The 66322-nt window shown below is 37.4% G+C and overlaps 3 protein-coding genes and 1 long non-coding RNA gene across 5 annotated transcripts; 1 reads left to right on the forward strand and 3 right to left on the reverse strand.

Annotated features, from left to right (window-relative positions):
* Positions 1–28282: 28282 nt before the first annotated feature.
* Positions 28283–34590, reverse strand: LOC131790186 (vesicle transport protein USE1). The gene is made up of 7 exons (XM_059107369.2): positions 33812–34590; positions 32808–32857; positions 31867–31945; positions 31319–31496; positions 30445–30481; positions 29755–29917; positions 28283–29139 (listed from the first exon to the last, which is right to left on the reverse strand). Exons 1-7 carry the CDS (start codon positions 33920–33922, stop codon positions 28957–28959), a joined length of 801 nt encoding a protein of 266 aa, XP_058963352.1. The 5' UTR covers positions 33923–34590; the 3' UTR covers positions 28283–28956.
* Positions 34591–34801: 211 nt separating this feature from the next.
* LOC131790188 (uncharacterized) lies at positions 34802–38401 on the forward strand. The gene is made up of 3 exons (XR_009340674.2): positions 34802–35039; positions 35226–36588; positions 36694–38401. It is a non-coding gene; the product is annotated as an uncharacterized lncRNA (long non-coding RNA).
* On the reverse strand, positions 38062–52210 carry LOC131790187 (next to BRCA1 gene 1 protein-like). 2 transcript variants are annotated; one of them, XM_066160722.1, is made up of 17 exons: positions 51977–52210; positions 51813–51875; positions 51559–51577; positions 51084–51106; positions 50215–50337; positions 49351–49957; positions 48754–48977; positions 47830–47944; positions 47100–47166; positions 46097–46408; positions 44953–45064; positions 43845–43901; positions 43462–43595; positions 42078–42199; positions 41393–41725; positions 39938–40881; positions 38062–39360 (listed from the first exon to the last, which is right to left on the reverse strand). In XM_066160722.1, the coding sequence occupies exons 1-17, from the start codon at positions 52070–52072 to the stop codon at positions 39163–39165; spliced, it is 3549 nt and encodes a 1182-aa protein (XP_066016819.1). In that variant the 5' UTR covers positions 52073–52210; the 3' UTR covers positions 38062–39162. The 2 variants fall into 2 exon arrangements, with proteins under 2 accessions (XP_066016819.1, XP_058963353.2); XM_059107370.2 differs by having other exon boundaries at positions 41393–41728.
* A 2065-nt stretch (positions 52211–54275) lies between these two features.
* Positions 54276–60543, reverse strand: LOC131790174 (uro-adherence factor A-like). The gene is made up of 3 exons (XM_059107359.2): positions 60433–60543; positions 56150–59040; positions 54276–55405 (listed from the first exon to the last, which is right to left on the reverse strand). Exons 2-3 carry the CDS (start codon positions 59007–59009, stop codon positions 55071–55073), a joined length of 3195 nt encoding a protein of 1064 aa, XP_058963342.2. The 5' UTR covers positions 59010–59040; positions 60433–60543; the 3' UTR covers positions 54276–55070.
* Positions 60544–66322: the final 5779 nt, after the last annotated feature.

The raw sequence follows: 66322 nt of genomic DNA on the forward strand, positions 1-66322 counted from the left end.
GAAACAACATGATTAAGATAAGATGGACACATAAAAAAGGGAAAACATTTTATTGAAAATGAAAACGGAGACTTTTCAAAGCGTAAAAAGTGTGGTCAGTAGAAAAAGAAAACCTATTTCTTTGACCCAATAATTGCGCAAAATTCCAACCTTCCTTTCAACTTTTTTGATTTGTAACGATATTTCACGAAGAAGATAAGATCTTTTCTGCTACCATTCGATGTAACAGAGGAATACCGAAAAAATGTTGTCGAAAAAATTTGATTATTTTGAAATTTAAATTAACGAGTTTCTCGTCAAAACGACACACTTAAAAATATGTTATTTCACTTGCGGAGGTAAATCATAATTTTCTTGAGGTTTTCGGCAAAGCTAAAATTTTGAAAAATGTGCTGCTGGAGCTGACTTCAATTCTCGATTGATTTTTCTTTTTTCTAAAAAGACGTGACTTGATTTTAAGGAATTGGAACCTATATCTCGGCTATTAAATCTGAAAAAATTTAACTTGAGTGATCAAACAATTGAAACAACTTTTCAGTTTTCAAATTTCTTCGTATAAAGAAATTACGTCCCAAATATAACATTTCTAAGATCGGAATTCACAAACAAAATTTAAAGAGATTTGTAACTTATGATCGATGGCTACGACAATAAGTTCATTCATGCTCGGATAAGATTAAAACTTCATCAGATGAAAAATACCACGCATAGGGAACTATTGCGACTAAAACAAAAATGAAACCCGTTACTGTTACAAATAGTGAATCTATTTCATGGAAAGAATTTCTTCACGAATTCAGAATTCAGTGCATCTCGCGCACTTTAGAATTCTTTTTCATTTGATTGTTACGTTAACATCTCGCGCACTTTAGAATTCTTTTTCATTTGATTGGTACGTTAACATCTCTTGCACTTTTATAATTCTTTTTCATTTGATTGTTACGTTAGCATCTCGCGCATTTTATAATTCTTTTTCATTTGATTGTTACGTTAGCATCTCGCACACTTTTATAATTCTTTTTCATTTGATTGTTAAGTTAGCATCTCGTGCACTTTAGAATTCTTTTTCATTTGATTGTTACGTTAGCATCTCGCACACTTTTATAATTCTTTTTCATTTCATTGTTACGTTAACATCTCGTGCACTTTAGAATTCTTTTTCCTTTGATTGTCACGCTAGCGTATCAAATGAAAAAGAATTCTAAAGTACGCGAGATGCTTGCGTAACAATCAAACGATTACCAAGTTAAATCTTCCCCAACATTTAGAAATTCTGTTAACGACGACAGATATTCTAAAGACTTTGGAAAGAGATATGTTGCACTATTTCTTGGTGTTTCAAGACTCTGTAGCGAAGGGATTTGGTGGCAAGCGTCCAAAAATACATGTACGTGGCCATGTTAAATAATAGAATAACGTTCCAAAAATATTTAACTTTGATAACGTTATTATTTTATTCTATCACAATTTATCACAACAGCACCATTGCTAGCTTCTGCTCTTGCAAAGTTCCGCGCCTTGACTCAATCGAACTTTGAGATGAAAAGGCACAGAGACTCGAAATAAATGGCACGTGTTGGCTCCATTCGCAAACATGTCACGACTCTTTTACCTTCCTTAAGAATTTCTTAAAAGGAAATGTTTTCCAAAGATAGCTTACACTTTAGAATTCTTTTCCATTTGATTTCCTTATGCTAAAAATTACTCATTATATGATTGTCATGTTTCGAGTCGTGACATAAACTAAACTTAAAATTCCATGTATGTGATGAAACATGATCGGATATGATTCGAGACTTATACAATCTCGAACCTACAAGCGAACCGGAACTATTCAGAAACTACAAAATGACTGACTCGTCATACTGATATAAGAAAGCTTTCAAGAAGTGCTTTTTGTTTTCTTTTATTAATGATTGTCAATCGTTCATTCACTGTGAATGGGTGATAGAACTTTGAAGCTTTAATATCATACGTGATGATGTTAATTTTCGTTTATTTCTTTCGACGCTTTTCGTCTTAAGCTGATAATAATAACTGAAACATGCTGCAGAAATTACAACAATCGCCTAAATACATTACATTGCGTGTTGTCATATTTCGGGGATCATATTAGCACTAAGCTTTAAAACACAATTCTGCTTCGCGTTCTTCGGCTTCCTAATGTAATACAGGAAAAAATTAAAGCGTTTATTATTGCTTTGTTTCAACAACTGCCTAAATACATAACATTACGTGTTGTCACATTTCAGGGATTATATTAGCACTAAGTTTTAAAACACAAATCGGGGGATCATATTAGCACTAAGCTTTAAAACACAATTCTGCTTCGCGTTCTTCGGCTTTCTAATGTAGTACAGGAAAAAATTAAAGCGTTTATTATTGCTTTGTTTCAACAACTGCCTAAATACATAACATTACGTGTTGTCACATTTCAGGGATCATATTAGCACTAAGTTTTAAAACACAATTCTGCTTCGCGTTCTTCGGCTTTAGAAAACCCACAATAATTAACCCGATTCCTTCCACTCTTCAAGACCTACACAGAAACAAAGAGAAAAAAAGTTTAATGAATTTCCACAAATACCACACGACCTATCTAAGAACTAGTTCTGGTTCTTAGTGCTTGGTATTAGGGATACGAATGAGGGTTGATTGCAAATTTATTCATTATTCAACATGAGGGGACGCCAATCGTCTGCACTGTAAGTACATATCAAGCTCTGTAGGTGATTTAATCCCATTTTAATCCCATCCGTTCTCACAATTTACGAAAACTTCATTATTCTTGTGAAAAATGATAGCCGTCTTATTGAAACTTGATGACAAGTATTAGCCGGCAAAGAAAACAGTGCAAAAGCAATTATCTGTCACAGCGATATCAGCAGCAACAGGATTATGACACCTTACAGTCCCCATACATTTTCTTAGACTAAAAGTCTAAGAAAATGTAGGGGACTCTCCGGGATACTTACAGTACAGACGACTTGCGTCCCCTCATGATAAAATAAGAGATTATTCGGACAGGCGGGTTTCTCCAACTAATCGGTTACCTCGCCGTGGAAACAGGCCCTAAGAAACCCAAATCTTGGTTAAAAAAATTCAGAGTCTATTCTCAAGTGTTAGCTACAGAGAACTTTAAGGCCCGTGCTCTTGATAATATGAATAACATCCTTATTTCTTATTCTTTTCACTCTTGCCTAACTTACGTGTTTTACAGATAATTTAACAGAGAATAACAAGATTGGCGGTACTAGAACAAGCTTCAGTTAAAATATCGCACTATCATCAATTTAAGTTTCTGAAAGCTAGAGGCGTCATTACTTAGTCGTACCGTTCATCGTGTTCCGTGGGAAAATTTCGGCTCGGTTGAATACTGTGAATTATATTCTCGCTTGCCCATGTCCTATGCCCATTTGTTATCGTTCTGCTGGTTAACACAGGACGTTCATCATTCTCCACGGGTTCCCTTTGCATCGCAGGTCTGCTCATGAGGAAGTAGATGGTCATCAACGGTACGATGACACAGAGTAGGCTGAAAATGTCTTGAATCACAATCATGTTCGACTGAAGAATATTTTCTAGTCTAGGCAGGTGGTGTTTTAAAATAAGGTAATCGGCAAATGGGCATGTCATTAAAAGAGAAGGTTTGGAAAAATTTGCAGTCCCCTGGCAACTCTCTCCGAAAAAATTTTAATGAATTAAAGCTACGCGTCAAAGTCATGAGATGTTAAATGCTTGAAGAGAAAAGGTAAACAAATGCATGGAATTTTCCTGCAGCTCAGTTTTTGTGACACTGTTTTAATCTGTTTGTAATTACACTCTTGTGCGAGATAATTAGTGAAAGTTTAGAACGAAAATTTACAATGGCATACAAAAGGGTCACAATTTAACTTGGAAGCTCAATTGATTTGTTTTTTTATGTATGTATTTTTATATCCAACCAATCTCTAAATCTTATACCTTGATGCTTTTTCAAAACAAAGAACCTAAAGCAGCCATTTTCTAAAATAACATATTGGAGCAGCGAAGTTAATTACCGCTGTTTGAACAACTGCGGACGGTTTCAGCAAGAGGACATTGGCAAAGCTTGTCAGTAAAATGCGCTCTTTTGTTGTGGAAGCAATTTTCTTTAAACTCAAATGCGTGGTTGGCTAACACCGCATGTTCATCATTCTCCACGGGTTCCCTTTGCATCGCAGGTCTGCTCATGAGGAAGTAGATGGTCATCAACGGTACGATGATAACGCAGAGTAGGCTGAAAATGTCTTGAATCACAATCATGTTTGGCTGTAGCATATTTTCCCAAGCAGAGATGGAACACGCACGAGGTTCTAAACTGTTGATGCAGATAGCTCGTCTGAATAAGTTGGATATTATTATGAAAAATGTGCTGCAGTCAGTAATTTGTTGCATTTATGTTTGATATCTAATAACTCACATGATCCCGCACGCACGCCTCCTCGAATTAAAGTCCAGGTGGTGTTTTATTATGAGGTAATAGGCAAGTATTATTACAGCTGAAATCCAAACGATAGTCCTCATGAAAAAAATTGAAAAATATAAGGACAGTCAAATGATTACTAACAAATTAACGATCGAAGTTGTAAAAGTGTGAATTACAGTAATCGAAGAGGAAAATAAGCTAATTCTCTCGGACAAAATTACAGTACTCGAATTGCAGAACTCGAAGAGGAAAATAAGCTTCCGATCCAGTTATTAAATGCACGGCTAATGTTTAAATGGGGCATGTCATTAGAGTGGAAAATTTCAAATTTGCAGTTTCCCGGCAACTTTCTCCGAAAAAAGTTTTTAATAAAGCTACCTGTCAAATTCTCGTCAAAAAATTAATGAAAGAGTACCTCGTGCAAGAGACTGAGATATTAAACCAATTGCTTGGTAAATGAGAGAAAAGCTAAAGAAATGGAATTTTTCTGTCGCTCAGTTTTTGACACTGTTTTTAATCTCTTCGTATATTACCCTCCTGTGCGAGATAATTAGTGACTGTTTAGAACGAAAAATTACAATCGCATAAATAAAGGGTCACAATTTAACTTGGAAACTCAATTGATTTGTTTTTGATGTCTGTATTTTTATATCCAGTCAATCTCTAAACCTATTTTATGCCTTGATGCTTTTTCAAAACTAAGAACTTAAAAGCAGCCATTTTCTAATGTAACATATTAAAGCAGCGAAGTTAATTACTGCTTTGTTTCAACAACTCGGTTTCAGCAAGAGGTCATTGGCATCAAAGCTAGTCAGTAGAAGCTTTCAAAATAATTTATGTTGTTATACTCCTATGTTTAATTTTTATTAGTCTTTTTTTTTTTTCAATGCCCTCTTTTGTTGTGGAAGCAATTTTCTTTAAACTCAAATGTGTGGTTAAGAGTGTTTCGAAACAACATGATTAAGATAAGATGGACTGTCACATAAAAAAGGGAAACAGTGTTTTTCTAGAGGCGAATTTATGCGGTGGAAATTTTTTATTGAAAATGAAAACGGAGACTTTTCAAAGCGTAAAAAGTGTGGTCAGTAGAAAAAGAAAACCTATTTCTTTGACCCAATAATTGCGCAAAATTCCAACCTTCCTTTCAACTTTTTTGATTTGTAACGATATTTCACGAAGAAGATAAGATCTTTTCTGCTACCATTCGATGTAACAGAGGAATACCGAAAAAATGTTGTCGAAAAAATTTGATTATTTTGAAATTTAAATTAACGACTTTCCGGTCAAATTAACACACTTAAAAATGTGTTATTTCACCTGCGGAGTTAAATCATAATTTTCTTGAGGTTTTCGGCAAAGCTAAAATTTTGAAAAATGTGCTGCTGGAGCTGACTTCAATTCTCGATTGATTTTTCTTTTTTCTAAAAAGACGTGACTTGATTTTAAGGAATTGGAACCTATAAGAGATTTGTAATTTATGATCGATGGCTTCGACAATAAGTTCATTCATGCTCGGATAAGATTAAAACTTCATCAGATGAAAAATTATCAAGCATAGGGAACTACTGCGACTAAAACAAAAATGAAACCCGTTACTGTTACAAATAGTGAATCTATTTCACGGAAAGAATTTCTTCACGAATTCAGAATTCAGTGCATCTCGCGCACTTTAGAATTCTTTTTCATTTGATTGTTACGCTCGCATCTCGAGCTCTTTAGAATTCTTTTTCATTTGATTGATACGTTAGCATCTCGCGCACTTTAGAATTCTTATTCATTTGATTGGTACCTTAACATCTCGCGCACTTTAGAATTCTTTTTCATTTGATTGGTACGTTAACATCTCGCGCACTTTAGAATTCTTTTCATTTGATTGGTACGTTAACATCTCGCGCACTTTAGAATTCTTTTTCATTTGATTGGTACCTTAACATCTCGCGCACTTTAGAATTCTTTTTCATTTGATTGTTACGCTAGCATCTCGAGCACTTTAGAATTCTTATTCATTTGATTGTTAAGCTAGTATCTCGTGCACTTTAGAATTCTTTTTCATTTGATTGGTACGTTAGTATCTCGTGCACCGTTAGAGTTCTTATTCATTTGATTGTTACGCTAGCATCTCGCGCTCTTTAGAATTCTTTTTTATTTGACTGTTACGTTAGCATCTCACGCACTTTTAAAACTCTGTAATATTGCATTGTTACGTTGGCATCTCGTGCACTTTAGAATTCTTTTTCATTTGATTGTCACGCTAGCGTATCAAATGAAAAAGAATTCTAAAGTACGCGAGATGCTTGCGTAACAATCAAACGATTACCAAGTTAAATCTTCCCCAACATTTAGAAATTCTGTTAACAACGACAAATATTCTAAAGACTTTGGAAAGAGATGTGTTGCACTATTTCTTGGTGTTTCAAGACTCTGTAGCGAAGGGATTTGGTGGCAAGCGTCCAAAAATACATGTACGTGGCCATGTTAAATAATAGAATAACGTTCCAAAAATATTTAACTTTGATAACGTTATTATTTTATTCTATCACAATTTATCACAACAGCACCATTGCTAGCTTCTGCTCTTGCAAAGTTCCGCGCCTTGACTCAATCGAACTTTGAGATGAAAAGGCACAGAGACTCGAAATAAATGGCACGTGTTGGCTCCATTCGCAAACATGTCACGACTCTTTTACCTTCCTTAAGAATTTCTTAAAATAAAATGTTTTCCAAAGATAGCTTACACTTTAGAATTCTTTTCCATTTGATTTCCTTATGCTAAAAATTACTCATTATATGATTGTCATGTCTCGAGTCGTGACATAAACTAAACTTAAAATTCCATGTATGTGATGAAACATGATCGGATATGATTCGAGACTTATACAATCTCGAACCTACAAGCGAACCGGAACTATTCAGAAACTACAAAATGACTGACTCGTCATACTGATATAAGAAAGCTTTCAAGAAGTGCTTTTTGTTTTCTTTTATTAATGATTGCCAATCGTTCATTCACTGTGAATGGGTGACAGAACTTTGAAGCTTTAATACCATACGTGATGATGTAAATTTTCGTTGATTTCTTTCGACGCGTTTCGTCTTAAGCTGAGAATAATAACTGAAACATGCTGCAGAAATTACAACAATTGCCTAAATACATTACATTGCGTGTTGTCATATTTCGGGGATCATATGAGCTCTAAGCTTTAAAACACAATTCTGCTCCGCGTTCTCCGGCGTAAGAAAATCCATCATAATTAACTCGATTCCTTCCACTCTTCAAGACCTACACAGAAACAAAGGGAAAGAAAAGTTTAATGAATTTCCACAAATACCACACGACCTGTCCAAAACCTAGGTCTGATTATTAGTGCTTGCTATTAGGGATACGAATTAGGGTAGATTGCAAATTTATGGAGTAGCCAACTCAGTCTTGCAAACATAAAATAAGAGATTATTCGGACAGGCGGGTTTCTCCAACAAATCGGGTTACCTCGCCGTGGAAACAGGCCCCAAGAAACCCAATTCTTGGTTAACACGTTTCGAAAAATCTTCTTTGTCAAGTCGCAATCGTGAGAGAAAGAAAAAAATTCAGAGTCTATTCTTAAGTCTTAGCTACAGAGAACTTTAAGGCCCGTGCTCTTGAAGATATGAATAACATCCTTATTTCTTATTCTTTCCACTCTTGCCTAACTTACGTGTTTACACTGAGATAATTTAACAGAGAATAACTAGATTGGCGGTACTAGAGCGAGCTTTAGTTAAAATATTGCACCACCAATTCAAGTTTCTGAAAGTTAGCTAGAAGCGTCATTACTCAGTCGTACCGTTCATCGTTTTCCGTGGAAAAATTTCGGCTTGGTTGAGTACTGTGACTTATATCCTCTGCCCATTTGTTATCGTTCTGTTGGCTAACACAGCACGTTCATCATTCTCCACGGGTTCCTTTTGCGTCGCAAATCTCTTCGTGAGGAAATATATGGTCATCAACGGTGCGATGATACCGCAGAGTAGGCTGAAAATGTCTTGAATCAAAATCATGTTTGCCAGTAGAATATTTCCCCAAGCAGAGATGGAACACGCACGACTTTCTGAACTGTTGATGCAGATGGCTTGTCTGAATAAGTTGGATGTAAAAATGAAGAGTGTCTTTGACGGTTGGCGTCCATCCGTCCGGCCCACGCTTACTAGGCAGGTGGTGTTAATCAGCTATTAATAACACAGAAGAAATCCAAAGAACAGTCCTTAAAATGAATTGCAAGATATAAGGACAGTCAAATGATTACTAAAAAAATTTAGGAAAATAAGCTTACAATCCCGTTATTAAATGCATGACAAATGTTTAAATGGGGCATGTCATTACGAGGACTGTCACTGTGCTCCATGCAGCACATTTTTTAAAAATTTTTGTTTTGCCGAAAACTTCAAGAAAATGATAGCAACTTTTAAGCAGACATTTTCTAATGTAACACGGGAAAAAATTAAAGCAGTGAAGAAATTTGTTCCGTGAAATAGATTCATTATTTGTAACAGTGAAGGGTTTTATTTGGTGTTTATAGTCACAAGAGCTCTCTATGCTTGGTATTTTTTACCGGACTAAATTTTAAGTTTATCCGAGCTGAATGAATTTACTGTCGAAGCCATCTACCGTAAATTACTAGGGTGTATTCTTTAAATTTTGTTCGTTTTATTTTAACTTGAGTGATCAAACAATTGACACTTTTTTTCAAATTTCTTCTCATATATATGTTATTCACCAGACGGGAGGTCCGTATTGGGAAAAACTGTGCCCGAGATCTTGGATACCGCCCGAAGATCAGAATTCACAAACAAAATTTAAAGAGATTAGTAATTTATGATCGATGGCTTCGATAATAAGTTCATTCATGCTCGGATAAGATTAAAACTTTATCAGATGAAAAATACCACGCATAGGGAGCTATTGCGACTAAAACAAAAATGAAACCCGTTACTGTTCCAAATAGTGAATCTATTTCAGGGAACAAATTTCTTTACGAATTCAGAATTCAGTGCATCTCGCGCACTTTAAAATTCTTTTCCATTTGATTGTTACGCTAGCATTTCGCGCTCTTTAGAATTCTTTTTCATTTGATTGTTACACTAACATCTCGCGCACTTTAGAATTCTTTTTCATTTGATTGTTACGCTAGCAACTCGCGCTCTTTAATTTCTTTTTCATTTGCTTGTTACGCTAGCATCTCGCGCACTTTAGAATTCATTTTCATTTGACTTTTACGCTAACATCTCGCGCACTTTAGAATTCTTTTTTATTTGATTGTTACGACAGTATCTCGCGCACTTTTAAAATTCTATTTTGTTGCATTGCCACGCTAGCATCTCGCGCACTTTAGAATTCTTTTTCATTTGATTGTTACGCTAGCAACTCGCGCTCTTTAATTTCTTTTTCATTTGCTTGTTACGCTAGCATCTCGCGCACTTTAGAATTCATTTTCATTTGACTTTTACGCTAACATCTCGCGCACTTTAGAATTCTTTTTTATTTGATTGTTACGACAGTATCTCGCGCACTTTTAAAATTCTATTTTGTTGCATTGCCACGCTAGCATCTCGCGCACTTTAGAATTCTTTTTCATTTGATTGTTACGCTAGCGTATCAAATGAAAAAGAATTCTAAAGTGCGCGAGATGCTTGCGTAACAATCATATGATTACCAATTTAAATCTTCCCCTACATTTAGAAATTCTCTTAACAATGACATACATTCTAAAGAGATAGTATGGGGCTGTGCGGAAACTTTATCAATTTAAATCTACTCGTACATTTAGAAATACTGTTTACAATGATGTACATTCTTAAGAGTTTGGAAAGAGATATTTTGCACTATTTCTTGGTGTTTCAAGACTCTGGAGCGAAGGGATTTGGTGGCAAGTTTCCAAAAATCCACGTGGCCATGTTAAATAATAGAACGACGTCCCAAAAATATTTAACTTTGATAACGCTATTTTATTCTATCACAATTTATCACAACAGCACCATTGCTAGCCTCTGCTCTTGCAGAGTTCCGCACCTTGATTCCATCGAACTTTGAGATGAAAAGCCACAGAGACCAAATAAATGTCACGAGTTGGCTCCATTTTCAAACATGTCACGACTCATTGCTTCCTTAAGGATTTTTAAAAGGAAATGTTTTCCAAAAGATAGCTTACCTTCAGTTGTTGTTAACTTAGACTCTTTACCGTGGCTCCTCTTCGTAAGTCAAGCGTCTTCTTACCCGATGGCATATTTACCTTCAGCAAAAAGTATCTCCCGTATGCTAAAAATTACTCATTGTGTGACTGCAATTGTCATGTCTTAAGAAGTGAAATAAAGTAAACTTAAGGGGCGATCTCTATAAGAGCGGTCCAAGGCATTTCGCATCGGAAAAAAGTTTTGCCTCAAACTTTGCCCATTGAACTATCTTTGGTAGAAAGTAAATAAGACCACGTTGGTTTCTGGAAATACGTCGTTTATGAGTGCTCTCAATAATCAAAGCCGCAAAAGGCCCTCTTGCGACGTCGAAAATTTGAAAAGTTGACAAGCTTGCTCTTCGTAACACACCCCATGTAGCAAAAATCGTTTATATTCCTAAGTTGTGTGATATATAAGGGGTTTAAAAAGTATTTCAATTTTGATGTGCGTTTATTCAAAGATTCGCCATAATTTATTTAAAAACACCCGTTAGACAGCTTTCTAAAATTGGTCAAAAGTCTTCTTTCTTTCTTGAGTGATATTTCTCAAGTCCAGACTAGACCATTGGAAGCTCTGGTCGATTTATTCTAACAAGATGTTCGAAAGCATAGAAATGTAAAAACATCTTGCCCTTATTGACTTTGACTCCTTCACCGCAGTGACTTCAAACTTTTGGAGATATTGCTAGCGTAACGGCAAAAGTATGCAAAAGTGGTCTGTTGAGCAAACTCCGACCGTAGCTTCATAAATCTTAGATTTTAATCATTAAAATAAAATAGTAGGGTAGAGCTTTTAGAACACACTGATTGGTTTTCTAAACAATTTAAACGGCTAAATTCTAGCAAATAATTCTGTCGTGAAGTCTCTCTTTTTGGGCGAAGTCCGTCGCGCGAGTAAAAAACAAATCAGTGCTTAAAATAGCAAAAACAGTGTTAGAACGCGACCGGAAGCTTTTGGAGTGAGGCGCTGACATAAATATTTTCTACAATGATTTTTTTTGCGACCTGCGCCACGAGCTTCGACGAAAAGGAACAACTGCTCGTAGATCGCCCGTTACACTTCATAAAGTCCTGTAGTTTAATTCTGAAATGTTCATACAGGTTTGAATAATTTTTTTTTAAGTTTCTCATTAGCACGTTGACCGAACCCTAATTAGTACGATATTCGATACATTTTGTCTACCTTTGTCGTCACGAGACAGAATCATTTGCCAGAATGTTAAGAAGATCAATGAGTGTGTTCCAAAAGCTCTGCCCTACTATTACTCATCAAGTGATTGTCATGTCTCAAGTCGTGACATAAACTAAACTAAAAATTCCATGTCTATGATTAAACATGATCGGTTATGATCCGGAACTTGTAAAATCTTCAGAAACGAGAACCAGAACCATGCACAAACTGCCAAATGAATGACTTGTCATACTGATATAAGATGGCTTTCAAGAAGTGCAGATTTTCTTATATTGTAATGATTGCCAATCGTTCAATCTCTGTGAATGGTTGACAGAACTTGCAAGCTTTAATACCATACGTGATGATGTAAATTTCGTTTATTTCTTTCGAAGCTTTACGTCTTAAGCTGAGAATAATAACTAAACATGCTGCAGAAATTACAACAATTACCTAAATACATGTTATTGCGTGTTGTCATATTTCGGGGATCATACAATCAGCCCCAGGCTTTAAGACACAATTCTGCTCCGCGTTCTCCGGCGTAAGAAAACCCGCAATAATTAACTCGATTCCTTCCTCTCTTCAAGACCTACAGGAAACAAACGGGCAAAAGGGTCTAATGAATTTCCACAAATACCACACGACCTATCTAAGAACTAGGTCTTATTATTAGTGCTTGTCACTTTTGCAGATCAAGGTTTAGGGATACGAATAAGGGTAGATTGCAAATTTATGGAATAGCCATCTCAGTCTTTCAAACAAAATAAGTTATTCGGACAGGCGGGTTTCTCCAACTAATCAGGTTACCTCACCTTGAAAACAGGCCCTAAAAAACCCAATTCTTGGTTAACACGTTAAGAAAGATCTTCTTCGTCAAGTCGCAATTGTGAGAGAAAGAAAAAATTCAGAGTCTATTCTCAAATCTTAGCTACAGGGAACTTTAAGGCCCGTGCTCTTGAAAATATGAATAACATCCTTATTTCTTATTCTTTCCACTCTTGCCTAACTTACGTGTTTTACAGATAATTTAACAGAGAATAACAAGATTGGCGGTACTAGAACAAGCTTCAGTTAAAATATCGCACTATCATCAATTTAAGTTTCTGAAAGCTTCCTAGTCAGTAGCTAGAGGCGTCATTACTTAGTCGTACCGTTCATCGTATTCCGTGGGAAAATTTCGGCTCGGTTGAATACTGTGACTTGTATTCTCGCTTGCCCATGTCCTCTGCCCATTTGTTATCATTCTGCTGGCTAACACAGGACGTTCATCATTCTCCACGGGTTCCCTTTGCGTCGCAGGTCTGGTCATGAGGAAGTAGATGGTCATCAACGGTACGATGACACCGCAGAGTAAGCTGAAAATGTCTTGAATCACATTCATGTTTGCCCGAAGAATTTCTTTACCAAGCAGAGATGGAATACGCACGACTTTCTGAACTGTTGATGCAGACAGCTCGTCTGATTAAGTTGGATGTTATTTTGAAGAATGCGTGGCAGCTGTTAACTTGTTGCAGTTATCTTTGATAATTGATAACTCACGTGATCCCCCAACACGCTTCCTGCAATTAGAGTCTAGGCAGGTGGTGTTCTAAAATAATGTACTCGGCAACTTTTATCACAGCAGAAATCTAAATAACAATTCTCATGAAAATAAATTGAAAAATATAAGGACAGCCAAATGATTACTAAACGAATTAACGATCGAAGTTATAAAAGTTTGAATTACAGTAATCGAAGAGGAAGATAAGCTTATCCTCTTCGACAAAATTACAGCACTCGAATGACAGAACTCGAAGAGGAAAATAAGCTTCCGATCAGTTATTAAATGCACGGCTAATGTTTAAATGGGTTATGTCATTGGAAGGAAAAATTTGGAAAAATTTGCAGTTTCCCCCGGCAACTTTCTCCGCAAAAATTTTAATAAAGCTACCTATCAAATTTCTCGTCAAAAGTTGATCAAAGAGTATCTCGTACAAGAAATTGAGATGTTAAACCAATTGCTTGGTACATGAGAGAAAAGCTTAACAAATGGAATGTTCCTGCCACCCAGTTTTCATCTTTGTATTGCCCCCTTGCGCGAGATAATTAGTGACAGCTTAGAACGAAAAATTACAATGGCATACAAAAGGGTCACAATTTAACTTGGAAACTCAATTGATTTATTTTCTAATGTCTGTATTTTTACATCCTATCAATCTCTTAACCTCTTTTACGCCTTGATGCTTTTTCAAAACAAAGAACTTAAAAGCAGCCATTTTCGAATGTAACATATTTAAGAAGCGAAGTTAATTACTGCTTTGTTTCAACAACTCGGTTTCAGCAAGAGGTCGTTGGCATCAAAGCTAGTCAGTACAAGCTTTCAAAATAATTTACGTTGTTATACTCCTATGTTTAATTTTTATTCATCTTCTTTTTTTCAATGCCCATTTTTGTTGTGGAAGCAATTTTCTTTAAACTCAAATGCGTGGTTAAGAATATTTCGAAACAACATGATTAAGATAAGATGGACCGTCACATAAAGCAGTGAAACCAGTGTTTTTCTGGAGGCGAATTTATGCGGTGGAAATTTTTTATTGAAAATGAGAACGGCAAAGCTAAAATTTTTAAAAGTGTGCTCCTGGAGCTGACTTCAATTCTCGATTGATTTTTCTTTTTTCTAAAAAGACGTGACTTGATTTTAAGGAGTTGGAACCTAACTGTGAAATATCTCGGCTATTAAATCTGAAACCATTTTAACTTGAGTGATCAAACAATTGACACTTTTCAGTTTTCAAATTTCTTCGTACAAAGAAATTACGTCCCAACATTTCTAAGATCAGAATTCACAAACAAAATTGAAAGAAATTAGTAATTTATGATCGATGGCTTCTAGCATCTCGCGCACTTTAGAATTCTTTTTCATTTGATACGCTAGCGTAGCAAATGAAAAGTCTGAATAAGTTGGATATTATCATGAAGAATGTGTTTCACGCTCTTTCTCGCGCCCAACTCAAGTTGGAGTCTAAGGCAGGTGGTGTTTTAGTAAAAGGAAATCGGCTACTATCATCACAGAAGAAATCCACACAGCAGTCCTCATTAAAAGGGTCATAATTTATCGTCGAAAGTCGTTGATTCGTTTTTGATATCTGTATTTTGATATCCAATCAATCTCTAAACCTATCTTATGCTTTGATGCTTTTTCAAAACAAAGAACTTAAAAGCAGCCATTTTCGAATGTAACACAGGAAAAAATTAAAGCAGCGAAGTCAACTACTGCTTTGTTTCAACAACTGAGGTCGGTTTCAGTAAGAGGACATTGGCATCAAAGCTATTCAGTACAAGCTTTCAAAATAATTTATGTTGTTAGATTACTGTGTTTAATTTTTATTCATCTTTTTTCTTCAATGCCCATTTTTGTTGTGGAAGCAATTTCTTTTAAACTCAAATGCATGGTTAAGTGTGTTTCGAAAAAACATGATTGAGATAAGGGTACCGTCACATAAACCACTGAAACCAGGTTTGTTTGGAGGCGAATTTTTGCGGTGGAATTTTTTTTTTAATGACAACGTAAAGTGTGGTCACTAGCAAAAGAAAACCTATTTCTTTGACCCAATAATTGCGCAAAATTCAAACCTTCCTTTCAACTTTTTTGATTTGTAGCGATATTTCACGAAGGAGATGAGATCTTTTCTGCTGCCATTCGATGTAACACAGGAATACCGAAAAAATGTTGTCGAAAAAATTTGATCATTTTGAAATTTAAATTAACGAGTTTCTCGTCAAAATAACTTGAGTGATCAAATAATTGACACTATTTTTCAGTTTTCAAATTTCTTCGTATAAAGAAATTACGTCACAAACATAACATTTCTAAGATCAGAATTCACAAACAAAAATTAAAGAGATTTGTAATTTATGACCGATAGCTTCGACAATAAGTTCATTCATACTCGGATAAGATTAAAACTTGATCAGATGAAAAATACCAAGCATAGAAAACTATTGCGACTAAAACCAAAATGAAACCCGTTACTGTTACAATTAGTGAATCTCAGCTTAACGGAACAAATTGCTTCACGAATTCAGAATTCAGTGCATCTTGCGCACTTTAAAATTCTTTTTCATCTGATTGGTACGTTAGTATCTCGCGCACTTTAGAATTCTTTTTCATTTGATTGGTACACTAACAACTCGCGCACTTTACAATTTTTTTTCATTTGACTGTTACGCTAGCATCTCGCGCACTTTAGAATTCTTTTTCATTTGATTGGTACGCTAACAACTTGCGCACTTTAGAACTTTTTTTCATTTGACTGTTACGCTAGCATCTCGCACACTTTAGAATTCTTTTTCATTTGATTGTTACGCTAACAACTCGCGCACTTTAGAACTCTTTTTCATTTGACTGTTACGCTAGCATCTCGCACACTTTAGAATTCTTTTTCATTTGATTGGTACGCTAACAACTCGCGCACTTTAGAACTTTTTTTCATTTGACTGTTACGCTAGCATCTCGCACACTTTAGAATTATTTTTCATTAGATTGGTACGTTAGTATCTCGCGCTTTTTAGAATTCTTTTTCATTTGACTTTTACACTAACAACTCGCGCACTTTAGAATTTTTTTCATATGACTGTTACGCTAGCATCTCGCGCACTTTAGAATTATTTTTCATTTGATTGGTACGTTAGTATCTCGCGCTTTTTAGAATTCTTTTTCATTTGACTTTTACACTAGCAACTCGCGCACTATAGAATTTTTTTCATTTGACTGTTACGCTGGCATGTCGCGCACTTTAGAATTATTTTTCATTTGATTGTTACGCTAGCATCTCGCGCTCTTTAGATTTCTTTTTCATTTGATTGTTACGCTAGCATCTCGCGCACTTTAGAATTCTTTTTCATTTGATTGTTACGCTAGCATCTTGCGCACTTTAGAATTATTTTTTTCATTTGATTGGTACGTTAGTATCTCGCGCTCTTAACTGTTACGTTAGTATCTCGCGCACTTTTAAAATTCTATTTTATTGCATTGTTACGCTGGCATCTCCCGCTCTTTAGAATTCTTTTTCATTTGATTGGTAGGGTGGTATTTCGCACACTTTAGAATTCTTTCATTTGATTGTTACGCTAGCATCTCGCGCACTTTAGAATTCTTTTTCATTTGATTGGTACGCTAGCATCTCGTGCACTTTAGAATTATTTTTCATTTGAATGTTACATTAGCATCTTGTGCACTTTAGAATTCTTATTCATTTGATTGGTGCGCTAGCATCTCGCGCACTTTAGAATTATTTTTCATTTGATTGGTACGCTAGCATCTCGTGTACTTTAGAATTCTTATTTATTTGAATGTTACGCTAGCATCTCGCGCTCTTTACAATTCTTTTTGATTTGATTGTTACGCTAGCATCTCGCGCTCTTTAGAATTTTTTTCATTTGGCTGTTACGCTAGCATCTCGCGCGCTTAAGAATTCTTTTTCATTTCATTGTTACGTTAGTATCTCGCGCACTTTTAAAATTCCGTTATATTGTATTGTTACGCTAGCATCTCGCGCACTTTAGAATTATTTTTCATCTGATTGTTACGCTAGCGTATCAAATGAAAAGTGCGCGAGATGCTTGCGTAACAATTAAATGATTACCAATTTAAATCTTCCCCTTCATTTAGAAATTCTCTTAACAATGACATAAATTCTAAAGAGTTTGGAAAGAGATGTGTTGCGCTATTTCTTGATGTTTCAAACTCTGGAGCGAAGGGATTTGGTGGCAAGTCTCCAAAAATACACGTGGCCATGTTAGATAATAGAATAACGTCCCAAAAATATTTAACATTGAGTATGTTATTGTTTTATTCTATCACGATTTATCACAACAGTACCATTGCTAGCCTCTGCTCTTGCAGAGTTCCGCACCTTGACTCAATCGAACTTTGAGATGAAAAGCTACAGAGACGAAATAAATGGCACGTGTTGGACTAGGACACAAAAGAAATTTAGATCAAATGAACAGTAAAAAAAAATAATAATGATAAGAGGCAGGTGTTCTGCAGTTACTCCGGAGTCCATTTAGACTGAAGTGTTTGGAAAGTATCTTTCGTTCGATTTGTTAGAATTATCCTCTTTTTCATGAAAAAAGGCTTTCAATTGAACGCGGCGAAGGAATTTTTCAAAGTCTTGCTTAATTGAAAATTCGTCGGTTTTTTAGGATATGGGAACAAAATTTAAGCCCTTATCGAGAACTGATTTTTCTGAATCGGAATGTAATAAATTTTCTGGAATGGTAACAACAGTTTTGAAGTTTTCAGGCGATGAGTCGCTAATAATTTGAGGATCGATAAGTTAGCCGAGTTTTTGGGCATTAATTTGGTGCAAATGGTTAAAAAGTTCAAAATTGGCATCCTGAATTTTGGCACGAATGGATGGTACTAAAACAACTGAACAGATTTTGGAAAGTTCAGAGCGGTAATATAGAATTTGTTCGTTGAGTTCGTTAGGTTTTTGGCACATAGCTCTGATTGTGATTCTCATAATATTACGTGAAAAAGAATTTTGGGCGCACTGAATTTGGTAACGATATTGATAAGAATGAGAAAAAGAAGATGCGTGAAATTTCACGCATTGTCAATAAACTTTATCTTTACGTTTTTGTCGTCTTCTTGTTTTTCAACAACTTCACGTTTTTTTAAATTTACAGTATAAAAGTCATACAGGTTTGAATAGCTTAAGCCTTCAAAACTCAAACATAAAAGAACCGAAACAATTTTTTTAAAAAAAGTTTCTCATTAGCACGTCAACCGAACCCTAATTAGATCTAATTAGTAGGACATTCGATACATTTTGTTCACCCTATTCATCATGATAATCATTTGCCAGAATGTTAAGAAAGATCAATCAGTGTGTTCTAAAAGCTCTGCCCTACTATATTTTTCATTATGCTAAAAATTACTCATTGTATGATTGTTATGTCTCGAGTCGTGGCATAAATTAAACTTCAAGTTCAATGTATATGATGAAACACTATTGGATATGATTCGAGATTACAATCTTGAGAAACGCGAGCTCAAACCATGCAGAAACTGCCAAATGAATGACTCGTCATACTGATATATAAGAAGGCTTTCAAGAAGTGCAGATTTTTCTTTTATTGTAATGATTGCCAATCGTTTAATCACTGTGAATGGGTGATAGAACTTTCAAGCTTTTAATACCATACGTGATGATGTAAATTTTCGTTTATTTCTTTCGACGCGTTTCGGGTTACCTCATCGTGTAGACAGGCCCTAAGAAACCTTTTTGTAAACTTTGCCTCGTTTACTAAGGATAGAATCCTAACGAACCAGACTCGATCAAACTGTTTAATTCCACTCTCGTATTAACTCAGTTATAACGGGTGTGTAGCGAAATCATTCTCTTACACTACATTCTCTACATTATGATTGGTTGTTGCTAAACACTGATATAGACAGTTGTTCAAGGTTGCGTCGATCGTACAAACCGATCAATATCCCACAATCACGAAAGGCAGTGCTTCTAGCTCTTGATAAAAAATGATGTCTCTCTAGCAAAAAAATTGTCTCTCTTGATAAAATGTTTACAGTTATTATCTGATATGTATCACGCACGAAACACAAAGTCCCCGACAACCTAATTCATCTCTTTGTATTACCCTCCTGTGCGAGATAATTAGTGGCAGTTTAGAACAAAAAATCACAATGGCATACAAAAGGGTCACAATTTAACTTGGAAACTCAATTGATTTGTTTTTTGATGTCTGTATTTTTATACAATCAATCTCTAAACCTATTTTACGCCTTGATGCTTTTTCAAAACAAAGAACTTAAAAGCAGCCATTTTCCAATGTAAAATATTAAAGCAGCGAAGTTAAACAAATCATGTAGCGAGTTTGAAAGGCGACAGTTAAATGTGTGCTACACAATGCTCATTTGAGTGCTAAAATTTGACCGTTGAAGATGGCCTCATCGTCGAAGCGTGTACGGGTGAGCTTTATCTCCGCAGAAATTGCTTTAGAAAAAATATTTGACGATGAAGACTCCGCTGGTGGGATGGGCATTGGAGAAGGAAGTGATCTAGACCGGCAGCTGGAAAATGAGAGTGGGAGATCGAGGTGAGAAGTCAATATCGGCCATCGCGAAACGCTGCGGAAGCAATTTTCTTTAAACTCGCATGCGTGGTTAAGAGTGCTTTGAAACAACACGATTAAGATAAGATGTACCGTCACATAAAGTAGTGAAACCAGTGTTTTTCTGGAGGCGAATTTATGCGGTGGAAATTTTTTATTGAAAATGAAAACAGAGACTTTTGAAAATGTAAAAAGTGTGGTCAATAGAAAAAGAACACCTATTTCTTTGACCCAATAATTGCGCAAAATTCAAACCTTCCTTTCAACTTTTTTGATTTGTAGCGATATTTCACGAAGAAGATAAGATCTTTTCTGCTGCCATTCGATGGAACACAGGAATACCGAAAACTGTTGTCGAAAAAATTTGATTATTTTGAAATTAAATTAACGAGTTTCTCGTCAAAATGACACACTTAGAAATGTGTTATTTCATTTGCGGAGTTAAAGAAAATTTTCTTTAGGTTTTCGGCAAAGCTAAAATTTTTAAAAATGTGCTGCTGGAGCTGACTTCAATTCTCGATTGAGTTTTCTTTTTTCTAAAAAGACGTGACTTGATTTGAAGAAGTTGGAACCTAATTGTGAAATATCTCGGCTATTAAATCTAAAACCAATTTTACTTGAGTGATCAAACAATTGACACTTTTCGGTTTTAAGTTTCTTCGTATAAAGAAATTACGTCCCAAATATAACATTTCTAAGATCAGAATTCACAAAAAAAATTTAAAGAAATTAGTAATTTATGATCGATGGCTTCGATAATAAGTTCATTCATGCTCGGATAAGATTAAAACTTAATCAGATGAAAAATACCAAGCATAGGGAGCTATTGCAAATAAAACAAAAATGAAACTCGTTACTGTTACAAATAGTGAATCTATTTCACGAATTCAGAATTCAGAATTCAGTGCATCTCGCGCACTTTAAAATTCTTTTTAGTTTGATTGTTACATTAGCCTGAGCATGTCGCGCTTTTTAGAATTCGTTTTCATTTGATTGTTACGCCAGCATCTCGCGCTTTTTAGAATTCGTTTTCATTTGATTGTTACGCTAGCATCTCCCGCTCTTTAGAATACTTTTTCATTTGATTGTTACGCTAGCATCTCCCGCTCTTTGGAATACTTTTTCATTTGATTGTTACGCTAGCATCTCCCGCTCTTTAGAATACTTTTTCATTTGATTGTTACGCTAGCATCTCCCGCTCTTTGGAATTCTTTTTCATTTGATTGTTACGCTAGCATCTCGCGCTCTTCAGAATTCTTATTCATTTGATTATTACGCTATCATCTCGCGCACTTTGGAATTCTTTTTCATTTGATTGTTACACTAGCATCTCGCACACTTTAAATTCTTTTTCATTTGATTGTTACGCTATCATCTCCCGCTCTTTAGAATTCTCTTTCATTTGATTGTTACGCTAACATCTCCCGCTCTTCAGAATTCTTTTTCATTTGAATGTTACATTAGCATCTCGCCCACTTTAGAATTCTTTTTCATTTGAATGTTACACTAGAATCTCGCCCACTTTAGAATTCTTTTTCATTTGAATGTTATACTAGAATCTCGCCCACTTTAGAATTCTTTTTCTTTTGATTGGTACGTTAGTATCTCGCGCACTTTGGAATTCTTTTTCATTTGATTGTTACGCTAGCATCTCGCGCTCTTTAGAATTCTTTTTCATTTGATTGCTACGCTAGCATCTCCCGCACTTTGGAATTCTCATTCATTTGATTGTTACGTTAGCATCTCCCGCACTTTGGAATTCTCATTCATTTGATTGTTACGCTAGCATCTCCCGCACTTTGGAATTCTCATTCATTTGATTGTTACGCTAGCAACTCGCGCTCTTTAGAATTCTTTTTCATTTGATTGTTACGCTAGCATCTCGCGCTCTTTAAAATTCTTTTTCATTTGATTGTTACGCTAGCATCTCGCGCTCTTTAAAATTATTTTTCATTTGATTGTTACGCTAGCATCTCGCGCTCTTTAAAATTCTTTTTCATTTGATTGTTACGCTAACATCTCGCGCACTTTAGAATTCTTTTTCATTTGATTGTTACGCTAGCATCTCGCGCTCTTTAGAATTCTTTTTCGTTTGATTGTTACGCTAGCATCTCGCGCTCTTAAGAATTCTTTTTCATTTGATTGTTACGCTAGCGTATCAAGTGAAAAAGAATTCTAAAGTGTGCGAGATGCTTGCGTGACAATCAAATGATTACCAGTAAATCTTCCCCAACATTTAAAAATTCTCTTAACAATGACATAAATTCTAAAGAGTTTGGAAAGAGATGTGTTGCGCTATTTCTTGGTGTTTCAAGACTCTGGGGCGAAGGGATTTGGTGGCAAGTCTCCAAAAATCCACGTGGCCATGTTAAATAATGGAATCACGTCCCAAAAATTTTAAATTCTATCACAATTTATCACAACAGCACCATTGCTAGCCTCTGCTCTTGCAGAGTTCCGCACCTCGACTCAATCGAACTTTGAGATGGAAAGCCACAGAGACGAAATAAATGGCACGTGTTGGCTCCATTCGAAAACATGCCACGACTCATTTACCTTCCTTAAGGATTTATTAAAAGGAAATGTTTTCCAAAGATAGCTTACACATTAGAATTCTTGTCCATTTGATTTCCTTATGCTACAAGTTACTCATTGCATGAGTCGTGACATAAACTAAACTTAAAATTCCATGTCTATGAGTTAACATGAGCGGATATGATTCGAGACTTGTACAATCTCGAACCTTGTACAAGCGAACCAGAACCATGCAGAAACTACAAAATGACTGACTCGTCATACTGATATCAGAAAGCTTTCAAGAAATGCTTTTTTTTCCTTTTATTGTTATGATTGCCAATCGTTCAATCACTGTGAATGGGTGATAGAAATTTGAAGCTTTAATACCATACGTGATGATGTAAATTTTCGTTTATTTCTTTTAACGCGATTCGTCTTAAGCTTAGAATAATTACTGAAACATGCTGCAGAAATTACAGCAATTACCTAAATACAAGTTATTGTGTGTTGTCACATTTCGGGGATCATACAATTAGCACTAAGCACATACAATTAGCACCGTTAGACGTAAAAATTGACAAATTTTAACCGTTAGTCGTAAAAAAAGTTAACTGTAAAAAATATCTCTGGTGGAAACAATGGAAAGGTGTAAACCGTTAGCCGGAAATTGGCCAAAATTTTAACCGATAGCCGTAAAAGCCATCACCCCATTGAGACCCTCCACTAAGCTTTAAAACACAATTCTGCTCCACGTTCTCCGGCGTAAGACAACCCACAATAATGAACTCGATTCCTTCCACTCTTCAAGACCTGCAGGAAACAAACGGGAAGAAAAGTCTAATGAATTTACACAAATACCACACGACCTATCTAATCTTATATCTTATAATTATATCTCACCACGATAAGCAAATATGAGATGATTTCAGACGCTTTCTTATCTGTCGTCATTGGATTCGTGAAATATCGCTACAAATCAAAACAGTTGAAAAGAAGGTTCGAATCAGTTTTGCGCAATTATTGAATCCTCTTTTTTCGAAACACTCTTAACCAGGCATTCGAGTTCAAAGGAAATTGCTTCCACAACAAAAAGAGGGCATTGCTGCCACGTAACAAAAAAAAAAAGATAGATAAATAGAAATTTAAACTTGTTTATAAAAACTTAAATCATTTTAAAATCTTGTGATAGCTTTGATGCCAATTAATGTCCTCTTGCTGAAACCGACCTCAGTTATTGAAACAAAGCAGTAAATAACCGTTTTAAGATGGCACTGTAATGTTTTTTTTTCGTTCATTTTTGACTAACAAACACATTTTGTTTCAGAGTCAACTTGCTAATCTACAACAATTGCCTAAATACATTTTATTGCGTGTTGTCATATTTCGGGGATCATACAACCAGCACTTAGCTTTAAAACACAATTCTGCTCCGCGTTCTCCGGCTTTATAAAACTTACAATAATTAACTCGATTCCTTCCACTCTTCAAGACCTACACAGAAACAAAGAAGAAAGAGGTTTGATGAATTTCCACAAATACCACACGACCTATCCAAGAACTAGGTCTGATTATTAGTGCTTGCTATTAGGGATACGAATGAGGGTAGACTGCAACTTTCTGGAATAGCGAACTCAGTCTTTCTCCAACTAATCGGGTTACCTCACCGTGTAAACAGGCCCTAAGAAACTTAACGCTCAGTTAACACGTTAAGAAAGATCTTCTTCGTCAAGTCGCAATCGTGAGAGAAAGAAAAAATTCTGAGTCTATTCTCAGATCTTAGCTACAGAGAACTTTTAGGTCCGTGCTCTTGAAAATATGAATAACATCCTTATTTCTTGTTCTTTCCACTCTTGCCTAACTTACGTGTTTTACAGATAATTTAAAAGAGAATCGCTATATTGGCGGTATTAGAGCAAGCTTTAGTTAAAATATTGCACTATCATTAATTTAAGTTACAGAAAGCTTCATAGCCGGAAATAGTTTGAACGTCAATTCTTAGTCGTACCGTTCATCGTGTTCCGTGGGAAAATTTCGGCTTGGTTGAATACTATGACTTATATTCTCGCTTGCCCATCTCCTCTCCCCATTTGTTATCGTTCTGTTGGCTAACACTGGACTTTCATCATTCTCCACGGGTTTCCTTTGCATCTCAGGTCTGGTCATGAGGAAATAAATGGTCATCAACGGTACGATGACACAGAGGAGGCTGAAAATGTCTTGAATCGCAATCATGTTTGCTTGTAGAATTTTTTCCCAAGCAGAGATGAAACAAGCACAACTTTCTGAACTGTTGATGCTGATGACTCGTCTGAATAAGTTGGATATTATTATGAAGGATGTGTTGCAGTTGGTAACTTAATCACATTAATCTTTGCTTGTACGCTCACATTAGCATTAACTGTGTTTCTCCGCCTACGCTCCCCGCGTAAGTTCCCGCCTACGCATCAATCTTTGCTTGTACGCTCACATTTGCATTGGCAGTGCGTTTCTCCGCCTACGCTCCCCGCGAATGCCCACGCCGATTAGAGTCTCAGATAGTTGCCGATTACCATAAAACACTTTGTTTTATGGTAATCGGCAACTATCATCACAGAGGAAATCTGAACACCAGTCCTCATAAAAAATTGAAAGATATAAGGACAGTCAAATGATTACGACACGAATTAACGATCGACTTTATAAAAGTGTGAATAACAGTATTCGAAGAGGAAAATAAGCTTACGATCCCGTTATTAAATGCATAGCAAATGTTTAAATGAGGCATGTCATAAGGACTGTTACTGAGCTCCAGTAGCACATTTTTTAAATTTTTGTTTTGCCGAAAACTTCAAGAAATTGATAATTAAACTCCGCAACTGAAATAACACATAATATAAGTGTGTCATTTTCATGACAAAACTCGTGAATTTGAATTTCAAAAACAACCAAATTTAGTATAACGGTTTTTTCGGTATTCCTGTGTTACATCATCATTTTACTTAACCCTTTAACTCCCAGAAGTGATTAACATCTTACTTCTCCCTGCAATATTCATACATTATCCAGCAAACAGGTCATGAGAATATTCAAACATATCAAGTAGAAATTGTTGTCTTGATCTAACACCAAATTCTTGTAACTAATATAAAAGGAAGTATGCAGTAGCTGGAGGGGAGAATTGACTATCAGATTTTGGGAGTGAAAGGGTTCAAGAATTATTAAACTACATTACCCTTAAAACCAAATGCCTCGTCCAGAGAAACAACAAAGAATTTCTTGCGTCGTGTTCAGCCAGACTTTCAACTTTTGCCCATAAACTTGTTTGTACAAATTGAAAACATGGCGTTAAACTCTTTAGAATTCATGTCATTGTGAAAAGAATTTTTAAAGAAGATTTAAATTGGTAATCATTTGATTGTCACGCAAGCATCTCGTGCTTGTGTTGAATAGCTTTTATGCAAATGTCCTCTTGCTGAAACCGACCTCAGTTGTTGAAACAAAGCAATGATTAACTTCGCTGCTTTAATTTTTTCCTGTGTTAAATTAGAAAATGGCTTCTTTTAAGTTCTTTGTTCTGAAAAAGCATCAAGGCATAAGATAGGTCTAGAGATTGACTGGATATAAAATACAGACATTAAAATCAAATCAATTGGGAATATGCCCATCTCCTCTCCCCATTTGCTATCGTTCTGTTGGCTAACACGGCACGTTCATCATTCTCCACGGGTTCCCTTTGCATCGCAGGTCTGGTCAAGAGGAAATAGATGGTCATCAACGGTACGATGACACCGCAGAGAAGGCTGAAAATATATTGAATAACAATCATGTTTGCCTGTATAATTTTTTTCCAAGCAGAGATGGAACAAGCAAAACTTTCTGAACTGTTGATGCAGATGAATCATCTGAATAAGTTGGAAGTTATGAAGAATGTGTTGCAGTTGCCGTAACTTATTCACTCTCATCTTTAATATTTGACGCCCCCACATGCTCCCGGCCCACGCTGAAACTATCATCATCGGAAGAAATCCAAACAACGCTCCTCATAAAAAATTGAAAGATATAGATATAGGGACAGTCAAATGATTACTAAACAAATTAACGATCGACTTCATAAAGTGTGAATAACAGTATTCGAAGAGGAAAATAAGCTTACGATCCCGTTATTAAATGCATGGCAAATGTTTAAATGGGGCATGTCAATGGGAGGACTGTTGCTGAGCTCCAGTAGCACATTTTTAAAATTTTTGTTTTGCCGAAAACTTCAAGAAATTGATAATTAAACTCCGCAAGTGAAATAATACATTTTTAAGTGCGTTATTTTAACGAAAAATTCGTCAATTTGAATTTCAAAAGGACCAAATTTAGGATAACAGTTTTTTCGGTATTCCTGTGTTACATCGAGTGGAAGCATAAAATATCTCCCTTTTCATTTAAAGAATTATTAAATTACATTACACTTAAAACCAAATTCCTCGTCCAGAGAAATAACGAAGAATTTCTTGCGTCATGTTCAGCCAGACTTTGAACTTTTGCCCACAAACTTGTTTGTGCGAATTGAAAACATGGCGTTACATAAATCAGCAAAATAAACAACCATCGCAAAGTAATTTAGCCGTCGAATTATACACAATTAAAGGAGACTATTTGTCGTCATTTGACTCAACAAAGTGTCGCATAACTCATTTACATTTTAGAGACGCTCGTTTGTCAACTTGGTTTGTTCTCATATAGTGAGCAAATATGAGATAATTTCAGACACTTTCTTCGATTCTTAATCGTCATTTGATTCGTGAAATATCGCTACAAATCGAAACACTGAGTTGAAAAGTAGGTTCGAATTTAGCGCAGTTATTGGGTCAAAGAAATAGGTTTTCTTTTTCTACTGACCACAATTTTTACGTTTTCACAAGTTTCCGTTTTCATCAAAAAAAATTTCCACCGCATAAATTCGCCTCTAAACAAACACTGGTTTCACTGGTTTATGTGACGGTACATCTAATCTTAATCGAGTTTTTTTAAACACCCTTAACCAGGCATTTGAGTTTAAAGGAAATTGCTTCTTCAACAACAAGAGGGCATTGCCGCCAACTAACGAAAAAAAAAACAGATAAATAAAAAAATTAAACTTAAGAGTATAGAAACTTAAATCATTTTAAAATCTTGTAATAGCTTAGATGCCAATGTCCTCTTGCTGAAACCGACCACGGGTGTTGGAACAAAACAGTAAATAAAAGTTTTACGATGGCACTGTAATGTTTTTTTCTCGCTCATTTTTGACTAACGAACACATTTTGTTTCAGAGTCAACTTGCTAATTTACTGAACTCATTTCGAGAACTTATGCCCCATTCACACCAAAGCTTAAACATGTTTAAAAGTTGTTTTGTTAAACACAGTTTAATTTTTTTTTTCTTCATAGAAACTATTTAACCGAATATTTTTGACTTGAATGTAGCACATTGGAAATACAAGTTAGCTAGTACTTGAATCCAATGGAAAATCAAGTTTTTCAGTTCTCTGTTTATAATTTTCATTCAATGAAAACCAGTTTAACAAAACATGTTTTGCTGGTGTGAATGGGGTATAAGTAATCCCTCAATTTGCCATCAGTTTCCTTATTGCCCTTTTTTGTCATTCACAACAAGAAGAAAATTTACCTTTTGAAACATCAGCCAAGGTACACCTGGGATACCTGGGATACCAGGTGTACCTTGCCAGTTAAACGAAAATAAGATAGAAATAATGGCATTGTGTGTGATGAATTCACACCTGCAAAGGGAAATAAATCAAGAGTCACGGTATTTTGAAAAAAGAAAATCTGTTATCGAGAAGGTGACCCTGAAACTGAAAAAGGATTTCAAACAAATTTATTGATAGGAAATTGAAATTTGCTTTTACGACTTTGATAAAACTGATAAAATATCTTAGATTCTAATCAAATATAAAAATATAAAGCCTAAATTTGAGATTCCACAAAAACCGATACGAAGAACACCCATTAGGGACTCACAGAAACCTTGGCGGCGACGGCAACAAGAACGTAGGAAAACAAAACAGCTATTGAGCAAAACAATGACACAGCGCGCGCGCCTTAAAACTAGAAACAATTCTCAAGCGTCCCAAAGAAAACAAAAACGTGAAATCACCAAGTTTTACGTCCTTTTAGCAAGGAAACCTCGACAGAAATTTATTCAATTACAGCATAAATTGCAAGCGCAAATGCACACCGTACACAGTTTCTTAAAATTGGAACTTAACATGTTACATCTTTTCTTCGCTCTTCCTTTTCCGATATCTGTTTCCTGTGACGTCCACTTCTTATCATCATCACTTTCTCAGGCATTGTGGCGCATTTCGCAGGACAAAACTTGAGATTTTAGAGGGCTGAAATTTATTTTAGCCCGCTCACACGCTCGCGTGATTGTTCAAGCTGTTTTATTGTCATTTTTTTCAAGTTTTTATTTTCCCAATGCCCTTCAAATGCATTTCATATTTATAATTCTATAATAATTCGCATCAATATTTCTTCGGAAAAAGTCTGATAAACATTATCATCCACATAAAGACAGCACAAACTGTTATTATCATTATCCAGAGCCACATGGAGCAGGGCGTCTGCGTCAACTCTTCGAGTCTTTCCGATTCTCTTTTCAGTTTTTCGAAATTGTTGTCTGCAAGTTTTGTTGAATTCTCCAGTGTCTAGATGAGAAAAATGAAAAAAATCATTTCAAAGCATTTTAGAAACTTCAGAAATCTTTCTCACTCGCACTTTGAAGTAGCCTGCAGAGGAATGGGTAATTTTGGTAAGCGTTTTGCTTCGCATTTTCTTGGTCGTTAAACAAATTCTCCTTATCAGCACCTAAGGGAATGTATAGAGAACAGAAGGGAGAATATGCATGCAGATGTTCATGTGTAAAGGGCTCACAATCATCAGGAGCTTCTTTTGTTGGTGATCATTTCCTTTACTCTCATGACCTTGATGTGTAATTCAGGTGTAATATTGTAAAGAGAAATTAGACGCTGGTCACTTACGGCTGAAAGGGTTAACCCCTTACACCCTAACATCAGTATGCATATTCTCCATACTGCTCTTTATACATTTCCTAAGGTGCTGACAAGGAGAATTTGTTTAACAATCAAGAGCTGCTTTAGTTGGTGATCATTTCCCTTATTCTCATGACCTCAACTTGTAATTCAGGGCTGATATTTTAAGGAGAAATTAGATGCTAGTCAAGGTTGAAAGGATTAAGGAACCTGGAGTAACAAAGAGAACTACATGCTCTTCTCACCCAGTTGCATTCAGAGAAAACCCACCTTTGAATCCTCTTTAATAATATTACCGGCCATGAGTGATGTATGCTTCAAGCTCTGTGCCATTCTGATCATTTCCTCTGCAATATTTTCCTGCATATTCTGGTGATGTTGTAACACTGTGTCTATGCTCCCATCTTTGGTTTCTCTTTTATCACCTGTTGCCCTGAAATGAAGTGCAGCCAAGTAGAATCAGATCTGACTATAAACATTATATATGCTGTGTGTAATTTACTGGTTAGCCTGCAGAACAAGTATGATTTTTTTCCTTTCCACTTTTCAGGTGAGTGAAGCCAAGTGGGAGGTAAACTTGAAAGGCGAGACTATACTAACATTCACTTCTTCAACTTGCATATGAAGTTGAAATCACTGTTTTGTCCTTACCCTATTATGAAATTACATGTGATCTATTGTTGAACAGACACACCACAAGACAGAAACTATTCGTAAATTGTATACTTATATGCTTTTCTAATGCATGTTGATCTTATTAATATAAGTTTTGTAAATTAAAAAGGATACTTTAAACTTTTTTGTAAATCAGTGTTATGGGAACAATAGTACCAAATATGCAGTTGATTAAACTTGTGATTATTCATCAATAAGTAATAAAATCATTCAAAGCTTCATTCTAAATGACAAAATAAATTTTATAGATGACACTGTACAAATAAAGCAAATGACTGTTCTTACCTCTTCCGCAAGCCTAGAGGATCCTTCTTGTCACTGTCTACATTTCAAGGAGAATTAATAAACAAAATTTTTTTTAACAGTTACAAGGCTCATAGATTATATACTGACAATTCTTGTGCAAGGGTGAATCCAGGAATCTTTTGATGGGGGAAGGGAGGGGGAGGTTCCAACACCACAGCCTTGATAAACCAAAAACCATTTAAAGAGAAGTGAATATTCAATACTTCATATTGAGTAGCCTGTCGTTGCAAAAACTTGGTGTCAGACTAGTGGTAAAAAATTATGTTACAGTCTGATACAGGGGGAGTCCAGACCCCCCTCCCTCTCCCTCTCTGACCCTTCTCCTAAATTGGAATCAGATAAATGGTAAAAGAATCCACTCTTCTGGAGTGGGGAGCCAGTCTGCACCCCTACCCCCACACTCACTGACCCTTCTCCTTCATTGTTGTTGGGCAAGAGGTGAAAAAAAAATCCACTGGTCTGGAGTGGGAAGCCAGTCTGCACCCCTACCCCCACACTCACTGACCCTTCTCCTTCATTGTTGTTGGGCAAGAGGTGAAAAAAAAATCCACTGGTCTGGAGTGGGAAGCCAGTCTGCACCCCTACCCCCACACTCACTGACCCTTCTCCTTCATTGTTGTTGGGCAAGAGGTGAAAAAAGAATCCACTGCTCTGGAGTGGGGAGCCAGTCTGCACCCCTACCCCCACACTCACTGACCCTTCTCCTTCATTGTTGTTGGGCAAGAGGTGAAAAAAAAACCAATGGTCTGGAGTGGGAAGGGGGGGTAGGTCAGATGTTTGCACCCCCATACCCCTGCCTTGGGCTTGCCACTGCTGTATCATAAAAATAAAAGCTTTAGAAGTTTGTTCTTACCAGTTCCTAACAGTTCATTTCTCATTTCCCTATTTATCTGTGATTTTGCCTTGATATGTAGTTCTTGTCCTTTATTTAATGGCCGTCCTGCGTCTCCTGCGCGGTTAGTTTGGGTGGGTGGCTGACTCAATGGTCTCACCAACTGCTGGCTGGCAATCAGCTTCTCAGTTGGTGATTTCTGGAATAAAACCCCAGCTAATACTTAATTGATAATCATGCAGCAGCCATTATTAAATAAATTTGCATGCTAATTTCCTCCTAGCACAGTGATCAGGCTCGAACCTACACTGAACCTGTGCATATAAGTTAAGCTTACTACCTACTGGACTACAAATTCATATGCTGGGAGCTAGATAAAGTTTGAAAATTCATTTTTACCCCCATAAATGTATCTTATCACAAAGAATTTCCATAGCTAAGTATGGCTGGATTTATGTGCCTGAAAAAACAAAAGTCAATATAATCTTCATAGAGAGTGTTTCTTTAGTGCCAAAAAATATTGATTTAAAGTTCAACTTAGTCACTGTTAAATCCATTGCCAGTCTTACCATTTTATGAGTTTCAATGAAGCCTTTCAGAAACTCCACCTTCTTGGTGTACTCATTCATTGCATCAGGACTTGGTTTGCTGTTAAATAAGATTAAATTTCAAGAGAATGGCAAAGCCACTACACTGTTTATAAAGAAGTATTAGTGAAAAGAACAAAAGGGGTAAGTTTCTAAAGAAAATTTCAGTGGTGATGCATGGGTGAGAGAGCACAACAGGGTAATTTAGTGTTATCAACTGAGTTGATAATGTAAATTGGCCACCATAAAGAGCTTTAAAGCTGATGTCTTGAGTGTCAGCCCTTTGTCTTTTGCTCTGATGAAGAGCCAATGCTTGAAACATCAGCTTTAAAACTCTATACAGTGGCCAATTTAAGTTGTCAACTCAGTTGATAATACTTAATTCCCCTTTTAGTGAAAAGACACTGGTTCTCTGATGGAAAGCACAAAGGATCAGAGGTTTGAAGCAACTTTCAAACATACAATCAGGGAGTTGCATGTTGAGAAATAGAGAGCATAAAGACAAGCTTTATCATTGAGCCCCCAGAGTTACTTAATATTAACATCTCCCACGTATTGTTCCACTGAATTACATCCTGTCAGCTGATGGGCACTGATACCAGATATAGTTGTTGTAATTCCAATTTTCATATCTAATGTCTAAGTAGTTATGAAACAAGTTGAGTTTTTCCTGTTTTGTTTCTCAGACCTTTTGCAAAAAAAAAAAAAAAAAAAAACTGAGGTAGAGATAAAGGACAACAGATATTCAGCCCCCCCCCTCCAAAAAAAGTTTTGAATCAAACTAAAATTTGAGCTTTAACATAGACATTCCAGTCTACAAGAGACCCTTTTCTTGATAAAAATCAAATTATATTTGGTTTATTTGCCAGGAGATGCGTAAAGGGGAATCTGGTTAGTATTTTGAAGTGTTTTTAAATACCCACTTGCTTGATTTCCGTAGTTCAGTGACTTGTCTCTGGAGGGTTGATACATACTGTGAACATAAAAGTAATTTTTTTTAAACTGCAAACATCAGTGTGCATATTCTCCATACAGTTCTCTACACTTTCCCTTTGGTATTGACAAGGAGACTTTGTTTTACAATCAAGAGCTCCTTTAGTTAACAACCAATTTTTATTTTCTCATAACCTCCATATTTGATTCAGCAGTATTGCTGTGAGGAGAAATTACGTGCTGGTCACTCTCGGGGGTTAAAAAGTTTAAATTGTACTAAGCATGGCAAATTTGATTCCATTTTGATTTGAGTTGTTTGTCAATTCAGTTGTTTTTTGGTGCAATTTTTCCCTTCCACTGATTTCGTATGACTGTGAAACCTCCTTTTGCTCCACTTGTCACCACTGTATTGAATCATTAAAAAGGTTTGATACTGGGATGTGAAAATTTTTTGGTTATTTGGTTTTGATCGATTTTTTTGGCAGTTTTCCGGTTTTTAATGACTTTTTCTATGGTTTTGCAGTTTCTTGTAGACCCTAATACCTCCCTCCTATGTATATTATCTGGCAAGGCCCCTTACGTTTATATTTCTAGTAATTTCATGAGCAATGAATGATAAAAAAAATGATGTTGCAGTAAGTAGTTTCCAGGTTTTATTAATATGTTGCACCAATAAGGTTATCACTTGTTTTTATAACTTTTATTGACTGAAATCAATGAATGGTTTCTATATATTTTTTTCTATCGCCTTAGGTCAAGCATTTCTCTTGTTTATTTCATTCAAAAGGAGGAAATTTCTCAAAGCGCTGAAAGCAAACTGTTTCCCTGTCTGTGGGAAAAGTCACTCACGATGAACCAGTAAACACGGTACAAATTGTATAAAATCAATCACTGTGATGTAAAAGATCATGATGTACGTGAAGTCGTTAACAATAATGTTTTGGAATAGAAACGTTTTCAGTGAGGTGAATTAACATTAGTGATGTAATCTTACCCGATCTAGTCTCCAGTTTACGTTCTCTTTGTTTTCTTGAGTCTCCTCCGCCATAGCTTCACATCGTTCTAAAAGTCGCCGAAAATTTATTTCCAGTTTCGAGGCCGCCATGTTGGCAACTTTAAATTTACATGGGTATAAGCTTACTTGTAGTGTATCACATAGAATTGTGGTGCATCGTGTAGGCTCACAGCTTAGCTGAGCACCGGAAGATTGCTGACTGTTTCTCGGCCAGCCCCTTTCCTATAATGACGAACTCAGTAGAGGTGTGAAAAATGGTATGTTTGGTATAAAATTAAGGGTCAGGATTTGAAGCACGGATAGCACACCTCTACCCCCCTCCCCTGGGGCTGTACTCGATTGTGGATATGGCAGGCCTATTGCGAAGTCACGGACTCCTGATATAAGAAATGTGTTTAACATTTGGACACCAACATCATTCCGTTTTCAGGAAATACGTCATATGAAAGGGTGGTTACAGCCCAATGCCTCATCTTTCGCAGTTTTGATTGTTATGTGGTTACAACTTCCTCAACTCATCGCAAGGCAAGGCAAAGAGTAACAAGCCTCTATAATTACTGAGTTTTTCTCACCCCCAGAATTCTTATAATTCGAAACGAAAATCACTGATACCCTGAATTCCGCTCAGTTTTCTCTTAATGCCATGTGTTTAACTTTGCTAAGACGTAGGGATTAATTGGAATCATGCGGAATTTTTAAGTATTCTCGTCCGTGTGCGGCGCTCGATCAATTATCACGTATTGCGCGACATCTCTCGAGAGCGTGACAACCATACCATCTTAACTTAAAATTTACATTCAGATTAGATCTCTTTTAGCTTGCCCTTGGGAAAATCTTACTTTGCTCGAGGCAGTTTCTTAAAATGACCACATACTTTAAATATACAGATAGGGGCATGCCTTAGCATGTATCCCGGTGAATAAATATTCGGATGTCTCAGAGGTAATTTGTGACGTGTATTTCGGTTACGTCAATCAGAGAAATTATGAAACAATGTTTTTATATGAATCGATCTCCAAGTATTGTGCGGGTAGAAGAGAACTGTGTCTGTACTTGTCAGTTCCGTTTTTTCACGCCCGTTCTTTTAAAGAGACCTGTGTTTTCAGAAAGGTTTTAGATCCGTCGCAACCAGGAGCAATTCGCTGTACTTATCCTGTTTACGTACTTGTGAAATTCTGAGGACTTCAGCATTACTCGAGAAATCAAGGCGAGTATACTTGGTCTTAATAGCAAAGCTGGTTACACCGAATGCAGTCAAAATGTGTATTTGGTTATATTTTGGCTATAATATTGTCGAAAATATCTATAAATATTTCCCTATGCCAAGGGCCGATCGATGCGTTATGCGTGCAAATATGATAACAGTTAAAAAATTGTATCTATCATTCCACAGGCAAAAAATGGCTTCCGTTCCGATAAGTTCAGCGTATGTGAAGCAGTTGGAGAGAAATTCCATGTCGGAAACGAAAGCACAAAGTAATGGTACTGAACTGGCAAAATATGAGAAGAATCAGGATATTGCACAAGAAAGAAGGCCTTTTTCTAGTTGCATCTGTAATGTGCAAACGATGTTACAATCTTCCCTCCAGAGTCTGCCATTTTTCTCATCAGCGCCAAGTGAACAACGGTTTAAAGAGTGCGTGGATCGTCCCTAAGCACGGATTTGCAAGATACGCTAAATTTTATATGAGTGGAAGTGATTACGAAGCATTTTAACAGGGAAGAAACACCTTTTTCATTTTCGGTCTCCTTGACTATCGAATCCTTTCAAAATATACGTGACCTCTTTCATGTATGTGTCAATTGCGCGAAGTGCTGAAAAGCCTGACTAAACAAAGTGGCACGTGAACCTAAATAACAGCCAATCTTTGATCTTCTCATATGAGGAAGTCGAGATCGGGGTAGACGTCACGCCAATGAGATGCTCCCTTGTAATCAAAGGTTCAAAATCACAACATGTGTTCAGGATTCACGTGTAACAATTTGACATGTTTTATCTCGGAAATCAGTTTGAGGAAAGACTGAATAAATCGCGGTTATCATGAATTCTCCAGTGTACATCCTGGAAGCCAATTTCTGCATTTTGCACTCGGTTCAAGCAGACGCTAGAATTAGAAGAATCATCTCAATATCCCAGCGTGTGGGAGGAAACATAAGTTGCTCGTTGCGTAAACAGTAACGGAAATCCTATATAATGCCTGTCTTGCAAGTAAGCGTAGCAAAGAACTGTATGCATTATGAATTATGAAGTTAGACGGCATTTTGCCGAAAACATTCATCCTGGCGATGATTAACAATAAAATAATTTTATAGTCGTTTTTCTTACGTTGTATTTGGTTACAGTAAATAGTGACAGGATTATGGTGTTTGTATTGTATTTCTAGTCAACCCTGTCGTTGTGGTCGAAAAAAAATTAGATCAATATCCCGTAATGCAGACTTAACAAACAAACGTGATTGTTTCTCAAATCAAGCGAGAACAATATCTATTTTTCATGACTATTGCATGACGGATCTGGGTGCTGCTCCTAGACAAAGGCTGTCTGTCACTAGGACATTTCAGAGGACGAGAACGATCTCTGTTCCCGTCGCTTTCATTAAGTGCATGCGATTGATGGAACAAGTGTTGTCAAATTGATTTCGGAAAACGTTGACGTTTCCAGCCAGTTTTTTCCTGACGCTAATTTCTAATTTCCAAAGACGATTGTCGGTTCCAAATCGAACAAAAATTCAGGAGTTGCTCTGCAAAAAGGTCAGGTAAGAAGCAAAGTAAAATGTACTCTTTACCTTAGTTGACCCTCTGCCTCAACCGATAGGCTCTTGTAGCGTCAGGTCTTTTATTTAGATTATTTCTTTTACAAGGAAAAGAATGGCATCTGTGCCAATTAGTGTCGCTTATGTGAATCATCTTCATACGGATACTTCGCCTGGTGAAAAGACGCAAGTCACCAATTTTACGGAAGTCACTGGAAGGGACAACATTCAACTTGAAACACAGCGAAGATGGCCTTTCCATATAAAAGCTCAAACGCAGTCACAAACACCACAGTCTTCGCCCCAGAAGTCATCCCGTCTCATTTCGAAGTGAACTAAATCACAAATTACGCTTGCCTAGATGATGGATCATCACGGTGTAACATAATCCTGAGTTTAAAGTTCTGGAAAGCGGTTTGTCGTGGATGTGTGTGCAAAGCTTAAACATAGACCTGAAAAATTAGGCTAGAAATTTGACTTGTTAGTCAGACACGAAAATTCATCCGAGGTTTTGAGTACGTGATCACTTGTGTTTAATCTCGATTGCGTAACAAATTTACCTGCAAAAGAGACGTGATAACGTACATGTTCCTTAAGTTCGTCACGCGATCTGGCCGTTGAGTGACGAACCAACTAGAAACTGTTCACGGCGGCAACGTCCATGTTCGCCAACTGAGATGACAAAGATAATTCAAAATTGCCCTTTCTTTGGGTGAATCACGAATTTTAAAAAAGGAAAGTTTCCGTCACACGATCGAATATCCCGAGCGAATGACACTGTAAAAATTATCATTTAATCCCTGAGGATATTTTATAAGAGGGTGTTGTGATAACTTCAACTGAAGCATAACAAAATGAAATTCCTTCTTATTCTTTATTATCTCATCCCTTTGGTCAAAACACTTTGCCAAGTTGCTCCTTTGGTCAAATGCCTTTAATAGGATAATTCTCCTTTTTCCTAAACCATCCAATCATTAGATATAGACAAAAAGAATCATACTGAATTTTCTTTTTAAGCTTTCAGATCTGAAATCAGACTTCACACTGACTCTGGCTTCTCTTAATTTAACTTTGAGGAAACCGGTCCTGAGAAATAATTCTATATGCTTTCTTTAACTTTTATGTGCCAAAAAGTGCTCCCTGTTTTTCCTCTTTTAATTAAAACTATACGCGAAGGAAAGTGTAAAAAAAGTTTAAAAGGAGAAAAATATGTACTGGTAAGGACTTGAGGATCCAAGGTATGCGCAACCTACTGATACTGATGTGGTTGTTGCTGATTGAAGAGCAAACGCATAGATGACTTCACCATTCACAACATTTTGATCTTTCATCATATACAAGTCGATTTCATGTTGCCGCGCGACCGTTCAAAAAAAAAAAAATCACAGAAATGCTGTAAAAACGCGGTACGAACAAAAAAGTAGCATGACACATCCCCAATGGTGAGCTTAAGTACACGCATAGACAACATAATGGTCAGACTGATGGTCCCAGATTGCCAAGTATTTATTTACATTTTCTAAGCTCACACTAACACTGCTTGTCTTAACTGACCATGGATATAGTCAATCCAGTGACCCTCATAGATATAACTATTTACGTATATTCCATAAAGTCAAGTATACAAATTAGAAATATATCGGACTGGTCATATGAAGATGAAGACGTGTTCATTTTCAAGATGACAAGTGGCCAGGTAAGAAATTGAAACTATATCTTTTCAAAAAAATTTGCCCAAGAACTCCGCGTTACAATTAAGACACGCCGACCTGGCTAGCGATTCATCCTTAATGAAAAAAAAAAAACAGAATCAAAACGACAAATTCCTAACCAATGTACCTCTGCTTACAGACCGTTCCAGTGTCGATATACAAATAAGGAACCTGAAGATTCCTTCCGCAACAAAGATGTTCAAAATGATCATTCGAAAGTGCGGTCGGCTAGAGAGCTTCTGACAAAGACGTTTGCGTGACTTTTTAAGTTTGCGTGACAAACAAATGAAAAGCGATACCTGCAGGGCCAAAACCTTAACTTCTCACGGACCGTTCCTTTTCCTAAAACCAACAACCCTAAAGACTGAAAAGTTTCCCCACGACTCTTGAGTGCAAGTATAAGCAAAGCAACCTTTTATAAAAGTTAATCCGAGTTATTCGAATTCATCCAAATTGCATAGCGTTTTTCGAAGTTTGCAGGAGCTATATCAGTATTTAGGAGCTATTTCAGCAACGTGCAAATCTATCTGCGACTTAGAGGAGTCTACAAAATACTACTTTGGCAAGAGAGAAAAATGCAATAAAAGCAACGTTAAAATTGTTAGGAACAACGGTAGCCTTGGATAGAGAAGATCGACCAAGATTGAAAACTTTGGCTAAATCCCTTAGGATGCAAAACCCAAGACAAAGCTTCAAAACGCGTAGATGTTCTTGCCTTCTCGGTCTTCAAGGCGAGGTCCAAAGGGCTAAATTTAAAGGAAATAATAAGACTCTCCGCTCCCAATAGAAGAAAAAAAAAACATAAATATATGCAAAGATAACAGATAAAAGGTGAAGATAAAAATTAGCCGCCCAGCTTTCTTCTTTAGTGCCTTCGCGTCGACCAGTCGTTGTCAGTTAAAGACAACAATTCACTGACAACGTTCGCTACATTGTTGTTATGTTTCTCCAGCAGCTGTTCGTTGAGCCTGCGATTGCAAAAGCCCATCTCCATTAGACATTCATGGCAGGTAGAAGTGGATCGACCAGGAGGCCAGGTTACTTCGTTTACTACAGGAGCCTCCTGTGAGGGGAAGGAGTAGAAATCATGTAAGTCAAAACAGGTAATTTACCACGACAATCAGGTGAAGATTCCATGCATTAGAAGAAGAAAATTCATAGCTTATTATAGCCGTAATAAAAGCAGGAAAGCTTGGGTGTCGAGGAAAATAGCATTCGTATCGGGTTGACTTTTGTGGCTATGAAACATTGTGCATTTTAAGCGCATTAGATCATGTACCATGTATTTTACGCTATACAAATAATAAAGTTATAAAGTTATATTGTACAATTCACAGTGGTGAACGGGCTTTGCAACTGCGTGCGGCTTAGGCGCTGTAGCCTGGGCACCACTGTTCATCCAAAACGAAAATTCTCGCTCGCAAGAGCAAAAAGAAACGTAACTGGTGACGAATGAAACGTAAATCCGCGCAAGCATATCATGCGTTTTTTAGTTCAGTCCATACCTTCCGATTCGGTTTCGAAATTCAAATTATATAGTTTGAAGTTAAAGTAACCAGAGGTTCGACACCTTCAATGCGCTAACCCATATTTCAATTAAAATTCTAAGCGTAAGGAAAATTGAGAGCTGGTTGGCTTACATTAGAAGATGGTTCCGCTTCTGATGGCCGATTAACGGACACTTCACATCCTTGCGCGGGATTGTATGTTGCAGTCGCCTCAGGTTTTGGCACACCAGAAAGGAAATTCTCCACAGTAGAGTAAACAGCCCTTCCTGCGCTGGCTGCGGCATCTATCGCCGTGGACAATACATCGGACACCACACTGGAAGCAAAATCACTACTAGCACTGTTCTGACGGACTCGCTTCACAACCATGACTTCACTAACGGGAACAGTAGTAGGGACCATCACGACAGGAGAGGATGGTTCTGGCTGCAAGGCAACAGGAGCAGGTTCATCACTGCTGGAGACAGGCTGTGCTGCTATTGGCTGCGAGGTGACATCTGGTACTGCAGGAGCCCCCGTCCTCTCATCATCAATATCACCGTTGTCATCTTCATTAACATCACTTTCGTCCTCATTGCGTGCCGCTGGTTCAGGAGCAGGGACGTTTACAGGCTCAGTTATGATGGGCATTTCGGGTTGAGTGGGTTCGTAGCTCAAGTCTCTTGGAGGTTCCTCCGGTGCTATAAGACCCTCCAACCGTGGTTCTGACACAGGTGGATCAGGAAGTTGTGGGATTGAGTCATTTAACGGTTCAAACACTTTGTCATCCTCATCGACAGTGGTCCTGGAAATTGTCTCCATACTAGTGTCGTCACTTCTCACACTCCTTTGATCGATGAAAAAAGTAGTACCAGGAACTCTATCAAGCTCGGTTTTAAGAGGGGGCTGATCGCTGAGGGTAAATGAAAATGCTCTTTGTTGACTCTCGGTCATTTGCTTATATTCTGTGACACTAACAGTTACGGGGGAGGGATCTGCAGTCAGGGGGGCGTTTGGGTCAAAGCAAGGAGGGACGGGTACCACCATGAACTCGTCGGACATATCAGTGGCGACGCTTTCGACGTCACTTGTTGCATCTGTGGACACAAAATTAAAACGTTTTAAGAGAAAACAATGTGACATCTCAACGGTCGATAATCTTTGTTCGCGACACACGAGAAAGATGCTGAACGAAGCCTTACAACAGTAGTTTACTGACGCTTTTTTTATATATATTTTTCTCGGTTTATCGTTCACATTTTGACCAGTTAGGTCCTTCGTTGAGCCTATTGTTGGGCTTATTATCCATGTGTTCGTGCGTTCGCTTCTATGCTTAAACTCTTTGTTTTCTTTTTCTCGTTTCTACACAAACAGTTTGAAAAAAAATTAGCCAGAGAAGATTTATGTTGGAAAATAAAGCACTCTTCAAGAGCCCCTTTATCTTCTCTTTTATCATCGCCCATCGCCAAGAACGTGAATGAGATGAGAGAATGTCTCGATTGAGAGCACAAGGGAGTGGAGGTGGGAGTACTTCCTTCCCAGCGCACATAAAAAAAAAAAATGTGTGTGAACAACCTATGCCCTTAAAACCATCACAAGAGTTCACACCTTCCACAGCACAAGCCACGAGCTCCTCTATCTCAGCTCCGTCAAAGGACTCTACTTCCAAGCCACACCCAGCTGCATCCCACTCCAGCTCGGAGAACTGAGCAGTTTGGCAGGACACGGTCACAGATTCTAACGGCAGCCTAATCTTCTCGAATTCTGCTGTGTCCTCGGTAGAACTAAGGTATACGTCTGATCCCGATGCTTCGTCCGGTTCCTCGGCCATTGGTTCCTGAAGAACTAAGTCCTCCACAAGCTTCCTGACAGGGGAGGTGTCGCGTTCAGGGAATGCACTGTTAATCAGGGTGGTGCTATCATAACTGGGGTACTTGGGGGCTTCTTGTTTGAGTGAAAAAAAAAACATGACATAAGACTTCTGACAATTAATATTCATAAAATATATTTCCTGCAGCTGTTGTCGTGGATAAAAAAAACCGTTTTGAGAATCAGCAGCCGCAGACTTCTTTAAGGTCAAACTAGGCACGTTCACTCAAGAAAGTTAAAGATAATTGTCACAATTTGGAAAACTCACACGACAGCTTAAATTTGAATTCATACAGTTACTACATTCTAAATTAACGAATGACTAAATCATACAGAACTGACTTACTAACTGACTAACAAATAAAATTAACTAAATATTTAATAAGTGTTTTTACACACACTGTTTGAAGCGGACGAATAATACCTGTCTCTGTTGGGCTGTCCTGATTAAGCAGCATCTCATTTTCAACTTTCTCCTCTTCAACAACAATCTGACACCAGAAGAGAGGGCCAAATGGGATACTGTGATGACACAGCTGCCATTTACTACAACAAAAATATATCAATAATTATTTCTTGACACTGGAGGAGTACAGTGAATGGGCATTCAAGACATCGTTATTTTCAGGTAGACATAACTTCTTTAAGGAGCTATGTAACTTAACGTTTATCACTTTAGAAAGAAAAATTCAATGTGGAAAGTTGAAAAAATACAACGAAGAAGCAAAGTTATTTTCAATTCAAAATCGAAAGTTTTCCACAACTGCATTGGTTTCGTTCTTCTCTGCTCAGTGATTGGTCCAGAGAACTCGCGCAACTATTTAGACCAACCGGATGCCAAACTAGAAACAATTGCGACTTGTTCACATACGTTTTGAGAACACTTTTCGATTGAGAACGGTGCAACCAAAATCAAAGTAGCCACGACAGCCAATCAGTAGAGAGGAAGATATCCTAAAGAGCCAATGAGATCTCAAAGTAAAAACAACCAAGCCGCCAAAAGCGCGGGAAAACAAGGGCGACCAAGTCGTGATTGGTTTTAGCTTTGTATCTGATTGGTTGAGAGTGTGTCGCAAGTTTTCAGGACTAATCAAAGAGCGAATAGAACAAAACTAATGTAATTCCGGATTACCTTCAGCACTCAGTTGAAAATTGCTTTATAGCGCTTAAAAAAATTTGTGTGTTTTAACTTTGAGCTCTCACTAGTTTCTTGTGATAATTCCCTTTCTTCTGATTAACTATTTTAAGAGGACGTTTCCGAATTACCTCTGCCCTCTTTTTCAAAACGAGGCTTGGTACTGGTGAAAATAAATTAAATTTGCGTATGAATGAAAACATATATTCGGATGAAAAGATGAGCACCAGGACTCGCTGAAATGCGCTCTAACAAAACGAAGAGGAGTGAGAATAGCTCGAGATGCTAAAAATCAAAACGGACTTTCAACGACAGAGCTGACGTTTCGAGCGTTAGCGAGTGACGAAGGGCTAACACTCGAAACGTCAGCTTTGAAACTCTCTACGGTGTCCAGTTTACGCTATCAACTCAGTTGATAACACTTAAGTACCCTGTTATACTCTCCCACCGACGCAGCACCACAGTTTCTTTCGAAACTTACCCCCTTTTATCAACGACAAACTCCGACAACTGAGGCTGAAGTTTTCAACATACACAAACTGAGACCCTAGCTTTTTATAAAATGCGTTTTGCCCCCTCACTGCTCCATAACTGTTGTCTTTCTTACTGACTGTAAAATGTACAGACTGATATATGTATGACAAAATTTCTGTATGATACGAATTTCAAATACCTTTCATAACGCCCAGGTGCTAATGGAGCAATGAACGGCACCATAAGTTCACCTTCTTCATCTAGTTTCAAGGACGGTACCTTAACTTTGTTTTCTTCTGTAGCAACTAGGATGTTACCCTCTAGACACTGAAGCTGTGAGGAGAAGATGTTCAGCAGAATGTTAAAACAGTTTAGACTCAATATCTACACATGTAAGGTTGGGCACCGATAACCAAAAGAACGTTCCACAACATCAGAGTGAACAAGATGAGCCACGCACAGAGTAGGAGAGGTATCTGCAAGGGCATATGGATCAAATGGGAGTTTTCGTCGTTTTCTAAATATTACGGTTTGAGATAATCTGCCATCAACAAAATGAATTATTCAAAACAACAGTCTTACCACTGTCTTAGCATTCCACTTTCGACCTTTGTTCTTCACAATCCAACGTTTCAGAAACTAGCAAGTAAAGAGAAAACTGAAAACTTACTAAGAAATACTAGCCGTGCATCAAGTTCAAACTATACCCTTGAAGACAATCCAGAATATTTGGCTTGGAACCAACTGCCACGAAGATTCCAAACGAAAAAGGCAGCCTTCCGTTATGTTTTGAAGAGAATATTGCAAAATTTAATCGCAAAAACTGTAAATTTGAAAATTCGATTTGATGAAATGCCAAGAAACATTTTAGACCTAGTGTTTCACATTGATTAATGAAAAGGTTGCAATTAAACATTTTTTTCAATGTTCTTCAGAATCCATGGTTTTTATCAAAACAGGGTTTATGCCATACTACAGCGCAGCTAAAAGAGAAGGGGACCAAAATGTGCGCGTCAAACTCGTGTAGAGCGTGTCTGAGACCAGACGCAGACTAGTCTCGACAGAAAAGCATACGCGTCTACTGTAGACGCGTCTGTCTAATTAGCATGAGGAACGGTCATTGTTTATGTGGATGAGCATTGTATTTATAGTAAAAACTGTTGGTTAAATTACACAGAAAATTCGTCGATCGTCTTGAATTTCTTACGGCTGCGTTTGTTTAATCACTGCCTTAGTGCTGTTAACTTAATACAGTTTTTGCTCGCCGGTAAATTTCATCAAGGTTCGCTCACCAAATAACGCATCATACTGTAATTGACCTTTTGGGCTTTAGAGTTCACGTGTAGTGCCCCGTAACTTTTGATGTAAACAAACCCCGAAAGTTCGGACATTCTTCGAATCTGCTTCAACGGCAGCGAAATGACAACTTGCTTGACGCACGATCAAATAAATAATAAAAGAAAGATACCAATTTTGAGCGAAGAAACGTTTCTTGAAAGTGAGAAGTTATTTAAGAAAAATTTCCAAAGCCGAAGTTCGAACACATGTGCTGCAAGCTCGACTCAATGTCCGAACTTTCGGTGTTTGTTTACATCAAAAGTCACTTGACACTATACGTGAAATCTAAAGCCCAAAAGGTGAATTTAATACGGCTAGTGCACAAATTGAATAACAATCGTCTGTGTCTCACCTTATGTCCTGCCTTTATAACTGTACCGTCAGGTATGCTGGCATCGGCTATGAACTCTGCATTAAGGCAATTTCCCATCCTCTCATTAGAAGTGTCAGCATCACTCTCTCGTCTGTCGTCAAAAGAGTTAAGTTAATAGTTTTTGGTCAGATAAATGTTACAACGCTACATGTAGTTGACGGAAAATAATTGGTCAGAATTGCACAACTGTTGTTAGCTGTAAGACTCAATTTCATGACACCACAGTGGTCCTTGCAACTGGGTTTCCACATGTATGTTCATATTCTTCAAAAGTGTCCACAAAAATTCCAGTTATCAAAACAACTAAATTTAACCCTTTCACTCCCAAGATCTAACTAGTAATTCTCCTTACTATCTGCCATAAAATTCTTATGATGTTAGTTCAGAGAATTTGGTATTGGATCAACTAATAATCCCATAATTGACATTCTTCTTTATTCTCATCATCTACATGCCTGATATTGTATCGATATTGTACGGAGAAATTTCTCACTTGTGGGAGTGAAAGGGTTAAAACCATACACAACTACTTCTGTCCTGATATTCTGACAGGACAACCGAACTTTTCAGAGATGTTAAGTAATCCGAGTAAATTACAGGTATCACAACTACTAAACAAAACACAACTACATACAGTCATAACATCCGCATGGGACAACAGAACTTTTCATAGGCGTTTACTTACAGTGTAGGTATTCAGAACCTATTTAATCATTTAACTCCCAAGATCTCATTAGTAATTCTCCTAACTGTCTGCCATACAGTTCTTGTGATGTTAGTTTGGAAAATTTGGTATTGGATCAACTTATGATCCCCCAACTGATATTTTTCTTTATTCCCATCACTTGTCCACTTGATATTGTATTAATATTGTAAGAAGAAATTCTGTCTTGGTCATGCATGGGAGTTAAGGGGTTAATCAATTAACTCCCATGAGTGACCAACACAGATTTCTCCTTACAATATTAATATAATATCAGGCGGACAAGTGGCAGAGAAAAAGAAAAATATAACCTAGGGGATTACCAGGTATTAGTTGAAACAATACCAAATTCTCCAAACTAACATCACAAGAACTGTATGACAGACAGTTAGGGGAATTACTACTGAGATCTTAGCTTACATTTGCCTCCATTCCTTCTTTATCCTTCTTTTAACATCTCTCTTCTCTTTTTCTCTTTCCTTAATGATCAGTTTCTCCTTCTTCCTTTCCTTCTTTTCATCTTTTTCCTTCCTTCTCTCTTCTTTCTTCTCCTTTTTGTACCCTTCTTTAACTGTCATCTTGTACACAAAATGTTTCAACACTGGCACCATTTCTCCATTTTTCAGTCCTATTCCTGGCACATGGTTTCGCAGCTTTGCAAAGAAATGATTAGGATCGTGAATCCCTTCTTTTCCTTCACACACTTCACACAGGTCGTAATCTCTGCAGAAACTGCAGAAAAACAAATTAAAACCAAAAAGTGAAGCCAAGAATGTCTCCTAATAATGGAACTGGACCAAATAAGTCATTCATTCTTATCCTACTCAATGTCCAATCTGTAGCCTCAATATACAATTTACAAGAACTGTAGTTCAATTTCTGCATCTGCTAGAGAATGTCTTCACCTTTAGAACCTTTTCTGTTTTAATGCTTGAACACTTCCAAGAGTGAAGAGTCCAGTTTAACCCTTCAACTCCCCTGAGTGACCAAGACAGAATTTCTCCTTACAATATCAATACAATATCAACCAGATAAGTGATGAGAATAAAGAAAAATATCAATTTGGAGATAATTAGTTGATCCAATACTAAATTTCCTGAACTAATATTATAAGAATTGTTTGGTTGACAGTAAAGAGAATTACAAATTTGATCTGGGAGTTAAAGGGTTAAAGAAATACATCTTCGAATGACATCACCTTACTGTAACACTGGGAAACATAAATTTTAAGTTTAAAACAATTTCTGATTGAAAAGATTTGAAGGTGTTTGATTGGATTTTTCTTTGTTTACAAATTGTACTGATGCACCTGGAACAAAACTGGTTTGACCTTGAAATTCTGTAAAAACTACAACATAAATGTTTTCACTTGGGTCACATCTACCCTTCATCAACTTAAAAATTAAAATTGTTCTGTTCTCACCAGCACTTGTATCGGATTCCACAGACAGCTTGGCCACATGAAGCACAAACTATACCTTTATGAACAACTAATAAAACAACAACATTTTGGTTAGAATAATGAAAATAATGATTTAAAAAATAAATAAAAAGTGCTGACAAAGAATCGCTGATTGTGTGACTTGTAGCATGGATGCCTGTCATCAAGGAACAGATCCACATAACAAAAGACAAATAAAAAAAGGGGGTAAGTTTCTAAAGAAACCGTGGTGCTGCATTGTTGAGAGAGTATAACAGGGTAATTTTGTTTTATCAACTGAGTTGATAGCGTAAATTGGCCACTGTTAAGAGTTAGATGTCACATTTCTGTGTTTTTGGCATCAAACTTTGGATCCTCTACTACAGTTGAAGCTGCACCTAGGAGGGTATACATTTTCAAAAACCCTCCATTACAGAGTTTCATGAAGTGACATGTACCCAGTTAACCTCATCGTTTGAAAAAAACTAGCAATGCACAATGGAAATATCTGTTTGAAATCCACATCAGACATTACTGCATCTCCATACAAACAACAACACTTTGCTGAAATTGAATATTTGTTTCTAAACCAAGAGTAACCACAAACTTTTTATGACTAAAATGACATAAGATTAGAATATATTTCTCCTTGTAAGCACTTTCAGAAATGTATAGAGAACAGTATGGAGAATATGCATGCTGATGTTATGGTGTAAAGGGATAATTACCATACCTTTACCCCAGGCCAACCTGTCACATGTTTGTGTGGGCGAGGAGCTTGGTGAGGGACTGCTGAGGTGAAGTTGCTGCAGATTTTTCATTGCTGCCTCCACTATTTGCGGCACTGACTGGATATAGAAGATAGAAAGAACCTTTGTAGTCTTAGCTTACATATTTATAAGTAAGATTAATGACTTATTTATAATAATTTTGTATGGAGTTGTCATCCAATGTATGTTCTAAAACTGCTCTCTGCACTTACTTAAAAAGGTTCACTCTTTAATTCCCAAGAGCTAAATAAAAACTATCTGCATTGAGTATGATACATTTAAAGCAATTTCATCTTTGAGAATTTGATTTTATATCAAGAAATGTCTCCAACATTTTCAAAAAGCATCAATTAAAGGAAAAAATTGTGATCAGGTTCCTCTACAGGAAAAGATGAACCAGGCACTAAAATTTTCCTGGCTCCAAATGTGTGGTTTTACAGCTCAGTTGTTAGTAGCACCAACTAGTATCTAGGAGGCATGGTTTGAATCCTGTTGAAGCCTGGATAATTTAGGCTAAGTTAATTCAGTATTGTTATTAACTGAATCTATAATGCAAATTGTCTACCGGAAAAATTTTAAAAGCTGACAAAACCTCAACTTTTAAACTCTTTAGTAGTATCAACTCAATTGATAATTATTATCATTTAGTATTATTAATACTAAATTTCCTTGCTGCACTCCCCCACTGACGCAGCACTATAGTATCCCTAGAAACTTACCACCCTGAATTTTTTGGGCTTCTTTTCTGCAATCGATTCAATTCCAGCTCACCCGCCAAGATCATTGCTTTACTGAATAATTTTCTCCTATCTGATAATAGTATTTTTTCTCATCACTTTTCTGATTTCATCCCACATAGAAGTTTGTTCTATTTCATCTTTCTTTACCTCTTGCACCACTCGTTGAACGACTTCTGCCATTTTTTCTTGATCAACACTGCCCTGATTAGATTTGTTGCCACTGGCTGATGGGTTCAAAACATCAGGATTGGCAGTCACTTCAACTTCCCCTTCTCCTTCTGCTTTTGGTTGGGTTTCATTTGATTCATTGGGAGAAGACAACAACTTCTCATTCTCTACCTTCACAGCTCCAGTAATAGCGGTCATATCACCTGAGATTAATAACAAAAAAGAGCTCAGAACAAGACCCACAAAAAACTCCATCTTGTTGTCTTTCCTGGATTTATGTGTATTGCTTGTCAGTGAGTTCTCTTCAGTACAGTAAGTAAAGCATCTGACTGCAAAATCCAAACTACCTGGGATTGGAAACACAGAAACTGAAAAACATAAATTTTTCTTTCTCCCACACTGAAAATCTTTCTTGAGGACAATTTTTGCAAGGTCATGTTACTTGTTAGAATCTCAAAATTTGGCCAGTGTCAGCATCAGGTATAATTTAGATGAGATAAAAAGCAAAAAACCTAATAGTTTCTAGAACATTCTTCTTTATTTCAAATATTACATATAATTTTTTGATTAAGTCACCTTGCTGTGGAACAAACACATATGAATCTTCTCCAAAATCTCCAAGTCCTTCCATAGGAACATGTTCTTCACTCTTTAATACATCTAGAGAACTCCGCAATCGTTTGTGAAGCTTCTCATTCATGGTTGCCAACTCATCAGAAATATTCTCAGCCAACTGGAAATAGCAGCTCTTTGCCTTAGGTTTTCTTGGAGCTCTTTTGGGTTTCCCAAAAGATGACGTTGAAACTTGGGAAGGATTACTCGGAACTGGCTGCATTAGTTCAATTAAAGGGATATATTGGTCAGCTGTGGACTCGTCAGCTATTCTCTCATGTATTGGTGGCCCTGTGGATGAAGGATTCTGCAGTACACCTGCAGATTCCACAGTTTCATCTACCACTTTTGAATCACCTCTGCCATTCACTATTTCATTCCCCTCAGTTGGTAATGGTTCCTTTTCAGCTGCCTCAAATTGGGAGTCTTTTTCAGCTTCCTGAAAATTTGAGTTTGCTTTGATTACAGTTTCTTGGCATTCTGCATCATCCATTTTTGCCGTCTTGTAGGCACTGCTTAGCTCTGATGGAGTGGTAGTGTTGAAGATTAACTTACGTTTCTGGGCTTGAAGCTGAAACAAAGTAAAAAGGTTTACTGACTGTAATGGTTACCGCATTCACACACATGCAGCAAGGAACTTTCTTTCTAACCCACAAGTCCTTAATTTTTGGATAAGTGTAGTGTTTGTTATTTCGATCCCTAAGAATCTACTCTGGGCAGAAGGACTAAATTAAAGAAACTCTACTTTTTGGACTGTACTGTAACTTGTACACCTTACACTCACTAAGTTAGTGATATCTCATGATGGAGACATCAAACAACACTTACCACAGGTGTGTCTTCCTCACTTTCTACCAGTAAATCTTTAAGACTTTCAATTCCTGGCACAGATGTTTGTGGAACATAGGGACTCTCCACTACTAGTCTAAATAAACCTGTTTTTTGAGTGACCTGAAATTAAAGCCAGAAAAACACAAGACACTCTATTTGAAATTCCCTGCACAACCACAGCAAAGGAAGAGAATTAATAACTCAGAGGAAATCACAAGCTGAAGCAGAATTGATGAGAAGATCTGAAGTAGAACCCCACTGACTCAAGGGAACAAAAAACAGTCCAAGTTAGCAAGGGTGTAAGTTATGAGGATTAGTGTACATTAAATTTCAACTATCCTGTTTAGAATTAAGAAAGAATCATGTTTTTACCATTCTGCACAATCAACAGTCAATTTTGTACACACAGTTTATTTCATTTGTGCTTTTTTAGAAGAGTGTTAAAGATAAGTTTGGGAAGGTTAGCTAAATGTATGTTTCCTTGAAGTTTGAGTTACAGGGAAGTTTGAGTTAATCCTGTTCAAGTTAGCTGATAAGTTAGCTGATTGTAAATGAGTGAAAAAATGGGGTCAAATCCAGAGGAAATCACATTTTGTGCTATCACTCCTGAATCAAGCAGTAAGGTCAAAAGAAAAAAGGAAATGATCACCAACTAAAGAAGCTCTTGATCTTTCAATAAATTCTCCTTATCAGCACCTTAGGTAATTTATAGAGAACAGTATGGAGAATATGCAAACTGATGTTAAGATGTAAAGGGTTAGAGTTGCAAAAGTAACAAAAACTTCACTGATGGGAGTCTCCCCTTTGCAAGTATGACTATCCGTGTTCCTCATTTTCTATTTATAAAAAGGTATTTCAGAGCTCACCTTTAGTGCTTCTTCAAGTTCCACTAAAACACCAATTAAAAATACATATCAATAAAACATTAAATTTAGTTTTTTACAACAATGACCGACAAACAATGGAAATCGTAAGCTTTTTTCAATGTTTCAAAATTTTCCTTTAGAGAAAGATTTCTAACGGAAAACAAAGGAAACTGAACGATCTCTTTTTTCAGTAGTTTAATTTGTTTGTGTCTTCTAAACCTCGCTATCGAATGGATTTCTGAAAAATGGAAAGCAGCCTGAACCAGTACAGAAATATTAATTCTAGAATACATGACGGGTTCGAAACTTGTATGTAACTTGAATTTAAGCCAACTAAAAAGTGCAGCGAAAATGAAACAGCTGAAAATTGACCCACAACTAAACAATTTGCTTGAAATTCTGACTATGCAATCGAACTTATGATGTTTAAAATGTACCATGACTAGCATCGATTTACTCTCCTTCACTAACTTACCATCTGTTCCAATCGTGACCTGAAAGTAACACAGAAAAGATATAAGAACCATTATCATCTATACTGACATGTAAAACCTTAAACCCAAATTGAAGACCATTACATAATGCTATTTCATCTAGTAACTTATATAAATAGTTCACATCTTTGCAAAGAGTGCTTTGAATTAAATACGATAGTTTTTTTCCGTTTACGTTAACCAGTGTTTACAGCAGAAGAAGCATACACTATTGCAGGAACAAATATGTAGTTACCAATTCGTTTTCGTCGTCAATATACTTCAGCGTGAAATCTTGCACATCAAACAGTTCTTTGATCTAGAAAAGAAGGGATTTATTGAAAAAGATTTACAATCTTTTAATTTAAACCAGCCAAGGAGAGACCAGGCTAAAAGAAATTCTTGCTTAAAAACACTTACTTGAAACGTTAATTCCTCCCAGGATGTGGGAGAACTGATCTCGAATCGCCGAGCAATGCCATTGAATCTGGCCTTTACTTTGACCCTGTCGGTCATTTGAATAACTCGAGGCGTTTCCAAGAAATAAATGAGCCTTCGAACGAAAATATTACGGGTAAAAACCCTTTCGCTTACTGTGCAATTTTAGAAATCAGCCTGTTCAGCAACTTCCTTCGACCAAAACAAAAGTGACGACATAGAATCTTCATGAACACATTATGTCACTCACTTACCAAATATGGTATATAACAGACCCGGATGACTACGACCCCAGGCTTTTCTCGATGGAAGAGGGCACTTTGATCCGTACAAAGTTCAACTAAGATCTTATCAATTGAAAGGGCCGAATTTAATTAAACTCCAAGAACCAGTAGGATTTATTGGATAAAATCCTTTTTTTTTCCTCCGTTATTCTGTTCAAGACTGTAGCAAGTATGAAAGACGAAAACTTCTGGTCAAATTAGCCGAAACGCGCAACAATTTTCAGATTTTCAACAGGTTTTCACAACTTTACAGTTTTAGAGAGAGCACTGGAACACTTCCCTCGGTTAGCAAAGCAGATTGAAAAATTTTTTACTAGAGAAATTAGTTCGGGGGGGGGGGAAGAGGTGAATTAGTGGGTAAAGGAGCGCTACTTCAGTGCACAGGGGTAGCTTGGATGCGGGGGGGGGGTGGGGGGGAGGGTGGTAAAAATAGGGGAATAGGTGGCTTATTTCCCCACTGCCCCCCTCCAATTACATGTTTTCATACACTCTCGTACCTAGATCCTCCACGGTCGGTAGGGGATACAGAAGGGATCCTACATTTCAGTTACAGTTAGAAGGTAGGATCTGGGTACGAGATTAGTTTTCATACTTAAATGCACTTTCAGCATAATCATTTGAACGAAATCATTTGCTTTTTAATGTCTTCAATGGTGGAAAAAAAATAGAAGATATTTTATCTGTGGAAATATTGCTCAGAGGAAAGGGGGGGAGTGGTTGCTCGCTCAACTTTCGTGAACACCGATTACTTGGTGCGTCTGTTTGATTAACAAAACCTTCAATACTTTTCAAAATACTTAAACGGTAGCTAAGCAATTCATTTTGAAAAATTGCGGAGCCCGTATTGATAACGAAACTATGATAAAACAATATTTAAAAAACCAAATATCCACCACTATTCAAGGACACTGAGGTGAATAATTGATTAGTATATAACACACAGAAACTGAAAAAAAAAGTAATTTACTTCTGTCAATCAAGCATAAAAAAAAATGGTCAAAAATAAAATTGTCGCCACGCGATTTTCTCTCTTCAGCTGTTCGGAGGTGAATAGCATTAGCTAATCACTTCTTTCTTTCTATTTTTTTTCAATATCTTTATTGGGACCAAAAATCGCTGCTGTTTACCCTCAACAAAAATAATAAGCCTCCTTAACACATTCAGTTGGTAAAATCCCTCTACCTGTATTGTATTTTATCGCTTTACTCCAATCAGTGAGGAAAAATGTATTTCCTCATTAAATATCATGGCATTCTCAAGTAGAAGGATGCTGAGAAAATTGGCCCAAGGTGATATTACGCTTGTAACAAGTGTTTAGTCGACCTCGCAAGCTAACAGCATATCGAAGCGCCTGAATAGCGAATTGAATAAAAATTAACGCCTAAACCTTTTACACCATGACGTCAGTAACCACATTCTGCATACTCTTTATTATACATTTCCTTTGGTACTGACAAGAAGAATTCATCTAACAATTATGAGCTTCTCGAGGTGGAGATTATATCCCTGTTTCTCATCACTCTAGTATTTGATTTAGCGGAGATACTGAGCGGAGAAATTAGATGTTAATTACTCTTATGGGCTAAAGGGTTGGTAAAATTCTTTCAGCATAGTACAGTAGAGCCCCGCTTACTTGAACAAGATCCGATTTCCCTCGGATTTCACCCCATTTTTCCTGTCATTTATTATCAGTTAATTCGAACTCCCTCTTGACCCTTTAACTCCCATGAGTGACCAAGACAGAATTTCTCCTTACAATATCAATACAATATCACGCATACAAGTGATGAGAATTAAGAAAAATATTAATTAGGGGATTATTAGATGGTCCAACACCAAATTCTCCGAACTAACATCACAAGAACTATATGGCAGACAGTAAGGAGAATTACTAATGAGATTTTGGGAGTGAAAGGGTTCACTTGATCTGATTTCACCTTCTTTTGACTCAGATCCACCTCTAAGAACTCAAAACATCAAAAGTGACAGAACACAGCTGACATATCTCAATCTTTAATTAAGATTGATACGAATGTGATTACAGTCAAGTAAACGAAATATATTTAGCTAAACTTCCCAAACTAAACGTTCTTATAAAGTTCCTGTCAAAATTACCCAATACACGAAAGTGTCTGTTGTTGTGCATGAATGGTAAAGTGATTGTTAATAACAAAAATTACAATTTTCTCGATTGTGATGGGTTTAAAAAAACACCAAGTTGTCATCGGACAGTGCAATAAGTCAATCACATTTAAAGTTGTACTTTGAATCAACCAATCACAGTCAAAGTTAAGGTTTAAATGAACCAATCCCAACCTTGGTTTCAATCCCCATAGATACAGCATGCAGACTCCTTAATTGATGCAAACTGTTTCTTTCTTTCATAACTTGCCTATTCTTCTTTTCTCGGAAATTGTTAATTTTGTCAGTGGTAAATTGGTAACAAGACTTCGTGTCGTCTAATTTGGCGAAAAACAAATTGGATTTCTGATGCGCAGTCGTCCGATAGCAAACTTAAAAAAAGCTAGATCCTTTTAATCCATCAATAGAACTCTAAGATAATTTTTCTGTCTTGTTTCCCTATGAAACCAGATCACTCGCCAGATTAAAATCAGGGAGTGTGAGTCTATCAGCGCAGAATATACATAAGCTCTATTCTACTTAAGTATTTTATTTATATTGAAATAAGGGTAGACCAAGGATGTGTTTTGTAAAGCCCTTTCATCTTGGAAGGTTTGGTATAAGTAAAAGCAAGTAGATTGAATAACACTCGGGAAGAACACAACGTCACTCTATCTATCACTGCGCTCAGCGCCTGACGGGGCACTTTTATTCGTCACAGCACTACTTTTATCACGCACAACAGCTTCTTCGGCCGTAAAAGTTCTACCATTTTCGTGTTCAGGTGAAACACGAGCAGCAGTAGCACCTCCGTTGCTATTGAAAGAAAGCGGTCGACGTTGTTGTTGTTGATGTTGCGCTTCCAGCTGCTCGTTTAGTTGCTGGAAAGATGGTGCCATGTTTTCCGCCATTTGAGACAACGTAGATTTTTTCGTTTCTTCGGCTTTGTTTTTGTTTTGCTTCCCACGATTCTCTTTGCCGATGGGATCTTTGCCTTTGCTGCCTCCTAAAAATAATGGTGAAAATCATTTGTATTTAACAAAATGCCATTTACTCAGAAAGAGTTTTAATTACAGGTCGATTGTAGAAACTCAGGTTAGTAAAGATTTAAGAGTTGGTCGAAATTCCCCACTCGTGGACTTGCTCTCACTAAGCATACAAACAAACAAACATGTTCTATCATACTTCTCCCTTATCAAACCACTTCTGCAAAATTTTCCTCAAATGACTTTAAGAGCTTGAAAAAAGAACTTATTTCATGACTATAGCTAATAAATATCAGGTATGTGCATCTACCAAACTATTTCCCCTTCTAGCACGTCCTTTATTTTTTGATTTCTGCAGAAATATAAATTCTTTTAAAAATCAACTTATTCTTTAACACGTCCTCATCTTTTCACTTTATTATTTCAACATAAATATCAATTATTTTAAAATAATTAACTGCCAGTAGAAAGCGCCAGAGAAGCAAGTGGAAGGCAAACTGAAGGAAAAAGCACGTTATGCGATACAAAGCGAAAATTGGAAAAATATTCAAATCGTAACGCGCAATGGAACTCAAGCAATACCAACAGTGAGGAACAAATTAAGCTCGTAGAGGGAAAGAAGACTTTTAATTCATATCTAGATTCTAGCGTTGAAGGTGCCTACACAAGTTATAATTATCAGACTTTTCCAATTGAAAACAAAAAGAAATACTGAAAACCGCCATTTACAATAACAAACCTACCCTAATTCTCGTAGACATTACCTTGTCTTCTTGAGGAGGTCGTTCCGTTTGCCACAAGGCTTGATGCAACTCGACCATCAGTGGTGTCTCTACCCTGAGCTCCCAAGTATGGCATAGACGAATAACCACGTGACTGGTCACGTAATTGAAGTCTTGTACCTGAAAAAGACACATGATCACGAGGACGCGCACCAGTCAGATTGGGATCTAGTCCGTTGGCTTCATGATGAGAACCAGGTTGTAGCTTAGACGGTTCATTCCCAGTGCGCATGCCTGGGGCAGTTGTTTCTGCTGCTGCTGCTGCTGCTGCTTGTGGCTCTTTACCCTGTCCATTCACCATCTCTGCATTCATTGCTGCGAACTGAGGGGCTATGATACCCGCAAGCTCTACATAGTGACCTTTGTTTTTAGGGCCCTTACGAGATTTCTTGCCTCCACGCTTCTTAGAGGCTCCATCTGCATAGTTTACTTGGTTTGTGCTTCGTCCACGAGCCGGAGGAAGCGTTCTTGAAGGTACAGGGGGGTTGTAGTACAAGTTATGAGTCGCGTACCCTCTCTGTTCCTCCTCGCTTCCTTGCATCATCTGTATCACCAGTGCTTGAAGCTCTGGTGCCATATTGTCAATCGTGCGTTGCTGCTCTTCGAGTTGAGCCCGTCGTTCCGCCTCAGAATCGTCCCGCAAAGTTGCGCCAGTTCCCCTAGCAGAAACGTCCTTCCTCGAAGTAGAAACATGCATCCTTCCCAGTTCCTTGTTCGTTGTCATGCTCGTCTGTTGACTTGAACTGAGGCTTTCTCCCTCCGACGGATTAGAAAGTAATGAAGTGCCGTTTGACATCTCAGTTTGCAAACTACTGCCATCAAACAGTGTCCGTTGTTCTCTCACACTATGACTATCCGATACCATACTACTGCCAGCAGCTGACTCATTTTCTACGATGCTTCCGTCAAAAAGCTCTTGGCTTTTTCGCTCCCTACTTCTATCATTAGCCTCTCTGCGAGCTTCGGTGGGTACATCTGCTAAAAGCCGTTCTCTGGACGTTGCTTTTTGTCCTGTGCTGTTGTTCAACAACTCTTTCCCTTTTACACTTCCTTCCTTGTAATTTTTTTCACGTGCTGTTGCTTGTGATTCTTCTAATTGCTTGTTCATGGCTAATACGTCACCAGCTAAGTCCTTGGCAAGCTCAGTATAAGCGTTCTTTGTGTTCTGTTTCGGCCTTTTAGATTTCTTTCCATGGGGTACCTTAAAAGTGGTCTTAGGTCTAGCGCCTTGCGAATTGCCAACAGGAGCCGAATATTGCGAGCGATAATCTCCAAAATCAGAGAAATCGTTGGAATTACTTCTGACACCACCATCGTCATTCTTCGGTGACTTCTGAGGATCTCTCCATGCCTCTTGCCAGTTATTTGACTGGAAACTTGAAGCAGAACTTTCCGATAGAGAGAAGTCATATCGACCGGATTCAACGCTGGCGCTGTCTGCAAGATTCATGTTCTCGAACTCTGAGCTCAAACAGGGATCGCATTTTGTATCAACATTTCTTGACATTGGTTGTACTTCGGTAGGTCGAGAGATAATTCCTTCACTTTCTACAGAAATGGCTTCGCCTTGTTCGGAATTCGCTGCAGATACTTTTGGTATTGATTCTTGCATCGACTCCGAGGTTGGCGGAAGTGAAAGTTCCTCTGTTACCTCTGGGTTAGGTTTCGTTCGTTTGGAGTAAGGCTCTCCATCTGTCTTAGAGTGGCATTCTCCATAAGTTGCATCAAAATAAGTGGTAGACTTTGAAAGGTGATCCTCCATCCCACAACTTCCTTCGTGAAAACTTTGCGAATCTTCCGTCTGAATGCTAGAGTATTCAAACCTTTCATTGTCTGAGCGTAAAAGCCCTGAACCACAAGAAGCACTTTCGTCATACCCTGAAAGAGACTCTTGTTGGGCAACCGATTTAGTGCCTTCACCTCGATAATTCAACGAGTCTCCGTCTCTGAAAGCTCCACAGCTTTCATGACCCGACCCACAAGTTGCGTCTGGGTTATAGTCCGAAAGTGACTCCTGTTGCACGAATGATCCAGTTCCTTCCTTCTTAAGGTCGTATTCAGTTTCAGACCTCTCTTCATTGTGCATCTCTGATTCGAAGTTTAAATGTACACAGCTCTCCGAGGCTGAGCCACAAGTTGCGTCTGGGTTATATTCCGAGATGGATTCCTGTTGCACAACTGACCCAGAGTTTTCTTGTCTGTAACTGCATGTAGTTCCCATCTCTAGCCTGTATGTCTCTGACTGGAAGCTTCTATGCCCGTCGGAGCCTGGCCCACAAGTGTCGTCTGGGTTGTATTCTGAAAGAGACTCCTGATGAGGCATAGAGTCGGTTGACTCACGCTGAAACAGCGAATCGCGGTCATCATTGCTGCCTGGAGTGCGAAGCTGCTTAAAAGAACCGGAGACATCAGCAGCGAGGTCAAAGTAAGGATTTCGCGCCCCTTTTTTAGAATTATTTTCCTTCTGCTTCCCTTTAGATTTACCCGGACGAGTTTTCGCATCATTTTTGAAGGGTTCAACGCCACCTTCAGCACCATCAAGAGCGTCGTTGTCGCCACCGGCAACTTGAAGATCAGCTGAAGGTTGAGCCATTTCTGCCGCTAGTTCCTCACAATAATTTCTCCTCCGTCTGTTGTCATTCCCCGATGGCGTCTCTCGAGCATTTTCAGTTTCGTTTTCATTTTGCATCACACAGTCATCTGCAGCTTCGTTGCCCTCTCCGGGAAGCTGCTGGGTTGCTAAATATGGAGCCATGTCAGCTGCAAGCTGTTGATAAGGAACTCCACCTTGCCTTTCATTTTTCCTTTGGGATTGATCAGAATCGCGTCTCTTTTCCTCCATGTGTTAAAATGCTTTGCTCGGCAATATTTTCCTACGTTGCGCGACAAACAAGTATTAGCTTATATTAAAGTTCACACGGCAACCAGGTGGACAATCAGACATAGTTTGATACTACTCTGACTAAGTATTAGCTTGCCATTATAAAAACAGTTCATCAAAAAATGAAATCTTTTCATAACAAAAATATATCTGACGATGGTTCTATCAATAGAATTATATAATCTGCGAGTTCCTGATGCTAATAATTTCCTTTTCGAGTCCTTGTAAATCAACAGAAATCGGGGCCAGTTCTAAACCTCTTTTACATAATTGCAAGCAAAGCGTCTGCTGTCAATTTTTTGTTGACAGAAAGTGTTAACTTAAGTTTCTTGCTCACAAAGCAAGCTTTAACTATTTCGGTTTCGACTCAGGCTGTTTCGATAACCTAGATATTTATCAGTATCTATCTATACCATGATCCACAAGGTCTACATTAACAAGGCCGGTCGCTTTTGCAGAAGTTAGACCATTGCAGAGATGGCTAACCAGAAAGGATGGCTGCTTACTCCGTAGTCGCAACGATCAAATAACAAAACAATTTAAGAACAAAAACCACAACAATAACGATTATTGAAAATAACGCCTTCTATTTAAAAGAAAAACATCAACTGCCAGTCTCGAGAGCTGGGGTTCATTAGTATCATCTGAAGTGAAACTGAAAGCGAAACAACGGAAGCAGCTTCTAAAAGACCAGAAGCTCCAACTAAATAAAGATCACAGAACTTCGACAAATGGAGTTTGTTTGAGAAGTTTGCCTCCTACGCCAGAATCTGGTGTAATACAACTTACGTTTTTTAAATCGGTACCTTTCTCGTATATAATGAACCGCTTTTAGTCTGCCAAGTTATCTGTTAACTAGTGCCTTACGTGTTGGGTTTGATCTAAACAAACCGAGACAGCTTACTCACAACCACGTTTCAGCTCATATTGAGACGTCAGAATGACTTCGCATTCGTGAATATTTTGTCGGTATGATCAAGTCTATGTATGGTAAGAACTATGCAACGTAGGAGTTAAGTTTTTTATTTATCAGCAATCGTAAATTTACTCGCTCGACAAATATCCTCCATGCACTTTCTATTCGTTTGTCAAAAATATATTTTGGTTAATTACACCGCGTTTAAAATGTTTTGATTCATCGACCGTGCAGAAACATTTTCGGTTTCAAAACTAGTTCACTAGTTTGAGGCTTATCAATTATAATTCATCTTTTATGTCGAAAGAAAAGCACACAACTACCGCGGGGAATAACCTAATGAACATAAATAGCTCTGTAACGAAACACATGCCGTCTGTCACACTTTGATGAATTTGCTAGAGCTAAATATTCGCCTAATTCATCCTTCTTAGTGAGCTCTAGAATTTTCAAAATATCTGTACTTACTTCTTAAAGCGACCCCTTCGCTTTTATGGCTGAATTAAGATGAGTCGGCGAAGAAATCTGTAATTTTTTACTGATTCGTCATCGCTTTTCATAAACTTGCTTCGGTAAGCGCTTTCCATAACAATACTAATCAGCTCTTGCGCATGCGCTATATGCTAACTGCCGCTGTTCCCCTAAATTTATCATTTTATAGACATTCGGTTTGGCCTTTGGCTCGATAACTTGCAGCCTGTGATGATTAAGATTTTGGGACAACTTTCGTTGTTAATACAAAATATACAGACCAGCTTCATTATGTGTTTTGCTTAGTTCCGTGCGCTCGAATGGAAGACTAGGCAACTTTTGCTGCTAAGTTCCAGTCAATCAGTTCTGTTCATTTTCATTTGTATCCAATTAAAGGCTGAGAAAAGGCTGCAGCTCGAGTCATGGTTCGAAGAACCGACAAAATAAATTTATATGCAAAGAATTTCTTTCGTTACTCCCTTTGTTTCTTTCATGCAATTTTTTTTTCAAGACTAAGGGTCTTAATATGGAATAGTATCACCCAACTAAGAAAAGTACCAAAGTTTACATTAAACATTAAAAAAAAAAAAAACCGCACTGAAACATGTTATCACCGCGGATTCACTTAGCATGACCTTCATCGAAAATCGGATATTGAAAGCATGGAGAGAGGAGTAAATTGTCACGAAGAAGACCTGAAATCGGTTAAAATTCAATGAGACAAAATTACTCAGCTTCTTCTCTCAGTATTTCAAACATGACCAGAAAGTTTGAAGGTACATTTTTCCGTTTTCGATCATGTTAGAATGACAATTTGTTCTGAAATTCGAATTTCGCAAGAGTCAAAATTGCAATCACGCTTTTGAAGAGCAAATTCGCTGCCGATCCGCAAATCTATTGACCTCTACTACAAAACATTATTGAAACTGAATAAGAAATTGTAATAAATTTCCCCTTAGTGGAAATTAATTAATTGCCTATTAACTGTATACACCGTCGGTTGAGACAGAAAAAATAGATTGACAAAGAACAGGTACCAAATGCTTATAAAACAGCTTTTACGCACTTTCAGTCTACACGTCTATTGATTTGTTTTTTTCCATTCAAATCCTGTTATTGCTCTGAATCTGCTTTTGGTCTCCTTTCTATGTTCAGAGTCTTTAGACGTCCACTAATAAAGACGATCAGGAAAAGAGATCGTAGGACAAAACAGAGAAAAACATTTAAATCCTACTGACACCTGTTAACTGAATTTAAATTTTACTGTCCGCTGTAATTTAAAATTTGCTTTAATTTTCTCTTTATGGTACACCATAAACTGAGTCAAATTACAGACTTACAAAATAAAGAATTACAGGATGTATACGTATCAGCCCCAATATCCTATTCATAACAACTATGATAGTCCAAGAAATGTGAAACTAGGCGCACGGGTGACGTGGCAAGTGCTGTTCAACTGGTCTTTCCTCGAGGGGAGCAATATCTGACATGTCTGCAGCAAAAATACGAACAATATAGATGAATAACTATCTTAAATGTAATTTAAACACATCCGAGGAAAGGTATCTTAAACGTACCAGAAATTGCGCAGAACAAGTTGCCCAAGATTCCAGTGATCTTGCGCTAAAGATTAGGACTTTCATCCGTAACACACGAACAGCCACGATGATTCATGGCCAGCGGTAAATATTATAAGGCTTTGTAGCCACTAGTGAGAGCAATGGCGTTCGAAAGGAACCGTTTAGGTCCAGAATAGCTTCTTTTACTGAAAAATGGACCCCACTAAAGCAAGAATTCAGCCTTATTGAATCTACAAATCTCAGAGTTCAACCTTTGATTTAGCGAAATGGACGTTCGTAAGTTGGGAAGTCCTCTGTTTGGTGGCCGTAATTTTGACTGAGAGGAAGGCATTCGACCAAAGTTACAAAGCCATGTATGGGAAAAGAGCACTCGGTAAAGTGATGGTTCGGGACCCCATCTAGTATGCCCTAGGGATGCTAAAAATGGACTCGGCTTATTATTTTGATCTTCTCATGAACTTTCAGACGTTCGCATGTGATTCATTTTCCCTCTGCCTTGAGCAATTTTTAAAAGTTCCCCCCCCCCCACGAAGCCTTTAACGATCGACATTGTAAAATGCCAGTAAGAGAACGTCGATCGCATGCTTGAACGCCTTTTTGTCTGGCCTCGATTTCAGGCAAAGTTTCCGGGTCGAGTATTAGCCATTCCAGCCTGGAATCGAAATTTTTGAATCTAGGAGAACATACCATCTGTAATTCGCGCAGCCTTTTTTTCCGCCGTTTTTAAGAGATTCTGTATTGCGTTATGAGGGTCTCAATGGGGTAATGACCCTCCGTTATCTGAGGCGTTAACGTTTTGGTCTTGGCGGTTCGTGGTTTTTTAAATGTGACTTGCCTTTGTTTGATGATCTGATGTTTGCTTCAGCTCCACTGCCTTGATGCTTCATTGGGTTTGCCACCTTGCGACATTTCAAAACTTCTCGTCCTAATCGTTTTGGATTTGGTGTTGTTCCTTGTGTTTAAATGTTATTTCCTTTTGTTTGAAAATCTGATATTTGCTTCTAACAAACAAACAAATACTTCATTTATCGAGGGGGAAATACATTATCACCGGTAGCCCGGTAGTTTATATAATGGCCCACAAAAAAAAAAGAAAACACAACAACAAAAACAAAAATCATACTGAATCATACCTACTCATTATTACAATTCCAACTAAATTATTAAAATTTATTATATTTCTTTCTTTCTTCTATTCCACTACCCTGATGCTTCATTGGGTTTATTGCCTTGCTTCATTCCCAAAACGTCTCGTCCTTCATGCACTTTCACTTCCTTTGTTGGACATGTCCCCATTTGTAACAGACAACGCTCGACGTTGATTTTGTGCGAAGTGCACCTTTGTCATGGAGAACGGAAAATTATTTCATGGCTCAGCCCCAGACCCATCATGACTGGTCTAATTATTGTTGAATTCTTCTAAATTTCGAAGCTAAAAAACGTAAGAATTATTTCCAGGTCGATCCTTTTATCCGCAATGCGTCAATAAAGTTGACGCTTCAATATTCTCTACCCAGGCAACCCCCCGTGAAAATTGAACTTTTAAAGATTGGTTCCCGCCTCCAACGGCCACCCCTCCTGAAGAACAAATGTCTTTAAGGTAGTGAGAGGAAAGACATGATGTACTCGTTTTTGGTGCCACCGTTGGGTTTTTCGCTAACAAGCATCACTCTGAGACGTTAAAGTTTATCATACCAGAAGCATTCAGCAACTCAATGCTTCCAAATGAATTATGTTCAACACTGCTTGAGAGAAGTTGTCATACATTTTACAGCGTTGGTTCACTCACTATTCAATAACAGGTCATGTTCTAGGAAACCGGCCAGATCAGCGAACGTGTCTTTCTTCTCATTGGCCAGCAATTGATCTGACTGTTCAAGCTTCAGCCTAAAAATCCAACAATTAACTTAAATGGACACTCTCCTTTTTAAACATACCTTCAAAAATTTTGCTCAGCTTCTTGAGGACCTTTTCTCTGCAGCCATCCGCTCAAAAAATCGAACCCTTAACCTTTAAACCCTCCATTTCTAAAACTAAAACACGCATATTCCACTGAAAAGACTTGAAACCTCTGGCACCAATTCCCCACCCCACCCATGCAAGGTTCAAAATTTCCACCCCCTGGAGAGCCTTTTTGTCAATTCACTTCTCCCCGCGCACGGACTACAGTCAAATGCCCGTATGTTGGCCTGAAGGGTAATGTTGAAGAGGCTCGAATTAATCGGTGCATAAAATTAAAATTATTTAACGCTCCCTTGATCTTGATCACGATATATCAAAAACTTAACCCTATCATCAAAAAGCGATAAATTAGGCCTTGATAAAATAGATCTTGTGATCTTTCCATTCTACTTTTTAGGAAATTTCTGAAAAAGGAAAGGTAGTGATGTTGTTTCGGGCCTCGTAGAAATGAATATCACGTGTTTTTCCGGAAGCCATTTTGTAGTCTGTTTGTTACATAAGCAGACTCGATGATGATCATATCTTCGGTTCTTTATACGCACGTGAACTTACCTTAAAAATTTTTTTACCGACATCAAAATGAACTTTTACAGCCTTGAACTTAAACGCACAGGCCTGCGGTTTTTTGGACTAAAAATAAACCTCGTGGTATTAAAGTTTATGCAGTAGTGGAAATTGCTCACTCACTTTTTTTTTTATGCACGCTTAACGAACGGAAAAACTTACAAGACGAGTGAAAAGAGAAGATATATACTGGGCGGGAGAGATTTGACGCCATATGTCTTGACCCAGCTTCTTCTCGTTCTGATCCTTTGCCCTCCAAATTCATAAGGCCCTTTGAGAAAAAAAAAACTGAAATTACGTGATAGCTGATCGTAACCACGTTGTCCCCAAGTGAGTTAGCGTTATGCAATGTTGAATTACTGTCGCAAAGTTCCTATGTTTTCTTAAAATTTGTTCCTCTATACTGATCCTTGCTAGGAGCCCCTGATGAATAATGTGCTCCTGTCATTTTCTAAATAGATTCAGAGAAGAGATCCGATATCAAGAGACGATTTGTTCATAACTAAGGAGGCTCTTGAGTGAGGAAAAATCATTGGGGCAAGCCAAAGGGGTATATCGTAACCTTCTCGGAAACGAGTTAAACTGGTTATCCATTGCTGAATTTATTATAATTAGTGTTTTTAACTATTGATTTGGTTATTTGTTTTCAAGTTCGAAAACGTCTGATCAAAAATAAACTCAATGCACCAGATTAATAAGACTAAAATGTTTTATTTCACGAATTAAACCACAAGTCGTTTATATTTGGCAAAAGTAACCAGTATAAACATTCACCATATTACTGATAACATCGAACTTAGTGTCGTCGGAACAGAATTTATATTACATGGCATACGGTGAACAAGAATAAAATGTTACAATGCAGTTTTTAACGCCGACATTGTCGTACTGTCGTAACTATCATAGCAAACTGACTAATAGAATGTATAAAACTTGAGTAGGAAATTTTTTCTCCATCGTTTCAAATGCCTCTTTTTTTTAATTTCTACCCAGAATCTTCCAGGAAATGCTTCATTACAGGAAAAGTATATAGCGGCTTGAACACATCTTCCCAAAGTTTCAGGGAAATTTCGGGGTCGATGGTTTGCCAATCCACCTCGGAGTCGAATTTCTCGAACCCCGGTGGACTTTCCATTTGCAGTTTCTTCAGTCTTCTTTCAGCCGCCATTGTGGTCGTCTGCGTCGGTTCTTCATCTTCAGAGTTTTTGTTGTTTTCAAAATGAAGATGTTCGAGATCGATATCACGTTTCTCTTCCTTGCCTCCGAAACTATGACGTTTGTTTAAGCTCCATCGTCCGGGGCATGTGATAAATTTTTTCAGCGAGATGCCTAAAATCTTTTTTCTTTCTTCTTTTTCTTTCACTTGCTTTGTGAAACATTTGCCCATTTTGACCAACACTTTTCGATGTCCTTGATAGGAAGCGTTCCTTTTTTCCACCTAGACAAATTCGGAAAGTCACAATTAAGGTAAGTCTCCCGGGAAGATTTAAATCAATGGTTTAAAAAGATATTTCTTACTGTTACGATGTCTTCAAAATGCTGGAAGTCTGTTTTTCCTCTTCGGTTTTTCTCTCGATATGAACCGAGAGTTGTGGCGAAAAACAAACTAGGTGGTATGGTAACCAAACAAATCACTCGATCCAGCTCTCCAGAATTCAGCTTGTCTGTATAGTACGACGAACAGTTAAAGGTATTCAAAATGGTTGAATAACCTTAAATCATTAGAGATAAATTGATACAAACACCCTTTTTGAGTCACGGTGCCCAAGGCAATGTAGACT

Source organism: Pocillopora verrucosa, chromosome 13 (assembly GCF_036669915.1).
Source record: "Pocillopora verrucosa isolate sample1 chromosome 13, ASM3666991v2, whole genome shotgun sequence".
Lineage (NCBI taxonomy): Eukaryota > Metazoa > Cnidaria > Anthozoa > Scleractinia > Pocilloporidae > Pocillopora > Pocillopora verrucosa.

Excerpts from the sequence above, each read along its gene's own strand:
- LOC131790187 (XM_059107370.2), bottom strand. The coding sequence starts at position 52,072 with ATGACCGACAGGGTCAAAGTAAAGGCCAGATTCAATGGCATTGCTCGG. Across the intron at positions 43,902-44,952 it reads TTATAAAGGCAGGACATAAG|TTTCTGAAACGTTGGATTGT; the intron begins GTGAGACACAGA and ends TTTACTTGCTAG. Across the intron at positions 39,361-39,937 it reads AAGCGGAACCATCTTCTAAT|GAGGCTCCTGTAGTAAACGA; the intron begins GTAAGCCAACCA and ends TTCCCCTCACAG.
- LOC131790186 (XM_059107369.2), bottom strand. The coding sequence starts at position 33,922 with ATGGCGGCCTCGAAACTGGAAATAAATTTTCGGCGACTTTTAGAACGA. Across the intron at positions 31,946-32,807 it reads GAACTACGGAAATCAAGCAA|CAAACCAAGTCCTGATGCAA; the intron begins GTGGGTATTTAA and ends CTTATTTAACAG. Across the intron at positions 29,140-29,754 it reads TTATTAAAGAGGATTCAAAG|ACACTGGAGAATTCAACAAA; the intron begins GTGGGTTTTCTC and ends TTTCTCATCTAG.
- LOC131790174 (XM_059107359.2), bottom strand. The coding sequence starts at position 59,009 with ATGGAGGAAAAGAGACGCGATTCTGATCAATCCCAAAGGAAAAATGAA. Across the intron at positions 55,406-56,149 it reads GACCTCCTCAAGAAGACAAG|GAGGCAGCAAAGGCAAAGAT; the intron begins GTAATGTCTACG and ends CATTATTTTTAG.